The sequence below is a fragment of the Papaver somniferum genome, chromosome 7 (genome assembly GCF_003573695.1).
Source record: "Papaver somniferum cultivar HN1 chromosome 7, ASM357369v1, whole genome shotgun sequence".
In the NCBI taxonomy this organism is placed as follows: Eukaryota; Viridiplantae; Streptophyta; class Magnoliopsida; order Ranunculales; family Papaveraceae; genus Papaver; species Papaver somniferum.
Window position 1 is genome coordinate 766,746 of NC_039364.1, and position 72,089 is coordinate 838,834.

Below are 72,089 nucleotides of genomic sequence, written 5' to 3' on the forward strand. Positions count from 1 at the left end.
TTTCGGGTCAATTCCATCTTCATTTGATCAGATGTTTAGCTTGACCACTGTCAATATTTCGTACAATGAATTGAGGGGTCCTCTTCCGAACACCAAGGCCTTTGAAGATGCTCCGACTGATGCATTCAAGAACAACAATGGATTATGTGGTAAGAACTTTCGAGGTTTAAAACCATGTAATTCGTCGGATGTGATTATTGGAAGAAAAGAAAACAATCATCAACTCTTGCTCATAGTCCTACTCGCTTTGTTGGGTTTATTATTTTTTCTATTCATACTTCTCGCAATCTTTTATCGACTTCGTAAAAGATCAGTAAGAAATGACGCGAAAATGGATAGAGCGAACGCTTCAGATGTTGGAAGAAATTTATTTTCAATCTGGAATTACGATGGGAAAATCGCGTTTGAAGACATAATTGAAGCAACGGAAAATTTTGATACGAAATACTGCATCGGAACAGGAGGATACGGGAGCGTTTACAAAGCAGAGCTGTCTAATGGACAGGTTGTAGCCGTGAAGAAACTTCACTCGCCAGATGAAGATTCTGAGTTAGTTGACATGAAATCTTTTGAAAGCGAAGTGAATGCATTGACAGAAACCCGTCACAGGAACATCGTAAAGCTTCTTGGTTTCTGTTCTAGTCCAGAACGACGGATCTCATTTTTGGTATATGAGTTCATAGAGAGAGGAAGTTTGAAAAGTGTTTTATCTGATGGAGAACGAGCAGCGAAGTTTGATTGGATAAAGAGGATAAGGTTCATCAATGGAACAACTAATGCACTTGCTTACATGCACCATGATTGCGTACCCGCATTAGTCCATAGGGACTTAACGAGCAATAATGTCTTGTTAGATTCAGAATATGGTGCTCGTGTGTCTGATTTTGGTACTGCGAGAATGTTGAAACCAGATTCATCCAACTGGACATCACTTGCAGGAACCTTCGGATATATTGCTCCAGGTACAATTCTGTTTAAACTTAGATACCATTTCTGTTTCTACCATTTTCCAAAGTTATTAAGTATACATCTTCTTTTTTTCCAATAATGTTGTTGCAGAGCTTGCTTATACAATGAAGGTAACTGAGAAGTGCGATGTTTATAGCTTTGGGGTTCTAATATTTGAAGTACTAATGGGGAGGCATCCATCTGAAGTCATCACACTGCTCTCTGATATACTTCTTCCGTCTTCATCTTTGATTCCAACGGAGACGGATCAAAAGCTGAGAGACATATTAGACCAACGCATCGGAGCTCCAGGTAATGGTCTTCAGAAAGAAATAATGTACATTGCCAAGGTTGGGATTTCATGCTTACGCGGTGATCCAAGTACTAGGCCAACTATGCAAGAAATATCAGTCGAGCTATCATTGTCAGCCAAGAGTAGGCAATCTTTGGCAAAGCCTTTTGAAACTATCACATTAGGAGACTTACCCATATTGTCTGATGAATTTGTGTAACCAAACCTTCCTTCTTATTTTCATTTCATTTATCAGTAATTAAATTGATCATGTTAAGCCTTTATATGTTTATTGGAAATGCTTCACATCAGCCTAGGATGCGGACATCTTCATAATGCTGATTGCTGTTCGTTGATAGTCATGAGGCACCAATATTTTTAATGCCAATACCGACTCCTCTTGCAAGTATGTACCCCACTCCTGCGAATTGGGTTACTTGGGACTTGGTGTTTCTAATATATCCACGTTGAGTTGCTGGATTCTCAATAGAGTTCGACATCCAACTGGATACCCTTGTGGTAAATGTCATCTGAACCTCCTCGTACGATTGAGGGACCATCTCCATTTCATATCTCTTTCCTAGACTGCCGGTTGAGGTTTCAAAATTTTCTGAAATGTTAGTTCATAACCTTATTACATAATAGCCTTTAATGACTTCTTGTGGTGCTGCAGTTTTATGATCAAGTATCCATTGAAAGACAACGATCTAGTTCGGCAAATAAAATCTTATATGATTGCTATGATATTAATCTACGCATATAATTTTCTATTTTAAATGGAAGCATCTGATATATATGATGTCAACCGCCAAGATTCAGAAAATATGTCTTTTAGATAATTTTAATGATGTCAATTTTTTCAAGAGAACGCGAAGTATTACTACAATTATCACTTTTTTTTGTTTAATTTCAAAAATTCGTCAATTTAGCGCTCATTGTTGCTTTCTTAACTAAGATTTCAATGTTAATGAAATTATGAATACTAGCTTTTCCTTGAGAAATTATTCAAAGTCTTAAATCTTAATCTGACTGGGGGGACACCAGAAACTAATAGTTGCCGTACTTAATTGCATTCATCACTCACCCGTACAAAGCCTTATCGTGTGTGTCTGTAGATCAAACCGCAACAAGAGACTAGAACCCAAATCTTCCAAAATCAGAAATGCTACTATAAATCACCCCTTCTACTTCATACTTAATCATCACCCAAAAACTGAAACTCTTTCTTCTTTCAAAAATGGCGCTACCATTAAAAGTTTCCACTGATACTTTTTTAGTGCTGTTAGCATTATTGTTAGTTTCATGTTATAGTATCGTTCTTTGTGCTTCTGGTTCTTCTTTTACTTCCACTCGTACAAAACAGTATTTACAAGCAGGTGTAGAACCAGAAATAGTTGCTCTTTTGAAATGGAAATCTAGCCTTGTAAACGGAACTCACTCTCTGCTCCCTTCTTGGAAGATAATTTCTACTAGGAGTACAACAAGTCCGTGCAAATGGTATGGAATCACATGTAATAATGTGTTGGAATATTCACAATATATCCGGAAGATTTAGTCAGCTAGCTAGCTGGATATGCCTAGTCAAAGATATGTAGTTTGTTAGTTTGTTGCTATCTTTAGGTTTATTGTTTCTATCTTCCTATATAAATAGGAATCATTGTAAATGTATAATCATCCCAGAATTATCTATTTGGAGATCAATATAATCCACCCTACGGGGTTCTATCAGTGGATGTAGGCGTTAATGCCGAACCACTTTAAACATTGTCTTCTTTGATTTCGTTTTCTCTAATCGATGATCCGTCTCGATACCCATAATTTATTATGGTATCAGAGCGGGGAGATCCGCTCGAATCGCTTCCGCTTTCTAAAATTTGTTTTAGTATTTCTTTCCATCAGTACCATCTTGTGATGGTGAATAGTAGTCTCTTTTTGCCTATTGATGAATCTTAGCTCAGTTTATCAGAGTTATCATCTATTGGCTCTCTAAATACTGATCCAATCATTTCCGCCGAAGATGCTTTCTATCTTTTGGAATCTCATGTCGATTCATGTCACGTTTTTCTCTAACGAGCTACTTATCTTTGATGATAATCTACTTTTCTCAATTGCATTTAACTGCTATCTTTGTTACGGGTCATCTTGGACCTTATTTTGTTTCCTGCTCTTGACCAATATCTCGAGGGTTTATTCAATCTCAACCCATTCATCATGGGTCTTCCTCAAAACATTTTGAATCGAGGAAAAGTCTGTTTGGTGATCAAATATACCTTCTTTTAGGTCTTTATCCAAGATCTTATTATTCAAATCTTGCTCTGATTTTATGAGCTAATATTCCTCAATGTTTAGTTGACCATCATCCTGTCAACTAAATCATCTCGTACATCTTTATCGAGATATCCATCTTTTATCTCCTGAAAATATGATCTCTTTTCAGATTTGGTAACATCATTATTGTTTACGGTCTAAATATATATGTTTTTAGATCTCATCTAAGCTAAAAATATTAAGCTCAAAATTTTCATGAGCTCATACATCCTTCATGGCCTAATTGATCATATTTATTATCGGCCTAATTGATCATTATCCCAGTTTTTTTTCCGTGTTCTTATTGTGATCTCCCAACAAAATGACGCGTGAAATTCGTCAATATCTTGGATTTCTGCTTTTTGAAATCCTCGAGGCAAGATACTCTCATGATATTCTTGTCCGTATATAAATCATTAACCACAGCAGATGCCATGATCCTTGGAATTATGCTTTTGTTAGACAGGAGCTATTATAATTTTTAATTAATTGATCACATCAATCATTGGCCTTTAGTGGTCTGTTAATACAGTGAAAGCTGAAGTCCATGTTCACAGTATCCATGATCTTATTATTCACGGGCATCATACACAACGTTTAAGTTGTTGCTTTCTTTTTATCAAGGAATGTTTTCTCTTCTTCCGTCAAGAGTATGGCCAATATCACGCGGAAATCTCCCTCAATATCAGGAGTTTCCTCCTCTAAAGATCGCCATTTTTCTTATCTTATTTCAAACGTTAGTTTTTCGTCCAAGAAAACTATTTTACACGTCCATCTCTGTATCTCAGTATGGTCGATTTTTTATAAAAGACTACAAGTTGTTTGTATGTCTTATCTCTGTTTGTCGTCAACAAATCAAACCCATATCACTCTTTTAAACATTCTTCAAACCCCGTTATCCAATCATTCACGTTGTTGGTGTGTCTATCATGTCTTGCCATGGTTAGTAATCAACATACGAAGCACTCGGCTCCACTTTCTGGGAACATTAGGCATCGGGCAATGAAGACTACGTGCTGCCGTTGAGAAGGTTATTTTGTTGCTGCCGTTGCACATTCGATACTTTTTTTCAAAGAGGATCTAAATGAAATCAAGTGACTGTTTTACAAGATTCTAATGGAAGTTTATGTTAAAGATTTAAAAAAAAAAAAAAAGTGGTTACTGTTATTTCTATTATTTACTGATGACAGTTAGTCGTTAGGAAAATGCGATGTTCTCCGGTCAAAGATTAATACAACAGCCAGGAGTCATGCTACATAATTCATGGTTGAAGATTTATTCAAGTTGAACACTACAAATTTTTCCGTGTCCAACTTGAGGGGGGTGTTGGAATATTCACAATATATCCGGAAGATTTAGTCAGCTAGCTAGATGGATATGCCTAGTCAAAGATATGTAGTTTGTTAGTTTGTTTCTATCTTTAGGTTTACTGTTTCTATCTTCTTATATAAATAGGAATCATTGTAAATGTATAATTATACCAGAATTATCTATCTGTAGATCAATATAATCCACCCTACGGGGTTCTATCAGTGGATGTAGGCGTTAATGCCGAACCACTTTAAACATTGTCTTCTTTGATTTCGTTTTCTCTAATCGATGATCCGTCTCGATACCCATAATTTATTATAATGAAGGAAGCATCACGGAATTAAATATATCTGGCTTGGGTTTAGAAGGTACACTCTATGATTTCAACTTCTCATCTTTCTCCAACTTTGTTAGTCTTAATTTGAGCGACGACAAACTCTTCGGAACCATTCCGTCTCAATTAGGCTCTCTTACAAGTCTGCATGTGCTAGATCTTTCTGAAAATCAATTTGGTGGATCTATTCCGCGTGCAATTAGCAATATGTATTCTCTCACTGGTATATGGTTGTACACAAACAATCTCTCTGGTTCGATCCCTACTTCTATATGCAATTTGACTAGCCTTGAAACCCTCTACCTTTATGATAACCAGCTTTCTGGCATCATTCCTCGAGATATAGGAAGTATACGCTCTCTTGTAAACTTAGATTTGAGCGCTAACAATCTCACTGGCGTAATCCCTACTTCAGTATGCAATCTGACTAGCTTGTTCCTTTTAGTGATTCAACAAAATCAAATCTCTGGCATCATTCCTCGAGAAATTGGTAGGCTAAGCTCACTGATTGACTTATCTTTGTCCAAAAACAATCTCAGTGGTTCAATCCCCTCTTCTATAACCAATTTGACTAGCCCGAGCACTCTATATCTTAATTACAACCAACTTTCTGGCATCATTCCTCAAAATATAGGAAGGCTAATTTCTCTTACCATCTTAGCATTGTCGGACAACACAAGCTTAGAAAGTACCTTTTTCTTCGTCAAGAGAAAACATTATTCACAGATAAACAAATGGTGAGACCTACATCTACAGCAGAACAAGCGGCAACAATCAGGAGGAGCAGAAGAATCGCTGGAAGAAGAAAAAGTGCAATTGCTGAATTATCAAGGAGGGGAGAAAGAAATAATGAAGGAAATCAAGTCCAAACTCAGCCTCAGCGTGAACCAGAGAAGAATGACACTATCGATTACGATAAAGTAAGTGTTCATACCGCACATACAGATTCAACAGAACTGGAGATGCAGGATTAATAGTTGCTACCTGCTTTTGCTTATCCTCTATCATTATCTTTTCTTGACTCCTTTGGGATGTGCTTGCGACCGCGTTTGTTGTTCTTGGAAGTAGGTTTGCATTCTCTTCATTGGAATTTGTAACCGCAACTGGATAAGATTCCATATCTCTATTCATTTCTTCAAGAGCAACGTATTCTTGGAACTCGCGCAACTCTGTCATAGTAATGGTATCTTTCATCCTAAATATCTGTGTATACAACAAGTCTGTTGGAAAAAGTGTGTTAATGAAAGCCAAGATGAAATTTCTCTCACCCACTTTCCCAGCCATCACACTACACATGGTCCTCCAACGTGTGGTTAGGTAACGCAAGCTTTCGTTGGTTCTTCTCCTTAAGATGAATATCTTTTCAATTCCTGGTCGTAACATGTTGTTACTAATGTATGATCCTAGGAATATACTTTGGATATGATTGAACGATCTTATTGTTCCCATTGGTAGCCCTTCAAACCATTGTAGCGCCTCTCATGTTAAACTGGCAGGAAAATACTTACAAAGGATCACATCGTTATCTTCCTATTGAAGGAAATAACTGATGTACGTCTTTATATGCTGCACTGCACATGTGGTTCCATCAAAAATATTAGTAAAGACAGGTAAAGTGCATTTAAATGTTACTGCTGCCATTTGTATATGCCTTGCGAAAGGTATTTTACCTGCTTCTTCTATGACTTCATCCAATATTCGCCTTCCTCCGTCTCTTCGTGTTGTCATCATCACTCTTACTTCTGTTAATTCTCTTAAGTTTGTTTTGTTCATGATCTGATCTTGTTGCATGGGTCTCTTCAATCTTGCTTGTCTTCCCTGTTGTCATGCCTACTTTGACGCAGCGCCTCTTGTAGTTCTTGTTCTTCCGCCTCATCTCTTCTTCGCTTGCTCTATCTTTCTCGTTCCTTTCATTTCTTGCATTTAGACGCGCTTCCCTGCGTCTTTCATCTTCTTTTTCCTGATCGCGTTGATTTCACAACATTTTTCTACCTTGTAATATCATCCTTTCATGTTCTTCATCACTTTCATCTTCCTGATCATAGTATGTGTGGTCATAGTATCTCCTTGTATACGATGACATTCACCTTCTTGTATGTATCGATCCTCCACCAGTTGGTGTTCCATGCGATTATGATTGCGCCCTTCCTGCATATTATCTCATACCTGAAAATTCCCAACAGTGTTATCTAGTGTTGTTCTTGTCTATCATCCATGCGGTTAGATCTGCTACATCCTGACTTGCTCCTACTTGTCCTTCATCTTGAGCTTTCACGTGTCGTCCTTGATGTGGTTTGTGTCCTCCGCTCGAGCAACCTATTATTTTTTTCCCTTAGTTCATCATTCTGACGTGTCAAGTTCGCACTTCTTCTTCTTATCTTCTCCTTTCTTCAACTAATCTTTGCCGAAGATCTTATATCGTCATATTCTCCTCATTTTCTACCACTAGTCCTTCTTCTCCAATTCTTTGCTCGTTTTCGTCCGCTGTATCTGTGGTACGAACACTTACCTCATCATAATTCTTGCGGTTGTTTTGCTCTTCAACCTGTTGAATCTGAGATTGAACCTGTTTATTCTGGGTTTTTTTTCTCCCATCCTTGAAGATTCTGCGTGTTCGCCTCTTCATCTTCCTGAAATTCTCCTGCTCCTTCTAACTGGCGTTGCGTTTTCTCCTGTGAATGCTTGTTTCACCGTCTGTTGTTCCTGTAACAATATCTTCTCTTGACGAAGGAAAAAGTACTCTATAAAGAGATACTATGGAAAATTGTTTTTCCTGGATGAAAACTTTTGGTTACATTTTTCAGATCCAAACTTCTAAAACACTCAAAGATTGATGATGAAAAGATTATAAACTAGAAATATTTTTAAACACTTTTTTCAATGAATATCACCAACAGGATATATCATCCAAGCTGTATTCTAGCGCCAAAATATAGTTGAAGGAAATTCCACAACTATACCCTAAGATAATCTGTTAAACAATCTAAAAAAACCATGATAAAATACTCAAGATGTATTATTAAAAACTTACAAATGAAATATGATGAAACCCTAACTTGGGTAACAAATAATACTCTCTCTCCTAAAATACTAAGTTCTGCTCACGAAAAAAATCTCCTCCTTTTCCAATGGTGGTTGTTCCCTTATATAGGAGTTTACATAATGGAAGATAGCTAATAAAGCCCCTATTTTGGGACAATGTCGTTTGGACATTTATATTGCCAACGCGTTTTTTTCCGAAGCATAGATCTTCACATTTTTATCGTGACTTTGTGACATCATCAAATTCGTCATCTTGAATATAAATGTGCATTCATCTTCGCATAGTGCTATATAATAATTCGCGTACCTAATGAGTGTGTGGTATTTTCCACCCACAGTATGACGTCGTCCGCATTAATAAAATCAAAACAAATACCACTAGCTGCCTAGCTCATCAGCAATAATTGTGATGTGTTATCGATTCAAAGCCTCGATATGTATACTATCGGGTTAGTTAAATACCAGTTCATTAATGAGCATACAAAGCCCAGATGGTTCCCAAATCAAATATTACAAAACTTTGCCTTTTTCCAATGCCATTTTGCGAACACGCAGAAATAATAGAAAGAAAATGCACGGTGAAGTAGATTTCTTATATTTTCAAGCTTGTGATAATTAATAATGAAGGATTACCAAAACAAAAATCAAAAAGGGTGATGATCCTATGTTATTATGGTCACACCTTAAGAAGAAGTAGATCTTTCGTATGGTGATGCTTGGGATATGGGCACTGGGCAGATATACTTTACAATTGGCGTATGCCACATTGCTTGCACTTACCAAATGAAGTTTCCAAAATCTTCATTGAGATCATAAATTGATGACTTTTGGGGTAGGGGATAGAAGCCAATCTTCAAAATCATATACAAGATCGTTATTAATTACTAGCAAGTGGAAGACAAACAAATCAATTAAACAATCTTGTATTTTATTGAGATTATCTTGGGACCACAGATTATATCTTCATGATCATGCTTGGTGTATATAGGTATCAAATTAATGAGCTTCTAATTAGTAATGTGGGTACTATATAGTATTAGATTGAGGGTGTGCCTGTATCCGTATGGTAAAACAAACCATCCAGTACCTTTGCTTTGTATTGGTACACCCCAAACAAATATGGTACCCCCGTTAGAAGCCGTTAAAACCATGTACCGTACGTGGCTTAACTAGTTAACTTTACCTATCAATTTTAGTTGGTGAGGTTTAGATTAGTGTTAGTGAAAAACCATATGTCAGATACTCTTAATCCTCAACTTTTTTTTTTTTTGAAAAAGATAAGATGAAATTAGAAAAAAAAAAGTGCCAAGACAGTACCCTCGAAAGATACATGAGAGAAAAAAGAACTTACAACTGACTATTCTCTAAACAAGATTTTCCAATCAAAAACGAAGTCATCTAACTTCATGTTTTTGAATGAATCAACATTAACAGACCAACTAAGCAACAACCTTTATATCTATAATAAGAGAGTTTAAGGTTTTCCTCCCTTGCTTCTTCGCTATTTGAATGTCATTTCTTTCCAATCACACCACCCACCACAAAGCAAACGGAAGACAATATCGGAAGAACACAAGGGGTTTGGTCGAAATCTTCAATTTCCACTTCCATAAGAAATCAATAATGGTTGTGGGATGAACCCAGGCAAAACCCAGCTATTGAAGAAAATGTTCCCAAATCTTCCAAATGAAAGGGCAGTGGAGAAACAAATGCTCAACCGGTTCCTCATTATTATCACAGAACCCATATAAATTCACCACTATCATACCCCTTCTCGACAATGTAGAAAGAGTGGGAACAACTCTATTTGCAGCCGCCCGAACCAAGAAACTAACCTTAGGAGGGATTGTCTTGTTCCAAATGTATTTAGATGGAAATTTTGGAGGTGTGATATGTCCTTGATCATGCATAAGCCAAGCATAGCAAGACTAACAGAGAACATACCTTTGGGGCTGTAAGTCCACTCCCGTTTACCATCGGTTGCAACAGGAGCTCCTCGATCGTCTAAAAGTCTAGAGAATTTTGTAACTTCTTGAATTTCCTGATCCTTAAGCCTTCTACAAGGGTCAATGTACCAAGACGGTCCAGCCCTGTCATCGATGTAGATATCTTCAACTGTAGCTTCCTTCTTTCTGCTGATTTTCCATAGCTTTGGAAATAACTCTCTAAGAGTTTTTTCATGACACCAAACATCATCCCAAAAATTCGTCTTATTTCCTCTACCTGTTGAAATTTTGGACCCATTCTTAAGGAAAGCAGACTGATTGAGAATACCCCGCCATAACCCTCACCCATAAGTTTTTTTTGAGTCTTTAGGTAACCCAACTTCTTCAATGTCGCTGAATTTCTCAAAAATGATTTTCCTCCAGAAACTCATCTTCTCCTCTCCATATCTCCACAACCACTTTGTTAAAAGCGCGTCGTTGGTAACCTTTAAATTTCTGATGCCCAGACCGCCTTCACTCTTTGGGACAGAAACTTTTTTCCACGACCTCCAATGAAGGATTTTCTTGTTAATAGTATCTCCCCAAAGAAAATTTCGCATCAGTTTTTCTAATTTCTTCGCTACTGAAATAGGCATTTTAAAAAGTGAAAGATAATACAAAGGGATGGATGCTACCGCGCTATTGATGAGCTCAACCCTTCCGGCTTTCGAGAGGTACCTTCTCGTCCAAGGAGCTAGCTTCAGAATCATTCTTTCAATCGCAATATTCCAAACAGATCTTAGTCTAGTAGACGCCCCAATACGAATCCCAAGATAAGAAATTGGAAACTCTCTAACTGCACACCCTGCTAATCCTGCACATTCTTGAATACATTCCTGCTGAACCCCAATACCCATCATGGCACTCTTAGCGAGGTTAATTTTCAGGCCTGTTTTGGCCTTGAAACTCTCTAACACCTCCATAAGCTTTTGAACTTCTTCTACCTTAGCATCTGGGAATACAATTGTGTCATCCGCGAATTGAAGATGAGAGAGTTCCATACCATTTTCTTTCACATAAAAACTTTTTAGACAACCTTCAGACTTCGCATTATTCATAAGTTTATTAAAAACTTCATCCACCAAAAGGAATAAGAACGGAGATAGAGGATCTCCCTGCCGGAGACCCTGAGAAGATTTAAAGAACCCTTTCGCTGCTCCATTGATGATAACTGAAAACCTAGCATTTGAAATGCAATTTTTAACCCATCTTCTCCATTTCCAACCGAACCCCATCTTCTTAAGCACACCTTCTACGGATCCCCAGAGAACATGGTCGTAAGCCTTTTCCATATCCAACTTTCACACAATCCCTTATTTTCCCTGTATCTTTCTAGAGTCAATTAGCTCATTTGCAATTAAGATTCCGTCTAATATCTGTCTCTCGGCTAGAAAGGCACCTTGTGATTGAGAAATCAGATTTGGGATAACCACCTTTAATCTATTGGCGATAACTTTTGAAAAGATCTTATAGATAGTACTGACCAGGCTAATAGGCCGAAAATCCTTCAACTGAACATCGTCTTTCTTCTTCGGAATCAATGAAATAAAAGTGCAGTTTAAGCGCCAATTGACACCCCCAATCTCATTAAATTCCTTCATCACTTTCATAAAATCGTTTTTAATAACTTCCCAAGAAACTTTGTAAAATTCAATCGGAAACCCATCGGGCCCTGGAGACTTATTTAGCTTGAAAGATTTGATAGTCGACATGATCTCGTCTTCAGAAATTTCTCTTTCAAGCTAAGTGCTCCGCGTCTCTGAAATAGTTGAGAAAGAAAACTCTTCCAGGTCAACATCCTCCTCCTGATCTCTAGTATACAACTTCTCATAAAACTCAGTCACCTATTTGATAATTCGATCTTGACACACAACCTCCTCTGAACCAATCATCAACTTAAACATCGCGTTTTTCCTTATGTTCCCATTCGCTATTTTGTGAAACATCTTTGTATTCCTTTCCCCGTCCTCATGCCAACGTATTTCCACTTCTTCGCTATCAAGACAAGCACTTCATTATAATGTCGACGATGACTAGCCCTCTCCAAAATCTCCACATCTGAAATAGGAGCTGATACCTCTTCCTTCTTGTCCAGAATGTCAATTAGTACTTCCAGTTCCCTTAACTTCTTATCCAAATTCCCAAAAGTCTCTTTACTCCAGCCCTTTAATATTGACTTCAACATTTGCAATTTCTTAGCAAAGATGAAACTTGAAGAACCCTCAAAACACATGCTATTCCACCAAAAGAACATCAGATCTTTGAAACTAGGATGCTCTAACCAGAAAATTTCAACCTTAAAAGGAAAGGGACCAAATACGATACCACCACTTCGTAGAGACAATGGAGAATGATCTGATACCGTCCGTGTGAGAACACATTGATCCATTAAAGGGAACTTGTCCTCCCACTACCCACTAACAACAAATCTATCCAATCTGCATAAAATAGGTGGAATTTGCATATTTGACCAGGTAAATAGCCCTCCATTCAGTGGTAAGTCGCATAATTCATGTCTTCGCAAAAAGGAATCAAACCGCCTCATATCACATCTGAAGCACTTGGAGTATTTTTTTCAGACGAGACCCTAATAACATTGTAGTCCCCACCTATACACCAAGGTAATCCCGGCCACTTTGCTCTCACCTCATCTAACTCAGACCAAATTCTAGTTCTATCTGCAACCCCTGTTGGACCATACGCATTAGTAAGAACACATTCAAAACCATCACAAATTCTGGTGCCTCTGATGGAGAGACAATGAGTTTGTGCAAACACCTCCTCACAATTAAAAATAGCATCGTTCCACACTGTTAAGATCCCCCCAGACGCAGCAATCGAATTTACTGCAGCCCATTGATTCCCCCCAGTACCCCAAAGACTCCTTACTGTAAAATCATCCATGTGGTCCATTTTTGTTTCTTGAATAAAAACCACAGCTGCCTTTTCAAGATTCACCACAGAGCTAATTGCAGTATCTCTACCTTCAGTCCCCAAACCTCTAATATTGTAACTTGGAATGTTAAAATCCATTAAAACATTCAACCCCCTTCTTTGAAACTAAATTTACATCCTCCACAGAATACTTCAAATTAAATTGAACAATTTCATTCGTTACATGCTCTGCTATATAAGATTCAAGTTGAGAAGATGATGGGTTTGAATCACAATGCTTATCGTCCAACCAAGCAGTACCAAAAAATTGTGAACAAAAAACCCTAGAATTTTGATTTTTCTGAATAGAATTCTTACCAGCAGAAATTAAATCCACCAGACGAGCACCCATGTGAGCATCCGCGATTGTCTCAGCTTCCAATCTTCGTCTCTCATCGTCTTGGTCGCAAACACAAAATTCCTTCTTCTTGAAATTCTCTTCATGAATTGAAGACCTCGCCTCAGGGGAAAGTCCATGAAGCAGAAACCTCAGAAACCTTTTCTGTTTAAATCTTTTATGATTGACAACCTTATGAATTTTCAACTTTCCTTTTACTCTCCAATTGATGTTCTCACTAAAACAGATCCCTAATTTATCTCTAGCAGGTTCGTCTTCTTTTAGCTCAATTTCTTCAATAAACAGAGAATTATTACTAATAGCACCCGTTAAAATCACTTCAAGAGGAATTGCTGGACTGGTAGTAGTTAATGGCCCGTTTCCTAAGCCCAGGTGTAAGCCAAACGATTCATGCTCCATTGGTTCCAAATTCAATCTTCTTGTTATCTGCCGTTGAAGTGACTGCAGCACATGCACCCAACCCGAGACTCGAATCAAACAAAAGTCCTTTCCTCTCTAACTCACCCTCCAATACAGCAAACGGACCAGAAGATACTTGAAAAGGATATTCACTTAGCTCCATCGACTGTACAAAAAAACCTTTAGGAAAGCCACCTTCCGTGATCACTCTATTTCCAAGTAACACTACTTCAGACCCCGTGTTGCTTTGCAGTCCTATGTTGCTGGAGCTTGAAGGCTTTTCTGAAATGTCAACACCAACGACCGACTTCAAAGCCAAGACACTTTTCCCCATGTCAGTTGTTGCTTTCTTATCAACTAACGACAAGTCTTCACACGCTAACCCATAATTGATATTGTTCCTTACCGAGCGTACATCATTCTCATTAATGCCCTGATCTTTTACGGATTTTTAGGTACTTTTGTTTCCTCTCTCACCTCTGATGCGACCTTTTCCCTCACTTCTGATAATTTCCGAAATGGACTGTTCCCTTGAATTGAATTCAAAAACTCAAATTGACTACTCAAATTTACCCCTGACGTGGTTGCTTCTCCTCCCTTCTTTCTGCTGAGAGGAGTTACCGTTGTAGTTGTTGCCGGAGATAAATTATCGAGAATCAGATGATCTTTACCCTTTTCCTTATAGTTAACCATATGATTAGAACAAGGGGTCTGATATTGCTCGCGAGATTCAGCTTCCTTTGATTCATCATCATTACGGCCCACTACGATGCACCTGATCTTATCTAAGTTGCCTGTCGGAATTACCTGAAGTAACAAACAGATTTCTCTATTATCTATCCACTTAGTAATGGCTGCTGGAATATCTTGTAACTTAGCCTCCACACGAATTGTAGCCTCTATAAGCTTGAAAAAGCCAGATGTTGCCGTTGAAATTGCCACCAACCTTCCCCAGTCTTTAGTTATGCTCATGAATGAAGATTCATTCCATAAATCCAAGGGTAAACCTTTAATTCTTAACCACACTTTAGTTTGAGAAAAGATGTTTTTAGTATCCTCCCGCCACATAGGGGACCATAAATCCAAGGGTAAATCCTCAACTAATTAATGCGAGATTTGTTCAAGATTTCAATAATTTAAAAAGAGTTTTTCTTTCTAATTTGATCTATCAAAACATTAAATATTTTCTTTAATAAGTTGATAAACAATCTACGGCTGTATAGAGTACACTTTACATACAGTATACAGCTTCTACAACGGTGAACGTGGATGTTTCATATGTGGCCTCACTTTTAAGACATCCTCTAGGTATAAAATCCTAAATATTAGAAATTTTTTTTATGTCCAACCCATTAAATTGTTTCATCTTTCTTTACTTATTTGTAGGCATATAATTAGTTAAAATTATTTTCATTATTGTTCTCATTGATTTTTATTAGTTAAAGTGTGACTAAGATGGTAAGATATCCTCTAAGTGAATGTCTAAAACTAGAAGTTCACCTAGAGGATGTCTAATTTGTTTTTTGCCACTTCATCCCCACATCAATGGGTTGGAGATGATTTTTTATAAATATGGTTGTGCATCCTATGTGGATGCATACTTTTCCCCTCACATACGTTTCATCGGAGAAGCTCTAAGCATCCTAGTTTGTAGGAAATACAAAGTGTAGAGGACCTAAGTAACTAGTATAAATAGCCTATTAGATAAAGTTAAAAAGACACACCAAAAATTTTTCTTTCTCTCTTAGGGTTTATATATTTTCTCCTAAACAATAATATATAAAATCTCTCTTTTTCCTGAGGATTCAACCTCGTTAAATTCTCGTCTCTTTTATTTTCTAGTTTGTGTTGTTTGCAATATTTAGAGTATCATTGTCTAGTTGAATACCTAAATAATTGTCGCTTCCACATGATTTTAACGCAATAATTAAAATCAAGAGCTCGGGTTACGTTATTGCTTAAAATAATGCATGGATACCTAAGTAATTGTAAGAGTGGTGAATGCTTGAATACTATATATAAACTAATATACAATGGCCTCTATGAGATAAACGAACGGAGAGAGCTAGAGAGGGATAAAAAAAAAGTCACGATAAGTTTTTTGTTGTCTCTCACTTCCAAATCAGTGACGTCTTGCCATTAATCCACATCTTCTTGCCACGTCTATTTGCCATGTAAGAATGCGTGCAACCAACGAGAAAGTAGCTAGTTTTCTAGCATTTCCCTTCAAGAAATCTCCATCTTCAAATCCCAATACCACCAGATAGCTTACTCAATCCCAAACCCAGATAGATTCTTGTGAAGTTAACTTCAATTTACATTGAACCTCTGAATGTCAACAAAATCTCTGAAGGGAAAAAAAAAACATAAACAACAACCTAAAACTGATAAACCTTACGATTTTTGGTCAATTCTTTCATGTTAATGAATCCAACCCTTCAAGTATCCACATAAGATAATGATAAGGAGAGAAGAAGAAGAGAAATCTGGAGTCGGTACCGAAGGACAAGAAGTATCAGAGAGAGAGAGAGAGGGGAGATTTATGAAATAGTATCGATGGTCGAAAACCATCTGTTGGTTATATACATAGACACCAACAAAATAATGTTGCTGATTACAGATAAAGATCATACCAGTCACTAAAATCCATTGAACCCACAAAACACACGGAGCAGACCATAAACAGCCGATTTGTAGATTTTTGTGATGTTCGATAGTATCTGCAAAACAAACAATGAGAAACAAGATTAAAAGTAAAATCGAAATTAAAAGACTGGATTAATTAGAGAGTGAAACTCACATGCCTCTTCTTCATGGACAGAAGAACAGAAGTAATTAGGGGAAACCAACCAGCACTGTGTTGCATTTTTCTGTCTCTTCTAATTTGGGAAGTTATGCGAAATCGCAAAAAGGATACCTACGCTGAAATTGTTGCGAGAGATTAAAGGAGGTTATGACACGTACGTGTCAATCTGGAATTCTGGATTTTAGCGGTTTTCTGCCTTTCCAATTTTTTGAACTGAACTGACAATGGACGGTGGATCAATGCATGTCTCCCGAAACAAATGGTGCATATCTTCTCCCTGTGTGGTTACAAAATCATGGACACTCTTTGTCTTTCCTACGATCCATCCCGACCACTCTTTATCTTCCCAAAAAGACACCTGTGTCATAGTTAATTGATTAATTGATAAAGGAAAAAAAAATTCAAAGCAAAACTCGTACTATCTGCATATCTTCACGTCATTATTGATTGTGCGGTATTTTACCCCTACAGCAGGGATCTATACTACGTCTCCCTCCCTCCCTCCCTCCGAGTTTAGCTATTGATTCATGTTCTAATTGCATTACAGATGATTTTTTATTTGGCGCAGAAGTGGATCATTGATTCTACGAGCCAAATTCGGCGTAAAACAGTGAAATTCCACCGCAAAACAGTTTTATGCGCTATCAGCACCATCACCACCCACGCGGATGGCACGGGTTATGCACTACCAGCACCTTCACCAATCGCGCGGCCATCATGCCACCAGCACCTATATTACTGTGATGGTTATCATCCGTGCACATAATTGAAATGATTGGACAATATAGAAACAAGAAACATGGTATCAAGAATGCTTGCTATTACCCGTCAAATGTGAGGTTCCAAACGTTTTTACCAGTAGTGAAGCTTGTTCGCAAGGTCTGGGAAAGAATTCCTCTTTGTATCCTATATTTATGACTATCTAGCTCCAGAAAGTATTCAGCTACAACCCACAAACCTATAGGAGGAGTATATATAATAAGTATATTTGTCAGCACTAGGGAAAAGCGTATTTGAGTTGCTATTGTCCCACAAACCTATAGGAGGGTTTACTATTACTCTTAATTTGTTTGCCATGAGTTTGCCGATACATAAAAGATTCGACATAATGTATTTGCCAGATTTCCAGTTTCCCTATGAGCGATTAAAATTTTTAAAGTGGGTTTATTACATTTGATTTTTCAATTGTTGTAAATTTAGAGACCCTCGGTGTCCCACTGCATGTTTAGTGTCATGCTATCAAGGTTTAACAAGTGCGGGAGATTGTGCTTGCAGTACTTGCTTATCACTTGCTGGCGAAGGAGCACCGTTACTTATCGATGTGATCGCACTAGTAATCTTCGCGTTCTTTGGGTTGACCTGTAAAGAATCTGGTAAAGGAACTATCACATACTTGCAAAGAAGATGCTGACAAAAGTGAGTTAAAACCATCTCAATTCACTTTCTGTCATACCAGTGTTAGGGCATTGGTTTCATTTTATCCCATTCTAAAAACCGTGCTTCTTGAGTCTCTTGACGGACCATGAGGTGTTAAACTTAAAAATTCCACCATCTTTTTATAATATAACCACACTGTGCTAAAATCACCCACCTAATTGACAGGGCATGTAAACAGCAATGCTTTGTTATATAACAGATGCCCTTTCCAGTGCACAACCGGACAAACTCTCTGATATGACATGTACATTATTAGTTGTTCGCCGTTTTGATAGAAGAATCTTACATAAGGAATGCATTTCTCTATAGCAACAAGTTTAGTGGATGCTTGAGTTTGTGATTCTGTATTTTAACTTTTTGTTTGTCAAAATCGTTGTTCATATTTTAGAGAGAATTGACAAATGTTATGGGATTAAAAAAGGCGCGTAGAATAACAACGGTTACAGAATGTTAGCAATTGCGACTGAAAAATCTCTAAAGATTTGAATAGAAATAATTATTTTTTTTACATTATCAATTTAATACAATTTTGTTTTACAAATTAGAATTACGATAAAATTTGTCTGAACATTTCTTTTACATTTGTTTTTCCTTTATAAATCTGAATCCGTGCAATCACGTAATGATGTCGTTTCATCAAGTTCTTCGGTCGGTCCTCCTACCGTGGCAATGGTTGTACTAGTATACATAACGAGTACACATAAAAATACTAAAATAAAATTAAGATTACTTTCTTCATTAGTATCAATTTTAATTAAATTATGAACCCTTTAGAAAATAAATGAGTAAAATAAATTATGGGTATTTACAAAAGTAGTCATACTTCCTTATTGGGGTTTATATATATCATAACGTTACAACTTTTTGCACAACAGTCACTAGACAGTTAACATGACTGTTATGTCATGCGTCAGAGTTAAGTTTGGTGTGGGAATTACTTAATTGTCAATCGATAAATAAGGATAAAGAGTGTTGGTGGTGGTAATGTTTCCCGTAGTGGTGGTGGTGTTGTTGTTGCTGCTGTCTTCGTTGTTGCTGTTGTTGTTTTTACTGCTGTTAAAATTAAACGCATTTAGGATTTTTACATGGCACCATAATTTCAACCCACATTTAGGATCGTTACATCACATTTCCTAGAAGGGTTCACCGTTTCTTCTCTTGGATATAAACCGTCAGCCTCACCATTTCATAACCATCATTTCAACAATTGAGAATGGGTATTTAGGACCAAAACATGACTGCCATGGAAAAATACTCTTTTACCAACAATAATTAAAGGTAAGATGATTTTGTGAAACCAATTATGGATGAGTGACCATTCTGAAAAAACACCCATAAATTATTGAAGGACTATTCTAGGAGGACTATTCTAAGTGGAATAATCATAAACACCCGTAACTTATGGGAGGACTATTCTAAGAGCAACAGTCACAGGGTACGTAATTATTCAAAGTCGTAATGTGACTGGTGGACACCAGAAACTAATAGGTGTCCACACAAAGCCTTATCTTGTGTGTCCGCAACAAGAGACTAGAAACCACCAATTTTATTATAAAGCACCCCTTGTACTTGATCAGTTAATCAGAACCCAAAAACAGAAACTCTATCTTCTTTCCAAATGTCGCAACCATTAATAGTTTCCATTGATACTTTACTAGTGCTGTTAGCATTACTGTTAGTTTCATCCTATAGTATTGTTCTTTGTGGTTCTTCTTTTTCTTCCACTGGTACAAAACAACATTTACAAGTAGGTGTAGAACAAGAAGTAGTTGCTCTTCTAAAATGGAAATCAAGCCTTATTAACCAAAATCATTCTCTGCTCTCTTCTTGGAAAATGGATTCGACTGCGAGTAAAAAGAGTCCATGCAAGTGGTATGGAATCCATTGTGACAATAAGGGAAGCGTCCAGGAATTAAATATATCAGGTTTGGGTTTGCGAGGTACACTCCATAATTTCAATTTCTCATCTTTCTCTAATTTGATAAGTCTTGATTTGAGCTACAACGAACTCTTTGGGGGGATTCCGCCCCAGATTGGAAATCTTCATAAGCTCACCCATCTTGTTCTTTCTGTTAATCAACTTTCTGGGCACATCCCATCGGAAATAGGTTCTCTCACAGGTCTGCAATATTTATACCTTTTTGGAAATCATATCAGTGGATCTATCATACAAGAAATTGGAAATTTATATTTTCTTACTCATTTATGGTTGTTCACAAACCAACTTTCTGGCATCATTCCTCAAGATATAGGAAGGCTAAATTCTTTAACCAACTTAGATTTGTCGGACAACAAGCTCAGTGGTTCAATCCCTGCTTCTATAACCAATTTGACTAGCCTGAGCACTCTTTACCTGTATAAAAACCAACTTTCTGGCGTCATTCCTCAAGATATAGGAAGGATAAGTTCTTTAACCGACTTAGAGTTGTCGGAAAACAAGCTCACTGGTTCAATCCCTGCCTCTATAACCAATTTAACTAGCCTGAACATTCTTAACCTGTATCAAAACCAACTTTTTGGCGTCATTCCTCAAGATATAGGAAGGCTAAGTTCTTTAATCGACTTAGAGTTGTCGAAAAACAAGCTCACTGGTTCAATCCCTGCTTCTATAACCAATTTGACTAGCCTGAGCACTCTGTGCCTATTTCTAAACCAACTTTCAGGAATCATTCCTCAAGATTTAGGAAGCCTAAGTTCTTTAACCGGCTTAGATTTGTCGGACAACAAGCTCACTGGTTCAATCCCTGCTTCTATAACCAATTTAACTAGCCTGAGCACTCTGCACCTATTTCTAAACCCACTTTCTGGCGTCATTCCTCAAGATATAGGAAGACTAAGTTCTTTAACCGACTTAGAGTTGTCGGAAAACAAGCTCACTGGTTCAATCCCTGCCTCTATAACCAATTTAACTAGCCTGAACATTCTTTACCTGTATCAAAACCAACTTTCTGGCGTCATTCCTCAAGATATAGGAAGACTAAGTTCTTTAACCGACTTAGAGTTGTCGAAAAACAAGCTCACTGGTTCGATCCCTACTTCATTGGGTAATTTGAGAAATTTGACTTTTTTATATCTTTTTGGAAATCAATTAAGTGGCCCGTTACCGACGGGAATGAACAATCTAACGCAGTTGGAAGAATTGTATTTGTCCGAGAACAGATTTTCTGGCAATTTACCTCAAAATTTATGTCAAAGCGGAATCCTTACAAAACTTGTAGCAGGTAATAATCTTTTCACAGGTCCTATACCAAGAAGCCTTAGAAGTTGCACCAGCCTTAAAAATCTCGTTCTTGGAAACAATAAATTAGTAGATAACCTAACCGAGGCGTTTGAAGTGTATCCTCATCTATATTGGCTTGTTGCGAAAAACAATATGTTGTATGGTGAACTCTCAAAAGATTGGGGAAAATGTCAAAATTTGACAGTCCTATCTTTCTCAGGGAACAATATCACAGGTAGAATACCATCTGAATTGGGAAAGTTGAAGATTTTAGGCGAACTTTATCTTGGTTCAAATAACTTAGTAGGGGAAATTCCGAAGGAGTTGTTGAAATTGTCTTCACTGATCAAGTTGAATTTGAGCAATAACCAGCTTTCTGGCAGGTTGTCTTCCGCAATTGCATCGTTGTCCAACCTGCAGTATATAGACTTATCAAACAATAAACTCATCGGATCAATACCCAAACAACTAGGAGAATCTTCAGCTTTACTATCTTTGAATTTGAGCAGAAACAATTTTAATGAAAGTATCCCACCCGAGATCGGAAACCTGGATTCGCTGCAAATTTTGTTAGATCTTAGTTACAATGAGTTGAGTAGAGAAATACCATCAGCTCTTGGAAAACTAAGCAAACTAGAAACACTAAATGTATCCCACAACAAGCTTTTCGGCTCAATTCCATCTTCATTTGATCAAATGCTTAGCTTGACCACTGTCGACATTTCGTACAACGAATTCAGTGGTCCTCTTCCGAATATCAAGGCCTTCAATGATGCTCCAATCGATGCTTTGAGGAACAATGAAGGGTTATGTGGTAATAGCTCAAGAGGATTAAACCCATGTAATCCTATAGTTGAAATCGAAGAAGATGATTATCAAGAGGATGCAAAAGACAAAATCTTGTTTTACGGTGTTACTGCTTTGGGATTTGGAGTTGGGTTTTGGGGTTTGTTCCTGGTTCTGCTACTCAAAAAAGAGAAATGGTGGTTTGGGTACTGGAGAATTATCGATTCCATTGTGATGAAAATAGTTGGTTAATTTAGATTCACTCTTGTTTTTCTTTCTTTTGTAATGTCATCTGGTATTAGTGATTTTTGTATTGGGTTGGAGTAATACATTGGTGGATGTACTTTTAAAAAAATTCATTGAGTTTCAAGTTTTTGTTCTTGGAGGAAATCTTCAATTAAGAGATTCTAAGCTTGAATCTAAAATTAATTTTTATAAAACCCATTCATAAACGTATTTGATCATAAATGAAGATGGAATTGAGCCTCAGGATGGTCATGAAAATTCTAGCAATTTCCATGTGGTGGATGTGTTTGGTTACCTGGCCTTGATTCTAATCAATATCATGAGTGAAGTTTTTCATTGCAAATCCCAGTGATAATGCGTCCGTTCTTTCTTTCTTGTGGTTTTTATCAGTTGTAACGCATAGTTGTCCAAGTTTCTCGTAATCGTTTTCTTTTTATGATTTAATTTAATCTTAATGGTAAGAAGATCTATTCGTTTCGTAAAATATAGGGATTTTAACCATAGATTTTTTCAGTCCAACAAGAACTATGGAATTAATCTATATCCATTTTTCGTCTAATCTAAAATTCCCCCATTAATAAAACGTAATTTCCTTCGTTCATGATCCTAAATTATACACTGTAATAAAGAAAGTCAAGTATTTTCTTACTTGAATCCACACAGATAATTAAAAAACAAAAAAATGTAACTATCTATTTTTATGATAGTAATAAAGTTGATCACTAATTATTTTTTTCACTAAATACTTAATCATGGATTTATATGTGTCCTTGTTTCCAATGAATTATGTATCTTTTGTAATCTTAATCTATGAGATAGTATTTATTTTTGTGGCTAATCACTGGTTATCTGGTTTTCTTATTTTATGTTTTGAGCGATATGCTACGTATCTGCACCATACGTGATCAGCTGATCACCAGGAATGTTTTTTTCTGCACAAAATTGGACTCTCTGCGTACCATCAATGTACAAAACTCTTTTGGTAGGATTAGGATTTCTTACTGCTTATTCTTAAGTACTTAATTATCAGTATCTTGGCTGAACTAGGATTCTTGATTTTCAGTGTTTTAGAATTGCTTTACCAAGTGTTTCAAATGTTTTTACTCTTATGTATATGTTATTAAGATGAGCAATTGGATTCATATGAGAATAATCTATCTATCAAGAATAGTGTCAGTACCCATCCACGTATCACACTGTTAAAGATTCTTAATGTTTCTGTTGATTCAAAAGTGTTTATTGTACAGAAATTTCCTACATTGGTATCAAGAGATAGGTTGTGCCTTGATTAAGAATCTGATTTCGTTTTAAAAATATGGTGGTTTTTCCTGATAACGTGTTCATGAATTGGATATGGTAATAACAGCGTGTTCGTTTCGGGTAATTGGAAGCCCAGTAATTGGATTCCAAGGGAATAGGCCCAATTCCCCTGAACCGAACAACCCAAAAAAATTTAGAATTGGATTTCTAAGGAATCCAATTCCCTCCAATGGGCTCTATTTTATTGCATTGGTGGGTGGGTGGAAAGAAATTTGATTCCGTAAAAAACAAAGGAAATTGAGCAAAAATTACGAATCTGTCCCTCTGAAAACAAAATCTGAATCTGGTTTTCATTTTTCATTTCTAACCATTTCGTTTGAGATCGAGAGAGAAGAAGAGATCGAGAGAGAAGAAGAAAGAAACCACTGAAGAATGAGAGATGGAGAAATACGATGATTAGGTTAGGGTTTTAACTTCTCGTATTTTCTTTCTTCTCTATCTGTATGTAATTTCATTTTTTTTAACTGCTCGTTTTGTTAGGGTTTTGATTTCTTTTCAGTTTGTTGCAGGAATGATTGATTAAAAGACCAATTATCATCTCAATTGGATTTGCGGCTTTGTGATAATCGGTCATCAACTCAGGAACAATAATTTCTTCCACAAGAACTCTAACTTTCATTTTCAACAGTACCTATTTCTTCTTTTCCCGACTCAATCAACTACAGTATTATCAGCGTTTCCCTTTGATTCAACTAATAAGAACTTTCAAGGTATAATTCGTTCACCAATTTCATTTAAATTGATTTCGGTAATTTTTTAGTTTTATGATAAAATTAGCTTATGCATGTGTATGTTGGGTTTATGATATAATCCATGAAATCATCTTTTAACTATCCCTTGATTGTGTTGTGTTTTTTGACAATGAAAAACTAACTTAGATTATGCTTTTTTTTTCCTGAAAAACTTTTGATATTTGACTTGAGACCTATATTGAGTCACCCTGTGGCTGTATGATTGTTTACTGTTTTATCATCCGTGTCTGTATAGTCATGTATGGTTGACCATTTTGTTCTTATCCTTTTCAAATTCAGACCCACTTCCAGTATGGCACCTCTAGTCTTGACAAAAAAGAGGAAACTTGAAATGATGACAGACAATATCCGAACAACGATGGATGTTGTAACTTTATTTTACATTTATTTCTATTCATATGTCTTGCGTCATCAAAGCAGTGTGTTAAGAGCTAATGATCGTTTTGAATTAACCATGGTACGATTATGGGTGATGGAAGATTTGGTATACAAAAGTGACACCAAATGTAAATCCCAACTTCGTCTCGATAGACGCACTTTTAGAATTCTTTGTCATAAATTGCGCACTGTTAGTGGACTAGAAGATAATAGGAATTGTGATGTCGAAGAAATGGTGGCGATATTTTTATATGTAATTGCGCATCACCATAAGAATAGAGTTGTGGGTTTTCAATTTAAGCGATCAGGAGATACGATTAGTAGACATGTGAACACGGTGTTGAAAGGAGTTATTAGGCTTAAAGGAGAGTTGTTAAAAGAACCGGTAGCAGTCTCTACAAGTTCTGTTGACCAGAGATGGAACTGCTTTAAGGTATGAGATTGTCTCAAATGAAATATTATAACCTTTTTAACCTTATATGTCATGAATATTAACACTTGGTTTTTCGTATCACTAATGAACTATTAACATCACCTTGTTTACCTTTAGAACTGCCTAGGGGCATTAGATGGAACACATATTAGTGTCCATGTTGCAACAGCAGACAAGCCTAGGTATCGTACAAGGAAAAGCGCAATTGCTACCAATGTCTTAGGTTTATGTTCTCAAGACTTGGAGGTTATATATGTATATCCTGGATGGGAAGGATCAACTGCTGATTCTCGTGTTCTTAGGGAAGCCATTTACAAAAAAATGGCTTAAAAGTTCCACATGGTAAGTTTGTTAGAGTATTGTAACTTGAATCTGCGGATTAGCGAGTGTTTTTCATGTTTTTTATTAAGATAATGATGGTTGTTTACATGCTTACTTGGTTGTTTTCCTCTTCTACCTGTTTGATCTGAGATTGAACTTGTCTATGCTGGTTGTTTCTATCACCCATCCTTGACGATTCTGCGTGTTCGCCTCTTCATCTTCCTGCAATTCTCCTGCTCCTTCTAACCGGCGTTACATTTTCTCCTGCGAATGCTTGTCTCACCATTTGTTGTTCCTGTAACAATATCTTCTCTTGACAATGAAAAATGTGTTATTTACAGGACTGAAAATGTTATTAATGAAAACTTCATTTCAGAGATGAAAACATTTTGCTTTGTTTTATAGATCTAAGTTTTTAAAACTCTCAAAGATGGATGATAAGACAATCGAAAGAAAATAATCTTTTGGAACTTATTTTTTAAAGAGATTCACCAACAGGTAGTATCCTCCAAGTTGTATTCTAGCGCCAAAATATGGTTGCAGGATATCCCACAACTACACCCTAATGAGAATCTATGAAGTAATCTAAAAAACCATGATAATATTCTTAAAATCTTTTATTAAAACTTAGAGCAAATACAAAGAAGATGAGATGAAACCCTAACATGGGAAACAATTTACTTTCTCTCTCCTAAACATCTTATCTCAGCTCACCAAAAAGATCTCTCTTTACAATGATGGTTGGTTCCTTTTATTGGAGTTAACATAGTGGAGGACAGCTAATAAAGCCCCTAATTTCGGATCTGATGTGCGTCAAAGTCTCTTGGCCGTTTATTTTGCCGCACAGATTTTTCACTGCCGCGTAGATCTTCACACTTTTATTGCGACTTAGTGACATCATCAAGTTCGTCATTCTGGATATATAATGTGCGTCCTTATTCGCATTCCACTAAATGTATTAATTCACGTAAGTAATGAGTATGTGGTATTTTGCACCCACAGATGTACTGGTGGCTCTTGCTGCAAATGAAAATACAGCATATGACTGCTCTAACAAGTTATCATTTGGGGTTCATCGTTGCTACTCAGTTCCTCGTGATATCCTCTCAAATAAACCTATAAGCACGAAAGAAAGTCGAATAAGAGTAACTCCACCAACCAAAATCAGTAACATTCACTAGCAAAGAAGTCACCATTGAAACTTGAAAGTACTTCGTGCGGGCACTTTGGTTAAATCATCAAACAGTCAAACTGGTCTTCGTGTGGGAACTTCGTGTTAGTCTACGATTCAAGTGCATGTCTAAGGACCCAGACCCTAATTAGACAATCAACGTAAGACACTCCCACTTTACAAAATATCTCAAATAAATTGTAAGATTCAATTTCATCAGCCTCACTCTTCAAACTTAAAAAACAGACTACACAAGGAAAAACACGAAGATTACACAGCACTCTAATGTCAATCTATCACAGATTCAAAAAGAGTCTTAACTTTGAGAGAGAGAGGGAGACCTGTTGGTAGTAACTGGAAGAGGTGAATGAGTTGCATATATAACGACCTGGATTTCGTAGCTGCTGGTCTTCTCTTTATATGAAATCAACATAGAGTGTATCAAGAAAGGAGAGTGATTTCTTGAGATCATAGGGTATAGACACCTTTGATCTGTCGCACTTCCGTATGATTAGTTCATGAAGAGAAGTCCATAATCGCAAATCCGGTAGAGATGTTAAAACAGGGCAACACGATAATTCCAACCTTTGGAGAGAACTGTTGCTGCAGTTGTTGTTTACATCATCAGCAACATCATCATCACGAAAACCTTGAAACTCAGAACAATTACTGATCTCTAAAGTATAAATATTCGGAGTATTCTCTTGGACTAATGCCCTCAGTGGTAAATATATCAGTTCTGGAGAATTATATATATCAATGGATGTGAGAGAGGTCAGACATCCTACTCCTCTAGTGGCAGATAAAATTGAGTTTACTGCCTTGCCACTGTTTCTGATCAATCTCAATACCTTAAGAGAAGGAAATTTGGTCGGTACGCTTCTCAATTTCGGACAATCCTGCAAATATAACTTCTCAAGGATAGGGAAGGAAAAACAAGATGCAGGAGGAGCAACCCATTTTTCTACATTCAACATACCAAAGATTTTCAACACAACTAATGAGGGGAATAATAATGTTGTAGAGGTACTACAATTTTCTTCTTCTTGGTGGTAATAAAATTCTCTGCCCAAATACTTGACTGACGTCATTCCCGAAATCTCAAGATCCCTAAGACATGGGAGCATACCAAGAGCTGGAAGCTTCTCACAATTGTAGCAATTTTCTAACTTCAATGACACAAGAAGCAGGCAATTAGAAATTGAACCCATCCACTTCGGAAGCTTTCAACCGAAGAATCCTTGTAACTGCAGGGTTCTCAAATTTGGATAGGGCAGAAGACCCTCCAACACCATATCATCATGTTCCTCATCTTCATCGTTTCTACGGAAGCTCCATTCCAAATATAATTCTCTCAAATTTTCCGTATCTTTCAACTTTGCTCTCTCCGCAGCTTCTATTCCTCCTCTAAAATTCTCTAACCTTTTTATATACAACCTCTGAAGGGAGTTAAGGACTGCTAACTCTTCTATCCCACTATTACCACTACTTCCACATAATTGAATATCTGCTTCTTTCCTCACTATGTATGAATCCAATGTTTCAAGGCAAGTTAGCTTTTCGATTCCTCCAGGCATGACAGCATAATAATCTCTAGAGTGTCTAAACTCTCTTAATTTCGGCCAATTCTTAATTTCTTTAGGGAGCTCACAATTATTTCCAAAATCAACTATCTCCAAATTATAGAGGTTGCTAATGCATGATTCAGGCAACACTTTGATCCCAGTCCCAGCCGGACATCTCAAAACAAGGCACCTTAATCGTGTCAAAGCTCCTAGTTCTCTTGGCAAGGCATCTAACTTCCAGCAAAGCATAAAATTGAACGTCATTAAATTGTTGATACAAGTGATGGAATCAGGTATTTTTCTAATTGATGAATATGAAAGGTTAAGGGAACTTAGACGTTTTAACAACCCAATATTTTCGGGTAAGGCTTCTAACTTACGGCACCCGTTGAAATCCAACGTCTGCACATTAGTAAGCTTAATGATTAAATCATGAGGTAGAACTTTAATATCAGATCTTGAGACATCGAGAAGCCTCAACTTTTTCAAATGACCAATTCCACCAAGAAACCCAGAAACATTTGAGCAGCTATGCAATATCAATGTCTGCAAATTGTGAGAATGATATAATGACAAATCATGTGATAAATCAAACTCACAATTGGAGAGGTCCAGGAACGTCAAATGTTTGAACTTCGAACTCGGAAAGGAAAATTTTGTATCCCAAAGACCAAACGGATATAATATGCGTAAACACTTATCAAGAGAAAACTTGTTTACTTGGGAACAATATTCTGGATGATACCTTGTATATTCTTTGTGGATTTCATCTAACGCTTTATTAATAGCTCGTATCTTACCAGCTATCCTAAAACGAAATAGAAGTGGGTTGGAGGATGAGAACGAAACGAAGTCTCGTACCTTGTGCTTCAGCTGGCTTCCCTCTTCATCACGATGCATGTATTCGTAAGAATAGTGATCCATAACATCATCAGCATCATAAAATTTAAGCCTTCTCAACCAAAGTATGGCGGCTTCGTCATTTACTTGATTTATCTCAGCATCAGAAACTGCAGCTTGAATTGTCACCAAGCTTAGCTTAAGCTTTTCTAAATCACCCCGAATCCCCCATGCTACAGATCCAATATGTTCATCGAGAATTGGTAGTAATTTTTTTATGATTTCAGCTACCTCAACAATAACAATCTTTTCCAGCGCCATTATGAGATTAATATGAAGCAGAGAACAGTCGGTCGGGATGAAGAAAACAATTTTCAGGAAATAAAGGAGAACCGTCGAACAAAAAAAAAAGATCAATTTTTCTTGAGATGCATAATATGAATTAAGCCTGTTTTGATGAATACAAATGTGAATAATGAGAGGAAACAATTCAAATAAACATATGAAATAACTTTTTGATCTCCACCACTCGGAGAATCACTTGGCAACTGGCATCTTAATTACACAGTACAAAAAATATTCAGATTCCCATATAATGAGAGTGTAACGAGCACATGAACTTACCGTTGAAATACGAGTTACCATTGAAATACGAGTTTTGTATCATGGACTTTCTTGTGAAAAACAATTAAAAAACGTGGGTGTTTATCATAAAACTCAAAAAAAGACCTATTTCGGCCAATAAGAAACGAAGGTTTTCTCACCGTTCAACGTGGAAACTAATTTTGTCTAATCCTAATATGATAGGCATTCGACTTCCAAATCGAATTTGGATTTCCATGGAACCAAACACGATAAATTAAAAAAAATTAAACCAATTATACGTTGCAAGTGTCTTCACCAAAACACTCGTTTCACATAACTCAAAAAAAACTATTTTGGCCAATAGGAAGCGAGAATTTTTCACCGTTCAACGTGGGAGCTAATTTTATCTAGGTCTTTAAATCTTTAGATATACTATTTGACTAATAACTTTCGATTTTATTTTATTTAAAATTTGAGCAAAATTAGTATTTGTGTCCTAAATTTGTCCAATTTAGTATTTAATTCTTTAGATATACTATTAGTTCATGTCTGGTTGAGAGCTAGCTTTATAAAGTTGCAAACACCATACGTGGTCCATGCATTATCAGGAAATTAAGTAAGAAAGTTTTGAGCTTTAGAAACTGGATACATCATACATGGTCCATTGATCCTTCACGTTTGTCATTAGTGAGGACTTTTGTCTAAAGTCTTCGTCTATGTTTAACAAAGTCCTTATCCACATAGACTTTTCCTTGACGTGTAGGCTGTCTATAAACCAAAATGAAGCTAAGATACCTGAGAAGCAGGGCAGACTGAGGACCATCTGTATACCCATCTAAGATATGAGCTATCTTTCCCCAGATAGCCACTTGAAGGTTGCATAATTTTCTAAAATAAAAATTCAAATCAAGTTGACTGAAAACTAAGTCTTCCCGATCAAACAAAACAAATATGTCACTCTTAGAACCTCCTTACACGATTATAGTTAATTATCGGTCAAAAACTACAATTTTTTTTTACAGATTATTACCTCCGCCCTTGTAAAAGAGACACCATCACATTTTTTTAGATAATTCACCACAAAAAGCTTTTGTACCAAATTGTTACCACTTTAGACCTCGGTACCTTTGCCAAGCAGTTCACCGGCCATAAGCTAATCTTTGAACTATTACACCGGCATCGCTCATATGATATTACTAGTGTTAATGAAATTAAGAACCCTTTAGAAAATAAAAAGAGTAAAATAAATTATAGTTATTTACAAAAACAGTCACACTTCCTTATTCCGGTTTACATATAAGTCAGTAGGTATCACCTAGGCCTTTGGCCTGGGCTCAACCTCTCGTACGCCTTCGACGTTGCGGTATTTTGGATTTCTACGTACCCGTGTATTCAGCATACCCATATCTTATCGGCACGGGGGAATATTCTCAATGGGCAGATACATATTGAAGTGTAATGCAACTGTGTCAATGGTGTTAAAGTGGCAACAGTAAATTAGTAGTACTGTGGTGGTACGATGCAAAACTTAACGAATGACTCTTGTGTCCAAAAGGAAAAATAAGGAATTTCAATAAAGCTGTCTTAAGCTAAAAAGTTGTTTTTCATAAATGGGTCTTAAGCTAAAAAAAGAAAATGACATTAGTTGTCAAAGTATCGTAAGTATAATTTAATCAATAAGCCGGACAGTCATGGTTTGGATGCCCATCTCATAGTCCTGCATGGTCTATCAGCCAATCACTTTAATCAATAAACACAGATGCAACTCGGTACATCATTGTTTAAGGACAAAACTACATTTGTTCAATTGATAGTTTATACTTCCGCGCCATTCACTCTCATTTTAGATGGAAACGTCTCCTGCTTTAAATATATAAAATTGGTAACACCGTTACACAATAATAGATAAAGAACATTGCGTTAATAAATAAGATAAGATGTTGCAAAAAGAAACAAAACATGACAACGACATAAATTAACAACAGCAAGGATGTAGGAGTAGGAAATCTCAAGGTGATTGGGTAATCTTCTTTGTTCTGGATGTCTTTTTGTTCTTCATTGCTACACAACATCCTTGAACTTAATCTTCACTTGTTGCTGATCCTCTACATCAGGCATAAAAAAATATAAAATAAAAAGATCCTCTACATCAGGCATCAAACGTTGTTGCCATTCATCTAACATAAACAAGATAATCATCACAGTAAACTTCAAATATGGAAATGCCCAAGATCCAAAACTGGTTGTTTTTGTGCAACGTTCAAATTCGGACACGAATTAGCCCTTCCCAATGTTATGCACCACCGTCAGTGCCACTATGTATCCATGACAGCCGCTGCAAACGGGAGAAAACAAATTAGCTTGATATTGATTATGATTTGTGGAAACTTCGCAAGTGTCTTCTTTTGCAGGTATGGGCGGAAATGTCGAAATATAATTGCATATTATCCAACCCGTAGGAATCAATAGAAAAGGAAAATCCCGTATAATACACCAGATCTGGCTTGGTTATTGATAGAGTGAATAGTTTGTAGTAGAAAAACATCATACCTTTTGTGCGCACCTCAAAAACGTAATGGTAACTCAAAGATCAATCTTAGCTTGTATAAAGACAATTCTCTTTATTGATGTTTAGAAAATAACTCAAAACTAAACACAAAGCTCTAATCTTTCATATGATCAACGACAACTTTGGTGATCATATATATAGAAGTATGACTTCCTTTTCCTAGTCCTATTTCCTTATTACATGTCTTTCCTTTTCTTAGAACTAGTTATCTCCTAATTCCCTTAGGAATACATGAATTTCCTTTTCTTATCCTAACCAACTTGTTAGAGATTTATCTTAGGTCTTCATGTTGAAGTTTATCCAACACTCTCCCCTTTAAGCTTCAACCTTTCTTGTGACATGTCTTGTACTCCGATCAGTTGTCTCATCTCTCCAAACTTGATCCGAGCTAATGCCTTAGTCAATATATCCGTTTTCTGCTCAGTTCCTGGTATGTGCTCGACGTTGATGATCTCCTTCTCGATGCATTCCCGTATAAAATGATATCTTTTGTGGATGTGTTTAGTCTTACCATGAAACACAGGGTTCTTTGTGAGTGCTATTGCAGATTTATTGTCAATCTTGATGAGAACTTGTTCTGATTCTCTTCCTTTGACTTCACCTAAAAGATCTTGAAGCCAAATTGCTTGCTTATCTACTTCCGTTGCGGCCATGAACTCGGCTTCGCATGATGAGAGACCTACTGTGTCTTGCATCTGTGAGCACCATGTGATAGGTGCATCTCCTAGATAGAAGATATGACTTGTCGTACTTCTTCCGTCATCTTGGTCAATGTCATGGCTACTATCACTGTATCCAATAATTTTCTTTGATCCTCCTCGACCATACTTCAATCCATACGTGATTGTTCCCTTTAGGTACCTTAATATTTGCTTCATGATGTCACCATGAGACTTGCGCGGACTTTGCATGTAACGGCTAGCTACTCCCACCGAGAAAGCTAAGTCTGGTATCGTGTGTAACAAGTATCTAAGACACCGACGTTTCTTCTATAACACGTTGGATCAATCTCTGTTTCCTTTTGTGCCTTTGAAACTTTAAGTACAAACTCCATTGGTATCTTTGTTGGATTACGAGTTTCAAGTCCTGCTTCTTTCAGAATTCTCCTTGCATATGATTCTTGTTTGATCTGAATTCCATCTACTCCTTGATGAACTTTTATGCCAAGGTAATAGGTGAGTTTTCCGAGATTTGACATCTCAAACTTTGATGATATTTCTTTCTTGAACTCATTAATTACCTTGAGTGAGTTGCCAGTCAAAAATAGATCGTATACCTAGACTGCAATCACAAGAAGCGTTCCCTTTTATTCTCTTCTGTATACGGAGGTTTCCTTAGAACACTTAACAAATCTAATTCCCTTTAAGATTTGATCTAACTTTGTGTTCCAGGCTCGAGGGGCTTGTCTTAGACCATATAGAGATTTTGATAACTTGTAAACTTTATGTTCTTGTCCCTTTAATTCGAAACCTTCTGGTTGATCTACATACACATCTTCTCGCAATTCACCATGTAAGAACGCTGTATTACTATTAAGTGGTGAATTTCCCATGAGTTTGATGCTGCCTCTGCAATCAATAAGCGTATTGTTTCAATTTTAGCAACTGGTGCGGAGACTTCATCAAAATCTATGCCTGATTCTTGTACGTATCCTTTAGCTACAAGCCTTGCTTTGTATTTGTTAACAGTACCATCAGAATTTCGTTTTATCTTGAAGATCCACTTGAGACCAATGACTTTTACCCCACTTAGCTTATCAACGAAAAACCAGGTCTTGTTTCTGTTGATTGAAACAATTTCTTCTCTACATGCTTGTGTCCATTTAGACGAAATCTTTGCTTCCTTGAAGCTTCTTGGTTCGTCATTAACAGACATTAGCATTATCTCACATTCTTCCACGGCTTGAAGAATATAATCCTCCAAATACTGTGTCTTATGTATCTGTCTTGTTGATTTTCGCAGTGGAATAGGTTGAGCTACTTGAGCTCCATCGTTTTCTTCTTCTTCTTCTTCGTTATTCTCTGCGTTTTCGTTCTTCTCTTCCTCTTCTTGATTATCATTGTCGTTTTCATCAGTGTTGGTGATTATGGGTCCTTCGCCTGCATCAATTACTTCACCCCACCTCATGTGAAACATTCCTGGATCCCTTATTGGTCCATCGATAGTTTCTTTCCAGTTCCAATTTGCTTTCTCATCAAATACAACAACTCGACTCACTATCACTCTCTTCGTTGTTGGATTGTATAACCTATAAGATTTGAATCCAGGTTCAATTCCTAAATGCACAAGAGTCAGTGATCGATCATCCAGCTTCTTAAGAGTTGTAGAATCGACTTTTGCGTATGCTCTGCATCCAAACACTCTTAAATGGCCTAGGTTTGGCTTATTCTTACGCAAACTTTCATATGGAGTCATGTAGTTAAGAGCTTTCGTAGGTATCCTGTTTATTAGGTATGTGGAGTGTCGTACAGCTTCTCCCCATAGATAATTAGGTACCATCATAGCTTTTAATGAACTTCTCGTCATCTCCATTAGAGTCCGGTTTCTTCTCTCCACCACTCCGTTTTATTGTGGTGTATATGGTGCTGTGAGTTTTCGTTTAATTCCATTTGATTCACATAACTTGTTGAACTCTAATGACGTGAACTTTCCTCCTCTATCCGTTCTAAGCATTTTGATCTCTTCTTTTAACTCATTTTCTATGAAATTCTTGAATGCTTTGAATCTATCAAATGCTTCACTCTTTTCTTTCATAAGAATAGACCACATGTATCTTGAGAAGTCATCTACAATAACAAATATGTATTTGTTATTTGCAAGGGTCTGTGGTGTAATTGGACCACATAAATCGGCGTTGAGTAGTTCTAATGGTTTTGAAGCTCTGAATGTCGTTGCTTTTGGAAAACTTTGGCGTGTTTGTTTTCCAACTAGACATGACTCGCAGATTCTTGATTCTTCGTTTATCTGCGGTAGTACTCGAAACATCTCGTTTTGAGACATCGCCTTTATAGTCTTGAAACTTATGTGTCCTAATCTTGCGTGCCACTTCCATGTCTGATCTTCAAGGTTTACGTTTAGACACATTGGTTTTCCAATCATAAGACTTATCTTGTAGAGTCTATTCTGTGATCATGAGACTCTAACCAGAAGCCTTCCATTGGGGTTATGAACAGTTAGATATTGTCGATGTATTCTAACATCACATCCAACTTCTGTAGCTTGTCCCAGACTCAGGATGTTCCTCTTTAAGTTCGGAATGTAGTAGATGTTTGTGACAAGCTTCTGTTCACCTGTCTTGCTTTGAAATAGGATTGATCCTTTCCCTTCAATCTTTATATAAGAACCATCTCCAAATTTCACTTTTCCTTTGATTCTATCGTTGAGTTCAGAGAAATAGTGTCTCTTACCAGTCATGTGATTGATGGCTCCGTTATCTAAATACCAAACTCCTTCTTCACCATCTTTAGTTTCGTAGTTCTTTGGTATTAATTTATCTTCGTTTAAGAATACCAGTTCGTGCATAAAATGAGCTGTATTCGTTTCTTCTGTTTCACTCTTGTTTGCCTCTTGTATTTTTTGTATTCTTTCAGGACATATAGAGGAGAAGTGTCCTGGTTTATCACATCTGAAGCAAATAATATTCGATTTGTCCTTCCTTTCTTTTCCTTGGTTTTGATCAATTTGACTTGTTGTTCTATCTTGCGATTTGAACGTTCCTCCTCTTCCTCGTCCTCTGCTTCCTCTACCACCTCTTCCACGATCTCTTCCTCTTGTCGTTGTCGTAGAACTTTGTTGATAAGAGTTCGTGTACAAGAGTTTTCCTTGAGTCTCTCCATTGTTTTCTTCATCAAGGATTCTCTCTTCATATGCTTTTAGTCTCCCAATTATATCTTCTCAGCTTGTCGTCTTTAAATCTAAGACTTGTTCGGGAGAAGCTATGATTTGAATGTACTTGGATCTTGGTAGACTATTGAGAAACTTCTTTACCAGTTTGTTTTCATCAATAGATTGTCCAAGTGACGCAGCTTTTGAGGCTATCTCTGATAGCTTTCCAGCAAAGCGCTCGATGGTATCAGTTTCTTTCATCTTTATTCTGTCGAATTCAGACATTAAGGTTTGTAAACGTGCTTCTTTAACTCGATTTTCTCCGAGGTTACGTACTTTGATCGCATTCCATATATTCTTTGAAGTTTCCTGTTCACGAACTTGCAGAACAAAAGACTTCGGTATATCTTGAAACAATAATCCAATGGCAATATTGTTTTTGTCTAAATCCATCGTTCCAGGTTCGATCGTCTCCCAAATCTTGTAAATCTTCATCAGTATCTTCATCCTCATGGCCCATACTGTGTAATTTGTGGCGTTGAGGATTGGACATTGGATTGGTGGTGGTGTGAAATCTTTTGCACGTATGATGGTTCTCTCGTCTTCCACGGCTCAGTGTAGACACTACAACAAAACACACGTTTAGTGACCAAATTTTATGTGACCAATAAAATTTTGTCTACAAATCTAGTGTTTAGGGAGGAATATTTTTTTGGTCACCATATATATTCTTTTCGCGACAAAAGATAAATTTAGTCTGTAAAGTTGTCACAGAAAATTTTTGTGACCAAATATAGTGACCAATCCTGTCTCCGTCTCAAAATATATTTTTTGTGACCAAATATAGTGACCGATCCTGTCTCCGCCTCTAAATATTTCTTTGTGACCAATTATTTCGGTTACGGAATTCGTTTACAGCGACAAAGGAAAATTATAGTCCCCAAACATATTATTGCTAACAACCCAAGACTTTTGTCCCTGAATGTATCTTACACTGATAAAAGTTAGTTTTTTGCCGAAATGAATACCCGTCAAATAAGGATTTTGCCGAAATGAATGCCCGTCAAATAAGGATTTTGCCGTTAGAACTATTAGTATCCAAACAAATTGTTGTCGCAAATGGATTGTTTTCTACCGACGGAGAAAAAATTGGTCTCCGAAAAAAATATTGCTGACAACGTGTAACTTTTGTCCTTATATCTATTTATATTTATGAATACAAAAGTTGATTCGTCATCTAAATGAATACGAAGCAAATATGAAATTTTGTCGTTAAAACTTTGTAGTGGCAAGACAAATTGTGGTCTGCAAATCCGAATATTCCGTGACTCAAACTATGACCGTTTACAGAATAATTGCTGACTGCTAGTGATGCAAATCTGGTGATTGTATCTGATCATTGCTCCCTTCTGGATTAAGCCTCTTAAGTCTCTGATAAGAGAAAATAAAGATTTTCAAGAGATTGATCCACAAAACCTATAATCAAACCAGTGCTTGAACAAACCAGTGCTTGTTCAAGAGAAAATAAAGGTGTAGGCAAAAGCTCAATCCAGAGCCATCTTTCGTGTCTAAAGCTTCAGCAGCTTCAGACTTCGGCAATAAGCCGTGTACAGAAACTGAAACCATAATTGGCCTCCATTAGGTCCCAACATAAGAGTCGGCTCACTGCCAATGAAATTACCCCAGGTGACGTGGAATTCTAGGCATACAGAGTGAGACTTACCCTTATAAATCAAGCATTAGATCGCCAGCACACAACCAAGTTTACCATTCTCATTGCAAACCTCTGCGGACGTTCTTTAAACTAACAAGCAGGGGACTTGCCCTACACAAGAGCGTCTGAAATTATCCCAGATGACATGGAGTTTAGGCTCTTGTACAATGGATCTATGGTGGTCTCTATTCGGTAAAATCATACATGCTAGTGAAGTTTTAAGTAAACCGAGGGTAAAACAAAAATGAGTATTTGCATACTGTTTCCAGATCCCAGTTCATTCTTAATAAGATGTTAACTGTTTCTTGACTAGACTCTTCCCTCCCCTGTGCTTTCTTTCCCCACCCGAATACCCTGCATAGAAAAACAAAACAAACAAATCAGCAAGAGAGCAAAAACAGAAACAAAAGCCCAATTAGCTGACAGCCAATATATATGGACATTACACAGATTTGAATAGAAATTTAAATTCAAAGACAGTAGCTTACTTGCTACAAGAATTGCATGAAACTGACCCACTAGATTTTGACGATTTGCTTGACTTGTTGCCTCCACTTGCAGGGGTCTTTCCTTTCTTAGGGTTTAAAGTACCTTGATGCATAACACCAGCTTTCTTGCCATCAGCACCTGCAAACATGTTGACAGTTCCAGAAAATTAGAACATTAGAGAATGTTCTACTAATGTAAAAATCAAACGAGCAAGCAAAATGATAAAAGATCTTTACTTGACTTCTGAGGAGTCTCTACTTTAGCCTTTTTGTTAGCACCTTCAGTAGGTCTCATCTTTTCCTGTAAGAAAATATCAAGATATGATTTGCCTGGAAAAGAGAGAGAACTCTTACTCATGTTAATAAAAAAAATAATGAAAGCTTACCTTTGGAGTAGGAGTTGGGTCTTCTTCATCTGAGCTCTCAGCATCATTATCACTCCCCTCCATATCCTGCACAATCATGCAAACAACACCCAATATACCGGCTTTCGAGAAATCATAATATAGAATGCTCCATAAGGGTTCTGAAAACATATAACAAAAAGTCTCATGAGTTAGCGATTCAAATTATAAATCCTTGAACAGGTTTTCCCAAGAAAACCACAGGGTATTCAAAGAACAAACAGGAATACCAAGAAGATGAAATACACATGCACACGTAAATCAATAATTGTGATCACTAGTATCAGAAGTATCCAATCTTGAAAGTTAAGTTTCATTTTCCACACCTGATCGACCTCATATTTGACGAATTATTCGACCTTTAGATAACTATCAAACCTAAGACAATGGGATCTAAAAAGATACCCAAGGAACAGCCCCAAAAAAAGAAAATCTTTTTTACATACAAAGTACTATACCCCAAATACCCAGTACACGTATCAAATGCAATGTAAGAAAACAGATGATTCGAGAACTAAAACATATGGAGAATTCAGAACTCAAACCAAAGAATATAAAAAGGCTAATGCATCATTCACCCACGTATTCTCACAACTAGAGTCAACACCACTACAACTATAATTATAATAAAGATTCACTCAAAAAATTGAAATTCAAAGTAAAGACCTGAAGAAAGGGGTGCTCACTGCAACCAAAGTATTTGATAGGCTTGCACTGAATAGATCACCATGACATGATCACTCACCACCATCCGAACTCAAGCAACAACATCAAATCATGGTAAAGTTTTATACCAAGTCTTCGTCAGACCTTACAGGTTTAATACGAAAGTGATTGCCTTAAGAAATGGGATAATAAAGAAAATCTTGGCATAATGTCTCACGCAATCAATCAATTCACTCATTAGAGTGACAATTCAGAAATAACTGCAAGAATACAACTAAAGTTGGCTACATATTACCCATCCTGGGTTCCTCAACATATGAATCTTGATTTTGCAATCCAAAGTTGGCTCCTGCATTTCATTAAGTTTTTTCCTCCTGCAAAATGAAGTGGTAGAATCAGTTATTACATTACAAGTCTAAGGTAAAATTTATTAAAAGTAAAGAAAAGAAAACTACTGAGATGGGTTTGATTCGGTGCTAATTAGACAATCAGATAAGGTAGCTATCTGTGTGATTTGGATGTTTTGCCTACTTAATCCTCCGATTAAAGGCAATAGCTTTCTATTGGCTGGATACATGTCAAATGGATCGTAGTTGTTAGTTTTGGTAATATATGATGGCGGTGCTTAGTTAGTAGTTATCAATTCAGCAAATTACTCGTACAATCCACAATTCACGAATTTATTCTCCATTGAGTCTGTAAATCTTCTGGTGAGAAACCAAAAGTCGTCATAAAATTCTCCGGTTCATCTTCTTACCCTCTAAACGACCTCATTAAGAATCCAAACTCCATCTGTAACATAAACATAAATCGAGTTCATCAACATCGAATTAACCAAATCTGAGAGAAAACTCTTAGAGTAGTTTTTTCAAATAGGTTATAAGCGATTGTAAATAGAGATATGGAACAGGAAACTAACTTCAATTGGAACCCAATTGTCAGTAGAGAAAAACATATACAGTCAAACCCCTAATTTTCAATTTACAGTATCAATTAACAATCTCTCTAAGACTACGAAGTCCGGCATCATAACCTGTATTTGGGAGATTTGAAGGGTATGTGATCAAATCGATCTAAAAGGGTTAGGAGTCGACTAAAAATCTCTTTGAGACTATGAAATCCAGCATCATCTGGATTTTGTGTGAGTTGGTAACTGGGAGATAGAGGTACGAGAAAAGATTGGTGGAAATCGTTCGGCAGTCCGGGAGAAAGAAAGTAAAGGTCATGGAAGTGGAAGAGGAGAAGAATGGTGGTGAGAGGTCTGGTTTTCTGAAAGAGAGAATAACGGAATTAAGTTTTAGGTCTCGAGTTTTGATTTATATTGTTATAAAGCAGGTGAGAACTTGGATTTCCAAAATATTTGCGCGGCAAAAAATGAACTAAGGCGCCAAATTTCCGCTAAAAAAAGTTCCCCATAATATTTTGCCCGGCAGTTTTGCCTCATCGGACAAGGTGGAAATCCGCGTGATTAAAAAGAAAATTGGACTCCCATTGGCCTGGTTTAAATCATGCGGATCCATTTCTAATTGATTATCTTTGGTTTGCCGTTGATCCATCTTATAGTCTTTGGTTTTCACATTGGCCAGGTTCAAATCATGCGGATCCATCTCTAAGTGATATGTGCGGATGTTAGATTTGCGTCATGAATATATGACTGGTATCGGGTTCGGGTATATTGGTAGATAACAGATGAAAATTATTGATGCCAACGGATATTCGGTTCCATTGATGATAATAGGAGAAACGGGTGGAATCCGGGAGAAATTATGTGGCAGATTGGTATCAGGTAAGATGACGGATAACAAGCGAAAGCGAAGTTGATGAAATTCGATATGAATTGATTGATAACCATATAAACTCATGAAATCTAGGAGAAATCTAGTGAGGTCGAGCGATATTGGATAAGATATATAAATAACATGTGAAATTGACTAATTAAGGTCAGTGGACATTCGATTAAAAAATTACGGATAACTGGAGAAACATATGGAATTCGGGAGAAGTTGAGTAAGGCCGATGACGGATATCAAGTGTAATTAATTAAGTGAAGTTGATGAAAATTTGGTTTGAATTGATAGATAACCATGTAAACCCATGGAACCCATAAGAAGTTAAATGAGGTAGAGCAACAAGATTGATAGATAACGGGTAAAATTGACTAAGGTCGATGGACATTGGGTTGAGGATATATAACTGGAGAAATCGATGGAATCCATCGAGGTCAACCGACATTAGGTAAGGTTGATGAATAAAAAGTGAAATCAAGTGAACTCGGTGATAATTCGGTTCAAATCAATAGAAAACCGTTAAACTAATGGAATACATGAAAAATCTAGTGAAGTCGAGCGATATTGGATAAGACTGGTAGATAACGGGTGAAATTGCCTAAGGTCATTGGACAATTGGTTGGAATGATAGGTAATTCAAGAAATCAATGAAATTCGGGAAAAATTGAATTAGGTCGGCCGACATCAGGTAAGATTGACGGGTAACAAGCAAAATTAAGTTAAATAGATGGAAATTCGGGTTGAGTCGATAGGTTAAATTGATGATAATTGGAGAAACCAATCGTTGTGATTCCTTCCAATAAATCGAGTAAGGCCTCAAATATTGGTTAAGATGACATATGAAAAGTGAAACTAAGTAAACTTGATGGAAATTCGGTTTGAATTTAAAGATAACTATATAAACCCATGTAATCCAAAAGAAATTGATGGAGGTAGAGCAATATTGGAAAAGATTGATAGATAACGGGAGAATTGTCTAAGATCGATAAACATTCAGTTTAAGTAATGGACGAATAGACAAACCAATAAAATTTGAAAGAAACTGACTGAGGTCGACTTGCGCTAGCTAAGATGGACCCGTACAATTGAAACCATGTAAAGTCAATGGAAATATAGTTAAATTAACAGATAACCATATAAATCATTGGAATCGAAATACAAGTGAAGTCAAACGATATCAGATATAACCGAAGGATATACATAATAAAATTTTGCAGAAGTGGATAGACATTAATTTGGCGAAGCTGATCTATAATCTTGGAAACCGTTGGAGCTTTGGAGAAATTAATTTAAAATTGTTATTCATCTTTTTAACAGAGAGGTTTGATGAGAATATTTACAATTGTTATTAGTCTTTTCAAAATAATAAATAATAATAAACCAATTGTAGTTTCAAACAAAGCTTTTGGATGGTAACCTAGCAACAAGCTGGGCTGCAAATCCTCTCTGAATAGCGATACCTAATCTATGGAAAAAATTAATCTGATTGTAAGTAAATAAAAAAGCTTTTGGATTGTAAGTAAATAAAAAGTAATTTAATTTAATTAAATTTGATTATATTATATTATTATTATATAAAATTATTTTTTCCATTTTTAACTATTTTTTATTAATTATAATTAATAACAATTAATTAACATAACAGCCTCTTTATAGGAATATTTTATATGGTCTAAAGGTTTTTTTTTTTTTTGGACGTCTGTACGGGGCAGAGAAAAACAAGAGCAAAAGGAAAAACAGGGTAAAGCAGAAAAAAAAAGATCAAGTGTGCTGAAATAAAGGCCTGTATGTTAATCGAACTCTATTTAAACACGACCCTGTTGCCAGCTTATATAAACATGACTTTTGTTAATTTGTATATCCGTATACATGTTAAGGTTTTATAAATAATTATTTTAGTTCATTGGAAATTGTGTTTTTTTGTCTTATTCTACTAGAAATTGGTTATTCTTATATTAAAAATAACAAACCTTGTTCCCAATGCAAAGAATTGTTGTTTTCATTGCAATAAAACAAACAAATCATGTTTCAAGTGCAAATAATTATTATTTTAATGAATCTTAACATGTATACGGGTATACAAATTAACAAGACCCTATAAACATTTTAGCGTACATATTAAAAAAGTCCGCTTACCAAACCGGATTCCCGAATTAGATTTTTCTTCTTTTGACAAAGCCTCTTAGTACTCTCCCTTAAACGTCGGATCGCTCATTAATCCAGAAATAAATTAAAAAAAAACCCTAAAATTTACTATCATGTTCTCCGCCTGCTTCTCTACATCTCATCCCACATTCTCACCGATCCTCTGCTAAAACACCATTTCCTTTCATGGTAAGACCACTGTCATCTTCGTCTCTCCCTCACAACCACCACCACAACCAAACCAGTTTTCCATCTCTCCCGATATCTGAATTCAATCATCGATGCCAGAGATCCACTTGGTGGCGGTTTATGAGACCATGATAGTCACTTCTATATATGAAGTTGCTGGTAGGAAAAACCATTCCCCATTCAGTTGTGTTAATTAGAATATTCTAGATTTTTTTTAATTGATTTACGAATTTCTAGATTTTTTTTAATTGATTTGCGAATTGAGCAGCTGCCTTCGATTGGGTTTAATTTTTGATAACTGGTTGAAACGGTATATGATCTTGGTTCGCTTCATTGTTTAACAGCAGTGGATCACTGGGTTCACTTTAATCGGGTGGATACATGTATCATCAAAGATTAGAAATTGGATGACCCTTTTCAATGATGTGTAATCAAACAATTCAGTATCTGTCATATCAAAGATATAGATATCATAATCGTGTTCCTTAATTAAGTGTCGATCTGTTACGGAGCACTCGTGACGGTTTGAGAGACCATCTCGGTTTGGTGCCGGTTACCGGTAGGAAAAAGCATTTTCTTTAGATTGTTTCAATTCAAATATTCTAAATCATATTTAGTTACTGAAATATGTTGCGTTTTCCTTGATTAGCTAGGGACTCGTGCAGATTGTACCAAGAGCAGCCTGCCTACCTCAATCTGGAGTAATACATTTTTGATAGACGATTCTTAATGCTTCAGGTATTAAGTAAATTACAAATTTCTACTGCTATTTTGTTTTCCGAAAACCAACTGGTTTTTAACATTTTTCTAAATATTTTTCTGGGAAAAAGGATGCGACTAAGAAAAAGAAGACCTTCCATTTGGTGATCCATTCAAAAGGCAAGAATCACTGATTTTGAAGATGCCAGATGACAATGAATTATTTGTTTAATTATTTTTCTTTGTTCAATTAACCTGTAAACTAACATGTAATTTTTACATAGGGTATAATGATTTAGGTCCAACAAAAAAGCTTCGTTGATGGGGAGCAAAAAGATGATATTTACAATGAGGTTCTTTGAAGAAGATTTAAAAGAACATACATGAGTGTTATGCCTTCTCGGGATTTGGTTCAAAACCAACCAAATGGACGGTGAATAGTTCAAGTTATGATTATATGGTTTCAAGTTTTTAGCTTTTGGAATTAGATGAATTTAAATTTCGGTAATTTTATTGTTTTTAGATTTCTTTTTCCTGGATTTAAATATTTGATGCAATAAAACTTAAATTTTCTTTTTTTCGGTATCGATTATGATTATATGATTGTAAGAAAAAAAACAAATAAACCTTGAATTTTTATTATATTCACTTGTGATAAATAAATAAAAACTTGTAGAGAGGAATAATTTTGTCTTTGAAATTCTTTTCTAAGTCAAATAAAGAGTCCTTAATAAAATATTTAGGGACCAAAAAAATCTCTTTGAAGAAGTTGTGTGAGAAACTTGTTTTCTAAGGCAAAATTATTAGTCAAACTTGTTCTCTTTAATTGGAGGCGATTTTTTTTACCTTAAGAGGGGAAGTGTTTGTCTTTAAAAAAAGACATTTTGAGGCAAAATGAGTTGTCCTTGATAGAATAATTAGGGACAAAACATATTCCTTTTTTAGAGACGAAAAAATTGCCTTCGAAAGTTTGTTTTAAAGGCAAAATGAATTGGTCTTCGACAATATTACAGAAAAAATAAAAGCTTTCAGAGAGGAGTATTGACTCTGAAAATTATTTTTAAGGATAGAAATTTGGTCACTCATAAATTATTTAGAGACGAAAAAGTTAGTCTCCAAAATTTGACCTTTAGGGGCTATTAATTTGTTTCTGATAAAACAAATTCGAGACCAATTTTTTTGTTCAGATAATTATTATTAAAGACAAATTAATTTGACACAAAATTTCGTTTTTTAGACAACTTTTTTGGTCTTAAAAATAGTTATCATTAAAGACAAATTAAGTTGACACAAAACTTTCGTTTTTGAGACAATTTTATTGGTCTTAAAGAGTTATCATTAAAGACAAATTAAATTGACACAAAACTTTTGATTTTGAGACAATTTAATTGGTCTTAAATAATAATCATTAAAGACAAATTAATTTGTCCTTGAATTTACGTTTTTGCGACAAAAAACTTGCCCGCAAAAAGTTGCTTTTTGGTGGCTAATTTTTGGTCATTAAAATAACTTTTGCAGACAATTTTATTTCGTTGGTGAAAGAGACTTTTGTTGACAATAAATTTTCAGTTGTTAATTAATTTTTCTCGTGACCGTTCATAATTTTGTCGCGACTTTCCCAGACGGGGTATTTGAGACAACTTTGTGACAAAAAGAATTTCATCTCAGAAAATATTTCGAGACAAAAAAAGGGGATCTCCTGACAAATTTTTTTGACACTAAATCCCCATTTTCTTGTAGTGAGACAAGCTCTGATACCAAATAATGGTAACTCAAAGATCAATCTTAGCTTGTATAAAGACAACTCTCTTTATTGATGTTTAGAAAATAACTCAAAACTAAACACAAATTTCTAATCTTTCATATGATCAACCACAACTTTGGTGATCATATATATATATAGAACTATGACTTCCTTTTCCTAGTCTTATTTCCTTATTACATGTATTTCCTTTTCTTAGAACTAGTTATCTCCTAATTCTCTTAGGAATACATGAATTTCCTTTTCTTATCCTAACCAACTTGTTAGAGATTTATATTAGGTCTTCATGTTGAAGTTTATCCAACAAAACGAACCTATTATAAACCAAAAATTTAGAATGTTAACTTTATAAATGTCAATGGAAGTACCATAATCTCTAGCTGAATTCTCAGTATAGGCTGCAAACAAAAAGAGGCACAAACTCAATGTGTGTTTTGTACAAAATGTGTGTGGAGGTTGGAGGTCCCATGATTTAACTTCAATTTTCTGGAACTACGATCAGCAATAGTTGGCAATGGGGCAAGCATTGTGGTATTAAAAATGTTCCTTGCACGGACAAAATAGATATCATTAGCTGTTCTTCCTGTATTCAAAATTAAAAATTGAATATGAAACTTATCATTTCTCGATGAAATTAAGTTAGCAAACAAACTCTGACTCATCAATATACAAACCCTATTATTTTCATTTTCATGAAGATTATAACCAACCGGACTCCATTTCAAAACGAATTCTAAATGATAAGCTTACTACAGTGTATAGAGAATTACCTGTTGGTGAAAGACCAAAAGTTTAAATCAAACTCGGGTGACCTACAATATTTATCAAAAACAGTCGGTAATTTTTAAAGTACCAGAAAATGATTATTATCTAAAAATCAAGCGGTCATTGCGGTATACAGAATTCAAATCAAAAAAATATATGAAACAAACTAATAAAATAATTCAATGAATACTATCCACTGAACAAATATCTAATGAACAAACAATTAAAAAAAATATTAATCACACATCTAAAGGTTTATAGATGAAGGAACTTAGTTTTCAAGAAATCTCCATCTTCAAATCCCAATACCACCACATAGCTTACTCAATCCCAAACCCAGATAGATTCTTGTGAAGTTAACTTCAATTTAGATTGAACCTCTGAATGTCAACAAAATCTCTGAAGGGAAAAAAAAAACATAAACAACAACCTAAAACTGATAAACCTTACGATTTTTGGTCAATTCTTTCATGTTAATGAATCCAACCCTTCAAGTATCCACATAAGATAATGATAAGGAGAGAAGAAGAAGAGAAATCTGGAGTCGGTACCGAAGGACAAGAAGTATCAGAGAGAGAGAGAGAGGGGAGATTTATGAAATAGTATCGATGGTCGAAAACCATCTGTTGGTTATATACATAGACACCAACAAAATAATGTTGCTGATTACAGATAAAGATCATACCAGTCACTAAAATCCATTGAACCCACAAAACACACGGAGCAGACCATAAACAGCCGATTTGTAGATTTTTGTGATGTTCGATAGTATCTGCAAAACAAACAATGAGAAACAAGATTAAAAGTAAAATCGAAATTAAAAGACTGGATTAATTAGAGAGTGAAACTCACATGCCTCTTCTTCATGGACAGAAGAACAGAAGTAATTAGGGGAAACCAACCAGCACTGTGTTGCATTTTTCTGTCTCTTCTAATTTGGGAAGTTATGCGAAATCGCAAAAAGGATACCTACGCTGAAATTGTTGCGAGAGATTAAAGGAGGTTATGACACGTACGTGTCAATCTGGAATTCTAGATTTTAGCGGTTTTCTGCCTTTCCAATTTTTTGAACTGAACTGACAATGGACGGTGGATCAATGCATGTCTCCCGAAACAAATGGTGCATATCTTCTCCCCGTGTGGTTACAAAATCATGGACACTCTTTGTCTTTCCTACGATCCATCCCGACCACTCTTTGTCTTCCCCAAAAAGACACCCGTGTCATAGTTAATTGATTAATTGATAAAGGAAAAAAAAATTCAAAGCAAAACTCGTACTATCTTCATATACCTTTAACCCACAAAACCGGTGAGTTCTCTACGAATTAGCCATATAAATAGATCGAAACACCAAGATACTCCTTGTCAACATGCTTGATCTTTCTGAAAAACTGCATATCAAGATACAAAGAAATTAATATGATTAAGATCTTATAATATTTTCCGCTTAGACGTACGAAAAAAAAAAATTAAACAAAGAACTCACCGGGAAAAAAATGGATGATAATCGAATGTTTCTGGGTTTTGGCGGAATGGACTTGGTTGATGTCTTGATGATAATAAAAAGTTGCTCGATTTGTAACAGTATGACTTATATTGCTCTTTTGAAATGGAAATCAAGCCTTATTATTCAAAACGATTCTCTCCTCTCTTCTTGGAAGATGAATTCCACAACGACTACAACAAGTCAATGCAAGTGGTATGGAATCCATTGTGACAATAAGGGAAGCATCGCGGAATTGAATACATCAGGTTTGGGTCTGCAAGGTACACTCCAAAATTTCAATTTCTCATCTTTCTCAAATTTGATAAGTCTTGATTTGAGGTACAACGAACTCTTTGGGGTGATTCCGCCCCAGATTGGAAATCTTCAGAAACTCACCCATCCTGTTCTTTCTGTTAATCAACTTTCTGGGCACATCCCACCGAAATAGGTTCTCTTACAGGTCTGCAATATTTATACCTTTTTGGAAACCATATCAGTGGATCTATAATTCAAGAAATTGGAAATTTGTATTTTCTTACTCATCTATTGCTGTCCAAAAACAATCTCACTGGTTCAATCCTACTTCCATATGCAATTTGTCTAGCCTGAACACTCTTTACCTAGTTGAAAACCAACTTTCTGGCATCATTCCTCAAGATATAGGAAGGATAAGTTCTTTAACCGACTTAGGACTGTCGGACAACAAGCTCACTGGTTCAATCCCTGCTTCTATAACCAATTTGACTAGCCCGAGCACTCTGTACCTATTTCTAAACCAACTTTAAGGAATCATTCCTCAAGGTATAGAAGGCTAAGTTCTTTAACCAACTTAGAATTGTCGAACAACAAGCTCACTAGTTCAATCCCTGCTTCTATAACCAATTTGACTAGCCTGAACATTCTTTACCTGCATCAAAACCAAATTTATGGCATCATTCCTCACGATATAGAAAGGCTAAGTTCTTTAACCGCCTTAGCATTGTCGGAAAACAAACTCATTGGTTCAATCCCTATTTCATCGGGTAATTTGAGAAATAAAACTATTTTATCTCTTTATGGAAGCCAATTAAGTGGCTCATTGCCGACGGGAACGAACAATCTAACACAGTTGGAAGAATTGCATTTGTATAGGAACAGATTTCCTGCCCAGTTACCTCAAAATTTATGTCAAAGCGGAATCCTTAAAAAACTTGATGCTTTCAAAACTCTCAGATCTAATAAGAATTTTAGAGAAAGTCAATAGTTTTATAAAAACCGTTCTAGAGATATTTTCTAACAACTTTCACACTGTTCTTCTTGTTTCTAGCGCGAAAATGTAGTTGTTCGAAATCCCACAACCTACACCCAAGTATAAAATCCCACAACAGCTAACATGACTGTTATGTCATGCGTCAGAGTTAAGTTTGGTGTGGGAATTACTTAATTGTCCGTCAATAAATAGGGATAAAGAGTGTTGGTGGTGGTGATGTTTCCCGTAGTGGTGGTGGTGGTGTTGTTGTTGCTGCTATCTTCGTTGTTGCTGTTGCTGTTTTTACTGCTGTTAAAATTGAACGCATTTAGGATTTTTACATGGCACCATAATTTCAACCCACATTTAGGATCGTTACATCACATTCCCTAAAAAGGTTCACCGTTTCTTCTCTTGGGTATAAACCGTCAGCCTCACCGTTTCATAACCATCATTTCAACAATTGAGAATGGGTATTTAGGACCAAAACATGACTGCCATGGAAAAATACTCTTTTACCAACAATAATTAAAGGTAAGATGATTTTGTGAAACCAATTATGGATGAGTGACCATTCTGAAAAAACACCCATAAATTATCGAAGGACTATTCTAGGAGGACTATTCTAAGTGGAATAATCATAAACACCCGTAACTTATGGGAGGACTATTCTAAGAGCAACAGTCACAGGGTACGTAATTATTCAAAGTCGTAATGTGACTGGTGGACACCAGAAACTAATAGGTGTCCACACAAAGCCTTATCTTGTGTGTCCGCAACAAGAGACTAGAAACCACCAATTTTATTATAAAGCACCCCTTGTACTTGATCAGTTAATCAGAACCCAAAAACAGAAACTCTATCTTCTTTCCAAATGTCGCAACCATTAATAGTTTCCATTGATACTTTACTAGTGCTGTTAGCATTACTGTTAGTTTCATCCTATAGTATTGTTCTTTGTGGTTCTTCTTTTTCTTCCACTGGTACAAAACAACATTTACAAGTAGGTGTAGAACAAGAAGTAGTTGCTCTTCTAAAATGGAAATCAAGCCTTATTAACCAAAATCATTCTCTGCTCTCTTCTTGGAAAATGGATTCGACTGCGAGTAAAAAGAGTCCATGCAAGTGGTATGGAATCCATTGTGACAATAAGGGAAGCGTCCAGGAATTAAATATATCAGGTTTGGGTTTGCGAGGTACACTCCATAATTTCAATTTCTCATCTTTCTCTAATTTGATAAGTCTTGATTTGAGCTACAACGAACTCTTTGGGGGGATTCCGCCCCAGATTGGAAATCTTCATAAGCTCACCCATCTTGTTCTTTCTGTTAATCAACTTTCTGGGCACATCCCATCGGAAATAGGTTCTCTCACAGGTCTGCAATATTTATACCTTTTTGGAAATCATATCAGTGGATCTATCATACAAGAAATTGGAAATTTATATTTTCTTACTCATTTATGGTTGTTCACAAACCAACTTTCTGGCATCATTCCTCAAGATATAGGAAGGCTAAATTCTTTAACCAACTTAGATTTGTCGGACAACAAGCTCAGTGGTTCAATCCCTGCTTCTATAACCAATTTGACTAGCCTGAGCACTCTTTACCTGTATAAAAACCAACTTTCTGGCGTCATTCCTCAAGATATAGGAAGGATAAGTTCTTTAACCGACTTAGAGTTGTCGGAAAACAAGCTCACTGGTTCAATCCCTGCCTCTATAGCCAATTTAACTAGCCTGAACATTCTTTACTTGTATCAAAACCAACTTTCTGGCGTCATTCCTCAAGATATAGGAAGGCTAAGTTCTTTAACCGACTTAGAGTTGTCGAAAAACAAGCTCAGTGGTTCAATCCCTGCTTCTATAACCAATTTAACTAGCCTGAGAACACTTCACTTGTATAAAATCCAACTTTCTGGCGTCATTCCTCAAGATATAGGAAGGCTAAGTTCTTTAACCGACTTAGAGTTGTCGAAAAACAAGCTCACTGGTTCAATCCCTGCTTCTATAACCAATTTGACTAGCCTGAGCACTCTGTACCTATTTCTAAACCAACTTTCAGGAATCATTCCACAAGATATAGGAAGGCTAAGTTCTTTAACCGACTTAAAATTGGCGAAAAACAATCTCATTGGTTCAATCCCTGCTTCTATAACCAATTTAACTAGCCTAAACATTGCTTACCTGTGTCAAAACCAACTTTCTGGCATCATTCCTCAAGATATAGGAAGGATAAGTTCTTTAACCGACTTAGAGTTGTCGGAAAACAATCTCATTGGTTCAATCCCTGCTTCTATAACCAATTTAACTAGCCTTAACTTTCTTTACCTGTATAAAAACCAACTTTCTGGCGTCATTCCTCAAGATATAGGAAGGTTAAGTTCTTTAACCGACTTAGAGTTGTCGGAAAACAAGCTCACTGGTTCAATCCCTGCTTCTATAACCAATTTGACTAGCTTGAGCACTCTTTACCTATTTCTAAACCAACTTTCTGGCATCATTCCTCAAGATATAGGAAGGCTAAGTTCTTTAACCGACTTAGAATTGCCGGAAAACAATCTCACTGGTTCAATCCCTGCTTCATTGGGTAATTTGAGAAATTTGACTATTTTATATCTTTATCGAAATCAATTAAGTGGCCCATTGCCGACGGGAATGAACAATCTAACGCAGTTGGAAGAATTGTATTTGTCTGGGAACAGATTTTCTGGCCAGTTACCTCAAAATTTATGTCAAAGCGGAATCCTTAAAGAACTTGTAGCAGGTAATAATCTTTTCACAGGTCCTATACCAAGAAGCCTTAGAAGTTGCACCAGCCTTAAAAATCTCGGTCTTGGAAACAATAAATTAGTAGATAACCTAACCGAGGCGTTTGAAGTGTATCCTCATCTATATAGGCTTGTTGCGGCAAACAATATGTTGTATGGTGAACTCTCGAAAGACTGGGGAAAATGTCAAAATTTGACAGTCCTATCTTTCTCAGGGAACAATATCACAGGTAGAATACCATCTGAATTGGGAAAGTTGAAGATTTTAGGCGAACTTTATCTTGGTTCAAATAACTTAGTAGGGGAAATTCCGAAGGAGTTGTTGAAATTGTCTTCACTGATCAAGTTGAATTTGAGCAATAACCAGCTTTCTGGCAGGTTGTCTTCCGCAATTGCATCGTTGTCCAACCTGCAGTATATAGACTTATCAAACAATAAACTCATCGGATCAATACCCAAACAACTAGGAGAATGTTCAGCTTTACTATCTTTGAATTTGTGCAGAAACAATTTTAATGAAAGTATCCCACCCGAGATCGGAAACCTGGATTCGCTGCAAATTTTGTTAGATCTTAGTTACAATGAGTTGAGTAGAGAAATACCATCAGCTCTTGGAAAACTAAGCAAACTAGAAACACTAAATGTATCCCACAACAAGCTTTTCGGCTCAATTCCATCTTCATTTGATCAAATGCTTAGCTTGACCACTGTCGACATTTCGTACAACGAATTCAGTGGTCCTCTTCCGAATATCAAGGCCTTCAATGATGCTCCAATCGATGCTTTGAGGAACAATGAAGGGTTATGTGGTAATAGCTCAAGAGGATTAAACCCATGTAATCCTATAGTTGAAATCGAAGAAGATGATTATCAAGAGGATGCAAAAGACAAAATCTTGTTTTACGGTGTTACTGCTTTGGGATTTGGAGTTGGGTTTTGGGGTTTGTTCCTGGTTCTGCTTCTCAAAAAAGAGAAATGGTGGTTTGGGTACTGGAGAATTATCGATTCCATTGTGATGAAAATAGTTGGTTAATTTAGATTCACTCTTGTTTTTCTTTCTGTTGTAATGTCATCTGGTATTAGTGATTTTTGTATTGGGTTGGAGTAATACATTGGTGGATGTACTTTTAAAAAAATTCATTGAGTTTCAAGTTATTGTTCTTGGAGGAAATCATCAATAAAGAGATTCTAAGCTTGAATCTAAAATTAATTTTTATAAAACCCATTCATAAACGTATTTGATCAAATGAAGATGGAATTGAGCCTCAGGATGGTCATGAAAATTCTAGCAATTTCCATGTGGTGGATGTGTTTGGTTACCTGGCCTTGATTCTAATCAATATCATGAGTGAAGTTTTTCATTGCAAATCCCAGTGATAATGCGTCCGTTCTTTCTTTCTTGTGGTTTTTATCAGTTGTAACGCATATTTGTCCAAGTTTCTCGTAATCGTTTTCTTTTTATGATTTAATTTAATCTTAATGGTAAGAAGATCTATCCGTTCCCTAAAATACAGGGATTCTACACTCTAGATTGTAACCATAGATTTTTTCAGTCCAACAAGAACTATGGAATTAATCTATATCAATTTTTCGTCTAATCTAAAATTCCCCCATTAATAAAACGTAATTTCCTTCGATCATGATCCTAAATTATACACTCTAATAAAGAAAGTCAAGTACTTTTCTTACTTGATCAGTAAACTAAATCGTTCTTTACTTAACCCTTGTTTCCAGTGATTGTCCTTCTTAATCACTCTTTAATACACACAGATAATTAAAATAAATAAATAAATCTATCCATTTTTATGATAGTAATAAAGTTAATCACTAATTATTTTTTTCACTAAATACTTAATCATGGATTTATATGTGTCCTTGTTTCCAATGAATTATGTATCTTTTGTAATCTTAATCTATGAGATAGTACTTATTTTTGTGGCTAATCACTGGTTATCTGATTTTCTTATTTTATGTTTTGAGCGATATGCTACGTATCTGCACCATACGTGATCAGCTGATCACCAGGAATGTTTTTTTCTGCACAAAATTGGACTCTCTGCGTACCATCAATGTACAAAACTCTTTTGGTAGGATTAGGATTTCTTACTGCTTATTCTTAACTACTTAATTATCAGTATCTTGGCTGAACTAGGATTCTCGATTTTTAGTGTTTTAGAATTGCTTTACCAAGTGTTTCAAATGTTTTTACTCTTATGTATATGTTGTTAAGATGAGCAATTGGCTTTCTATCAAGAATAGTGTCAGTAACCATCCACGTATCACACTTTTAAAGATTCTTAATGTTTCTGTTGATTCAAAAGTGTATATTGTACAGAAATTTCCTACATTGGTATCAAGAGATAGGTTGTGCCTTGATTAAGAATCTGATTTCGTTTTAAAAATATGGTGGTTTTTCCTGATAACGTGTTCATGAATTGGATAAGGGAAATTCAATTGCCGGTTAAGTTTTCTGTTGCACCTGATGTTTAATTGAGACCATATATGTATGGATATAAACTGTTCGATAAAATGTTTCAATGACCTTTTTTTAAATTAAAACAAAATATTATATGCATGACTTGATCTAAGCTTGTATACATGAAAGAGGGTAAATTTGATTGATTATCAAATACAAATATCTGAATAATATGTATGTAAAGTTATGTTGCTTTTTGCTTAACACCATAAAATTATATAGATACATATATGTTTGAAACAATGTTACATATAACTGTTATAATGGATAGATGATGTCTTTCTTCTAAATAAAAAAAAGAAACATCTTAACAGTGATAAGGGTCCATCCTATGTTGGGTAATGGAGGACCAGTAAAATGATCATTTGACAACGTAAAGTTTATACAAGCTCTAAGTCTTGCCCAAAGGTGACTGACTTGTAAAATTTTTGTTTTATTGAATTTCGTTGTAACCATTAAGATCATAAGTGTGTACCTATAAGCAGTGAACTTCTAGTATTTCCCAAAGGTATCTAGCTTGTTTATGTGTGAACTAGGTAGGACATAATGATTTATGGGACTTGTCTAGAGATGAACAACCCTTACCCAAAGGAAAGGAAGTGTTTGTATCGAACCAAATCCTAATAAGTTAGTTCTTTAGGTGATTCACATCGCACATAGGAAGGTGAATTGTATGTCATTTTACTGCCCAAAGGTGTATTTTTGACGATACGTCACTGTTCCGCAGAGTGGAAAGTTGCAATGTCTATAAAACACTCTGAGTCTAAGACTGATTTGCATGTTTACAATACAATGAAATTGTGTTTGGCAGCGGTAGAATGGATAACTATGAACAGTTATGGATGGTCCAGAACTTGAAATTGTTCTAGTTGATTCAACGTATGTTTTGTTGTGGTAATAAGTTTAATCCTTCTTTCCGTTTAAAGCCTAGCTTGATATATTGGCTATGTTTCTGACTGCCGGATGGAGTAAATGAGTGTAGTTAAGATCTTTATGCATGTTTAAAAATAATTGGTCCTGTTGGAATTATGGATCAAGAAAATGCTGATTTTCTCCACTGGTTTTGACGTAATTGTTTCTTCGGTCATTGATCTTCGATTTAGTTGTTTTTCTTAGCCTGTGGACTAAAGTGAAACCCTTGCTTCCCCTTGTGAGTGGGGTGATGATTATACTGATCTATTTTCTTGTGAGTGTGCTAATGTTTATACTAATCTGTTTTCTAAGATTACTGGAAATTACTGGAATTTAGTGAATATATGGTAGTTGCAGTTATAGTCTTGTGTTAGACTTAGACTGTACCATGCTAGGTCTAATGTGTAGCCTATCCGTCAAAAAGTGAACCTATTACTCTTATATTTTATTGGTAAGACTAAGGATGTTAATGTGCTCGTAATGTAAATAAGTGGATAGAATGTGGAAAGGATTTTATTTTTGGTACTTCGACGTTTTAAGCAAAATTAAGTAGTTCTGCATCTATATATATTTATGTCTTGAAAAGTGTTTCACTTAATTTGATGGTAAATTAAGCAAATATAAGTTAAATAGTCACATGGGGCTTAGCTCTTATCTTTGTCCTTATGAAACCACTTGTATTGTTATTATCTTGCTTAAGTATACAAAGAAAATTGTTCATACTAGGAACATAACAGGGTTGTTACTTAATGAACATTTGGTGTCATGGTTCGTGTGTGCGCTTTGTGGTATGGTATTGTGGTCTAAGTATCTAAGAGCAACTACAGTGGTGCTAGTATAACCAAAGATCAAAGATAAAAAAAAATGATCAAATTTGAATCTAGTCTGGTGTGTGACACTACATGTAGAAGACTAAATTTGGTCGAGCGTACACTATACGTTCGCCTGGTGTGGGGCGTGCAGTATACGTTCGCCTGGTGCGTGCAGAGGTATAAAGCCCGCCCCATTATAAAGTGAATAGAAAAAAGAGTGGGGTAGAGGTATAAACCACGCCCCACACTAAAGAAAAAAAAATTGGGGCGTGCATTATACGTTCGCCTGGTGTGGGGCGTGGACTATACATTCACCTGGTGGTGGGGCGTGGACTATACGACCGCTCGATTATATTTTGGTTTAGTCTTGATCCTAGACCAAATATAATCTGGGATTTAGTCAATAGTCGGGATTTAATCGATAGCACGTCCCATTACGTCTCGTTCATTTACCAAATATTTGAGTTTAATCGTCCACTGTGATTGCTCTAAGACCCTACGTAAAATGTTTCAAGAAATGGAATTTCATAGCTATTACTTGAGTACAAAACTTGAAAGGGTATACAGTACCGCTTTTAATAAAGATGGCGATCCGTATGGATATATTCTTATGAATGATGGGTTGTCAAAGGGTTACTCCTCAATGGTTGACAAATTCTAACAAGGGTTAAGATACCATTGGGACAACATGCTAATTTCATTGTGTGTTGGTATTTAGCCACAGTATGTACTTGGGTATACAAACAAGAGACATTTTTTGTATATTTTTTTTGCATACGGACATTTTAATATATATATATTTACTCGCTAGCTACACTAACCGTAGATGTGGGACAACTGATTTTTACTTGCTATCTACACTGACCATAGTGGTGGGACAATTGAGGTGAATGAGTGAAGAACGGGTGTCACTTGGATTAGTATGCAGAATTTTGGTATCAAAAGATGAGTTATCAAATGCTAATAAGAGGACTTTCTATTCCTGTTTAACTTCTCATTTGTGGTTTAATTTCGATTGAAAACTATATCGACACTGTTTTCAGCTTATTGAATTAGTTTAAAAGTAGGCAACCAATGACGTAGGAAAGCAATGTGCTCAGGCAGTTGAACATCACCTGGAAATTTGGCAGTAGTTTACCAAATTGATATGTGAACCTTATCTAACCTATATCATAGCATTCAGAGCCAGTCGCACTCTTATGATAAATTCTCATTGCATACTTATGTGTACCTTAATACAAGTCGATAAATATGTTGAACATGTGAACTAAGAATTCTACAGAGAAGCAAATCAAACCATCATTTCTATTTACCTAAAAATTTTTAGGAAAGTATATTAAAGACATGAGATTACTTAGTTGGTAGAATCTCGTGATAAAATTGTACAGGAGCTCTTTTAAACTTGGAGTAATGTGGTTGTAGTTGATGATCTACATATGTCAAATGTTTTCTCTGATGTGGAAGGTTGTGGACCTAGAAACTTTTGAATTGGTTAACTTTGCTTTTAAATGTAGAAGTTGATGTGCTTATAATTTGTAAAGTGGTAGTGCAATTGGATTGTTACCAACGAACACATAAAAGTCTTGATAGGGACCTTATTCATAATTCTATAAGAATATTCTAGATAAAACCTAAGGATCGACCTTGTACTTAGTCAGACATGGAAGTGGTAAGTTATTAAATGTAGTCCAAAATTTATTGATTTTTTTTTATTTTGGAGCGCAGATGTTCATTCTCACAGAAAATTGGCTTATGCACTCACTACATAGGACTGTAGTTGAATGGACACTTCAGATAGCGGACCTTGAAATCCATTCAGTAGAGAGTGGACCTTGAAATCCTTTCAGACATTTGTGATTAGTGATAAAGTTTTAAAGTTAACAATCTTGTATAATTGACTAGACTTGGAGATGTGACAGCATAGAAGGAGATTAAGAAATTTGCAGAAAGCTAACGTAGTGCGGGAGGCAGGCCAGTCTCCTTTAGCAAAAAAGTTTATTGGAAAAACCCTTTCCAAGGAAGTGCTCTCTCCAAAGTTTCATTGCCCAATTTAGTGGAACCGGGGATGCAATTGAACATCTGCGATCCTATCGCATGATATTAACGCAGTGGAGCCAGTATGATGTAGTAATGTGTAAATTCTTCCCGGCGAGCTTAAAAGAAGAAGCATTGATGTGGTTCAACAACCTGCCGAAATATTCAGTTAAGTCATTTGCACATCTGTCAGAACTCTTCTTGGAAGCCTATATGCATAACATCCGGGTAAAGCCTGGCATCGATATACTTTTCCAATTAAGCAGGGCCCAAGCGAATCCTTGAGATCCCTGGTGACCAGATGGAGGAAATTATGCGCAGAAATCAGACGAGTTCCGGAGCCATACACAATCTTGGGCTTCAAAAATAGCTTAAGAAAGACGGACCCCATCTTCGTAAGAATGTACGAACAATGCCAACATGTTTGGGAAAATTAAGAGAAATACAAAACTACATGGCCCTGGAGGAGCTACAAGACGGGAACAGATCTCACAATGCTAACCGAGGAGCGAATGTGGTAGAGCCACAAATCTCACATATGCCAAATCGTGGAACAGAAAGACCTCGCGACGAAGGTCAGGCTCCACGATATGACAAGCAAAGAAGTGGAGGATGGAAATGCCGAGGCTAAGGACAACAAAAAAAGAGAAAGTTTGTAGACCCAATCTACATGAAACTCAATACTCCCATCTTAGAAATCTTTAAAAAGATAGACGGAAAACACAAAATCACATCCTCATGGAATCGGGGGCAACAACCCGAGCATGCTAAGAATCGAAAGGACTACTGTGAATTCCACCAGTTCTATAGCCATCCCACTGATTCGTGCAGGGACCTAATGAAGGTCGTGCAAGACTTGGTCGACGAGGGGAAGTTGCAAGAATACATAGTCGTGCCAACCCCTCCCTAGGGGACGGAAGCACAGGTGCATCGGGTAAAAATCCCCAGAGAAGCCCAATACTTAGGTTGCAATAGATATCTCATTCCGCCACTATCATTCCTACTGTCGGAGGAAAAATACGGGGAGCCTCCATAAAAAAACTTCGAAAGAAAAGAGGTTTTCAGCCTGATGAAAGAACCTCCCATGGAGGAGTGGATGAAACAACCGATCCACTTCTCGTCCTTATAAGCACCAGACGGTGGAAGGAATCACAATGATCCTCTTGTAGTAACAATGACTATAGCAATACCAAAACCGAGGAGGAAGAAGATGAGCCAAAGGCATGACCATGGGTGTTGCCCAAAATATTGATTGGAGGAAGCTCTGTTCAAATTTTGTTTTACGAAACATTTAAGAAGATGGGACTAAAGGATGAATATCTTATACCGTCCACTTACAACATATTCGGGTTTAATGGTTCGTCTACCAGACCCAGAGGAGAGGTGACCTTGGAAATCCGGGTAGGAAAAATCTTAACTATGACCACTTTCTATGTTGTTGATGTAGTCTCACCATACACAGCCATTGTTAGGCGATTTTGGGTCCATGCGATAAAAGGAGACGCATCCACATATCATCAGCGATTAAGGTTTCCCACTCCGAACGGGATCTCTGAAATCATAGGAGACGCGGACGAAACAAAATATTGCTATGCCCTGGAAGTACAAACGGAGAAAACAGAACCAACTCCAAAGAGAAAAAGAGGCGTGATGAAAACACGAACAATCAAAAGGAAATTTTTACTTATACGGTACAAATATCGGAATTACAACAATCCGAGGATGAACTAATAGCAAAATCTGGCGTAACCCCTACATTATAAAGCTTACCCGAAGCGAGGAAGTCAGGACTCGACTTCTCGGACGAAAGACCTACATTAGTTTCGACTTGGGTGTCCAACAAGGCGACAGTGCCACAGACATTTGGTGAGACGCGATCCAATGTCAACTCTGGCAACCAGGAAAAGAAGTGTCCGAAGGATTGAACAAACCGATCCGTTATATAAACAGATCTTTAACCAAGGTTAAAAGAAATTATACAAACATCGAGAAACTCGTGTTATTTTTGGTATATGCAACGCATAAGCTGCGTATATATTTTCAGAATCATAGAATAACAGTAATCACCGAAGCACCAATAGAGCGTGTGCTAAGCAGTGCCAGTGGGACAGGAATGATCTCCAAGTGGGGACCCAAATCAAAAAACTGGGGATCTACTATCTCCCCCCAACCAGCCATACAACCTCGTAACCCGGCGGAGCCCATGGTTAACTTCAGGGTTAAGATCGAAAGGATCGAAGAAATAGGAAGAGAAAATTCCATACAAGGAAAAATTTGTGGCCTGAAAGGACAGACCTCGGGATGAACATAAATACCCCGAGACCACTCTCAACCCTTGCAGCAGATTATTTCACTGCGTGGGTCGGAACCACACCTCTAAGACACATGAGAGATTACGATATCTCTGTAGATGAGGACATTCACTCCTCCTTTACCTACCTCGGAGGAAGGGAGAACGAGCCCGTCTCTAGAAATAATGATTGACTCATAACCACCAATAAAATCATTGGGTACATGCTGCATGAAAACGGGTCAAGCTGGCGCGCCCAAATGTATAACAATGTATGGGCTAATCGAACCATGATGAGGAAGGACAGGGGAATAACCTCCTCTACAATAGCTTCTCAGAAAGAAGAAACCTTCCCAAGCAAGGTCATGTAATCGACATTAAATGTTGAAACATTGGGAAGGTATTTGACCCCCAACAAAACAGTCGCCGAACCAGACGATCTCAACTCTAACGAATACATCCACATGAAACACTTCAGCCCAGGCGAGAGAATCTTTTTTTTTATCAAAAAAGAGGATATATTAGAATGGAGGAATTTACAGAGTGCTACCAGAGGTAGAAATAAAAAGAGAAAGACAAGATATTACACAAATAAGTTTTCCCAATCTTTTAAAACAGAACTAGAGAAGTTTGCATGAACTCTTCTTCCCGCGGCTGCAGCCCAGAGCAAAATATTTGTTTTAGCTTCATTTCCGAGCTCATCATCAGTCTTAAAATTGTGATTGTTCTCGAAAGTACTGCCATTTCGTTCCTTCCACAACGTCCAGAAAATTGCTGCAGCTATTAAACTCCAGATGAAGTTGCCGTTGCTTGAGAAAGCTGTTGTGTGCCAGAAAAAAGACATCGCCATTACAGAACTAGGAACAACCCATGCGTAACAGTTGCTAGGGAGCAGCATTGACCAGACCCTATGAGCAATCTTACAATGCAAGAATAAATGGTCTTGTGTTTCCAAGTCGTTCCCACACATCACACAAGAATTATCAACTCCAATACCTTTGTGCAGAAGAGCATCCTTTGTGCTAAGCTTACCGTGAATTAATGTCCAAACAAAGAAGTTTATCTTGGGTGGAATTGCTGCCTTCCAGATAAAATCAAATGGAAAGTTATTTATCCCATCACGACTTACCAGTTGAGCATACAAAGTTTTAACTGAGAAAGAACCTGAGATATGCAAAGACCAACGCCGGGTGTCTGCCATTCCATTTAACACAGGTGGGTTATCTCCAATTACCGATAGAAGAGAGGCTAATTCATTGGTTTCTGCATTAGTAAGGATCCTTTTGAAATCAAATCTCCAACTTCCTTCCATTGTGATCATTTCAGATACCTTTATATTTCTGTCTCTGGACAGCCTGTATAGAGAAGGAGACATACTAGCAAGAACTACACGGCCACACCACAAATCATTCCAAAAAGAGATTGCAGCTCCAGAATGCATGTTTAGAATTGAATTATTGTGGATTAAATCCGCATTGTCTGCAATAGCTCGCCAACATGAAACTCCATAGCTTTGTGAAACTGGACTTGGAATCCAATGAGAGAATTCCGTTGCATATTTGTCCGTAATTATTTTGAACCAAAGTCTATTTTTTTCAACACCAAATCTCCAACACCATTTGGCGAGTAACGCCATGTTCATAAACTTAAGGTTGCAAACTCCCAATCCTCCACGTTCTTTAGTAGCACGAACCATATCCCAATTAACTAAATGAGATAACTTTGTTCCATCTTTATATTCCCATAGGAATTTTCGCATTTTCTTCTCAAGAGTTTTAATCACTGACATTGGAGCTTTGAATAAAGAAAAGAAATAGGTTGGTAAAGAAGATAAAATACATTTCAAAAGGGCAAGTTTACCTCCTCTTGAAAGAGTTATTCTTCTCCAAATAGATAACCGAGCCTCAAACTTCTCAACAATGGGATCCCATATACTCTTAGAGCCAGACTTAGCTCCCAATGGCAATCCTACGTATAAGAAAAGAAGACAGTCTGTAGCGCATCCAAGTTCATCTTCCCAAAGTGTTAAATATGGCACTTCACCAACCACAATGAGTATGGTTTTCAAAGTATTTACTTTTAAACCAGCAATGAATTCGAAACAATGTAATGCTGAAAAGAGATTATGTATTTCCTGTTTTTTGTTGTCTACGAAAAAAATAGTATCATCTGCATAATGTAGATGGTTAACAGTGATACTATTGGGAGAGACTGAGAATCCACTAAACAAACCTTGATTAGCATCCCTGTCTATGAATCTAGAGAAACCTTTCATTGCAATATTAAACAATAACGGAGACAAAGGACAACCTTGTCTCACTCCCCTTGTGCTAGTGAAATAACCAAAAGAAGATCCATTTATTAGCACTGAAAAGGAGGAAGTAGAATAACAGAATCTCATCCAATTAGACCATTTCCTACTGAACCCCATTTGGTTTAACACAAATTCAAGATACCGCCAATTAATTATGTCAAAAGCCTTTTCAATATCAATTTTGCATATAACACCAGCATTCCCAGACCTAAGTCTAGAGTCTACTAGTTCATTAGCAATCAAAGTACCATCAATAGTGTTCCTACCTTCAATATAAGCACATTGCACTGGAGATATAAGCTTATCCATAACAAGTTTAAGTCTTGAAGCTAAGACTTTTGCAATGATTTTGTAGACACTAGTGAGTAAGCAAATAGGTCTACAATCTTTAATAGTCTCAATATGGTCCTTTTTGGGGACGAGAGTGATGAAGGTAGAATTATGTTTATGATCAATTGTACCTGAGGTGTAGAAGTCTTGCACGATGTCCATAACGTCCTTCTTTAAGAAATGCCAACCCTTCTAGAAGAACATGATTGGAAAACCATCTGGTCCAGGGGCCTTATCATTCCCTAAATCTTTTATAGCCAGAACAACTTCTTCTTCAGTGAATTCCGAATCCAAAATATCAGACTCTATAGAAGATATATTATCAAACATGATATCCTCTAAATCTGGCCGGATAATTTCTTCTTCAGAAAAAAGTGTTTTATAGAAATCTACAATATGCTTTTGTAACTTCACCCTGTCAGAAACCAAATCATTACCAATGTAAAGTTGTCGAATTCTGTTATATCTTCTTCTTGCTGAAGCATTACTCATAAAGAAAGATGTATTCATGTCTCCTTCTTGTAACCATCTAGTGTTGGATTTAATTCTCCATGACGTCTCTTCCATTTTCGAAATCTTCTCAAACTCAGCCTTATTCTGCCATTGCAATTGCATTTCCTCTTTTGTAAGTAAGTTATCTTTAGCTATGCCATCAAGTATTTAAATATTACTGAGAATATAGTTCAATTTAGTGTTTGTGTAACCAAAAACTTCTTTGTTCCATATATTCAACTTATCTTTGAGAGCTTTGAGTTTTAGCCAAAGAATAGTACTAGGTTTACCTGCAAAACAAAAAGAAGACCACCAATCTTCCAAAAGTTGTAAGAAACCATTCTCCAAAATCACATGACTTCAAATCTAAAAGGAGTAGGTCCCCAAGATGGGTCTGAGATATCTAAAACTAAAGGGATATGATCAGAGGTGGGTCTGGCTTTGTCTAGTTGGGACACAAAAGGATAGTGTTGCTCAAAGGAAGGAGAGATAAGGAACCTGTCAAGTCTGCACATAACCGGGTTTGTCTGTCCATTTGACCAAGTATATCTTGCACCTTTTAGAGGCAAATCAATAAGATCATGCTCAATAATAAACTCATTGAAATTCTTCATGCTGCTAGTAATCTTGTTACAATTCTTCTTCTCATCACACTTGGTGATAGTATTGAAGTCACCACCAAGACACCAAGGTAAATCATTCCAATAACTGTAAATGTTATCCAACTCCCCCCAAAACGTAGTTCTTTCAACCGGTTTAATTGGACCATATACTTTTGCGAGAATCAATCTGAAATTATCCATCTTATTAGTGCAAAGAATGGATAAGGTGTAATTGCCTACAAGGGAGTCACTGACTTCTACTAGATCTCTATCCCATAGAGTAAGCATACCTCCTGTGCTTCCAATTGATTGTTGCAACGTCCACCCAACATTTTTATACCCACAGATTTGTTTTATATCCCACGAAGAACACTGCATCATTTTAGTTTCTTTCAAAATGATTATTAGAGCCTTTATCATTTGAATCATCTTATGAACCAGCGTTCTTCTGCTGTTTGAGTTCAAACCCCTGACATTCCAAGTAAGGATCTTTAAACTCATTCGGAACTACACCTACCCTTTGCGATGACTGTTCTTCTTGTTCTTACTTGTGGAGAAGTTATAATATCAACAGTTAACCCCAATCTTCGCAACTCATTATTCAACTTGAGTGGAATGATAGGTTGTATGTCAGAGCACGCATCATCTGGTAATTCTTCCAATATCGTTTCAAATCCAGGTGGGTAATCCGGTGTATCTGTGTCTGTAGATGAAGAAAAATCATCACTCTTGTCAACTTCTGATAGGAAAGAGTCTTCCAGGCCTATAAGAGGGTCTGCACGTTGTTTTTCCTCATGAACAGGCAAGATTTCCACACCATCAATTAGTATTTTGTTCTGCACAGCAAAATCCTCCTATATCTGCTTTTTAAGTGGCAGAATAGGGATAGGTTTGATGATGGGCCCAGTGTTGGAAATCTTAGATATTAGATATTTCCAAGTGTTGTTTGGCATGGATGAAAAACCTAAACCAAGGGTAATACCAAGATCAAAGAGCCGATTTACCTCTTTCCATACCCAGGGTGAGATTGAATATTGAAAAGATTTTTTATTGCAAGGTAAACTGATGCTCCGGACTGAGCTGTTGATGCAACAAGGTAAGCAAGTTTCTGGTTCTGGTGATGGTATTTGTAAAGAAGGTGGGATACTGGGGTTTTGTAAAAGGTTATTGACTATGAATGTGATTGTGGGGCTTGTAGAGGCAGTTTTTAGTGGTACAGGTATAGCAGGTGTGATTGCAGGGCTGGTAGGGGCAGTTTGAAGTGGTGCAGGTTTAGCAGGTGTGATTTCATGGCTTATGGTGGAAGTTTGAAGTGGTGCAGGAATAGTAGGTGCAATTGGAGGGCTTGTAGTGGAAGTTTGAAGTGATGCAAGTATAGCAGGTGCATTTGCAGGTCTTGGGGACTTGTAGAGGCAGTTTGAAGTGGTGCAGGTATAGCAGGTGTAATTTCAGGGCTTGTTGTGGTATTTTGAAGTGGTACTGGTATAGAAGGTGCGATTGTATGGCTTGTAGATAGGTGAGGACCTTGAATATCTGTAGAAAAATCATCAGCTGAAATTCTAAAAGCAGATGTAGAAATTTGTATATCAGATGAATGCGTGGCAACTTCAATCTCCATGTCATTTTCCACGCTGGCCAAAGTGTCTGATACGACAGTAGTTACCAAATTACTATTTAGGTTAAGGTTTTCTACACGCCGGCAAAGTTGTTGAGCTGTTTTCCTTCTTCTCCTGGGTTTCCTCTTTTTTTTATTCTTTTGAGCGGTTCTGGCAATGTCAAACTTTGACAAAGAAATAGTATTTCCCGTGAAATATGCACTAGAAATTGATGATGCAGTTGTAAATCTGGTAGATTGGAGAAACTTTCCTTTCTTCTTTTTGTCGTATTCCGTTGAATTAGGCACTGCAGCTATTCTCTTAACTGCGAGATCCAAATTTGTAGGTGGCATAATAAGGAAAGTACTGTCAACAGGAGTTGACTTTTCTGCAACTCTGATATGGGCAATGAACATTCTTTTGCCTGCAAAGATTTTGATCACCCTTGGAATTGAGTTGATGCCATTCCTATTTCGTATCTTCATTCGCATCGCATGCAGATCCTGGAGTTTGAGTGTTGCAGTATCAACAACCAACAATTCACCACTAATGTTCCCAACAGCATGAATAATTTTAAGAGACCAGAACTGGAAAGGAATTCCAGTGATTTCTATGTGAAAATCGTAGAAATGGGATATGGGAGAACTCCAATTCTGATTATGCCATTTGAAAATAGAATAGGTGACCTTATCTAAAGTAACCTTGAATTCCAAATCTGCTTGTGATTTCTCTTCAACATAAAAGATAGCTTGAGTGGAATTTATAGGAAACAGTTCAAACGGTTTTAGAATCCGTAGCTCTGTGCAAAGTAAATTTCCAATATTTGGCCATGACTCTACCTTTTTGGACGATGAGATGATGAAAGCATTGTCCCACTTACCAATATCTGTATGTGAGTTTTTAAGGTGTAGAAAACACCCAAATTTGGAGTTCCTTGTTTGAACAGAACATGGTGTTGCATATGAGTCACACAAAAATGGAGATTTCGATTTAGGTTCTTTTTGTATTGATTGCTGACATGACAGTTTGTTTTGAGAAAACAGAGATTGTGCATATGTATTTTCTGGATAATTAAAGGTCAGGGTAGGTTGTTTGAGTGGGTTTAAGGGTATAAATTTTTGTTTTGATGAAGATGTGGTGAAATGTATGAGTGATTCCATAGCCGAAGCAATGGCAAACCAACCCTCAAAACGAGGTCCAGATGGAATGAAGAAGGAAGATGGGTAAGATTTGGGACCATATCTGGAGAGGGTAATATTCAAGCAATGTCCATTTGCATTAGAGAGCTTTGTTGCACAGAACCATCTTTGGTTATCTTCATGCTTCCATATTGATTTTCCAAGATCACCATTTTTTGCAGCATCGAATAACAAAAGATCCATGGCCAGATTAATGGTGAAGGAACCAATTAGTTTTCCATGAGAATGAAACTCGGATAGGGTGATATTTGAATAAGGGATGGTTTTGCTACACGATAATCTAAAAAACTTCCTATCAATGGACACATACCTATGCTCAGAAGAAATGGAGTCTGTATCTACTTGATCTAAAGATTCTATAGGTTCTAGGTTGAAGGGATCTAAAGGAACTAATCACTAATAGGGATGAAGAAACTAGTGGTTTGGAGAACATCTTTCGCTCCTTATTTTACATATTCATTCAATAAATTTGGATCAGTTGCCCAGGCGAGAGAATCTGGCGCGAGACTCCGCCATGTCCACAAGAATTGGGCATACTTACACCTACATGGGAGGGGAAACCTATAATCCTAGACATAACGAGGGATGAAGCACATGGATTTCCCACTAAGAACAGGAATCAAACCCCAATGACCCTGGAATGAATAAGTGCTTCACGAAGATATCGCCCTCATATACACGAGTTAGAAAATACAATATTCAAACACCTGGATACCTAACATAAGGGCATAGTGTAACCTATACAGGAAAATATTAAAACAAAAAGACCCAGAAGTCTTCAACTAAAACTAAGTATGAAAATATGTTATACCCTAAACCCAAATCTGTAAGAAGTGACTTGTCCACTCAAGGAACTGATCACTCCTTTGCCTTGTCACTCATGGTTAAATGAAAGGTATACATAGAAAAACAAAAATCAACTATTAAGAAGCAATAATAATCTGCCAAGAACAAACAACAAAGGGGCAGGGAAAATTTACAAAAAAGTGCAACTGTTCACTTCCTCCCAAACATGAGGACTTCCCAACAAGAAATTGTTCCAAAATAAAACCACCAGACGACTGTCTCAGGATAAGTGCGAGGACTTACTACTACATCTCGAAAACATCACGAGAGCACACAAAATTAACAACCACCATTCTCCAAGAGAGATCCTACTTCAAGACTACTCGACATCTGCCTGGTTCTCATCCTCGGGTACATCACCACCAGGGGCATCTTGCTCGGGCTGGTTCAACTCGGGAGGAACAATAACATTGACAGCAGCAGCAGCCACATTAGCAACCCTTTGACGCTCCATAAAGATGGTGGTTCTACACGCATTGGTTATCTTGAGGGCATATTCGGCATGCAAATTACTTAACTTCAGATTTTTGTCTGCACGTTCAGCCTCCATCTCCTCATCATCACGAATAACCAGTTATCCAACTCCTCATCCAAACTTTGCCTCTCCGCCTTCACCTCGGACAATTGTTTCTCCATCCCACCAATACGTTTACGAGCCTATGCAAGAGTGAAGCATACTCAAGCAATGTCAAAGAAAACAAAAACAAATATATATATATATCACAAAATTGGTCAAAAAGACCAAAGGAAACAATTCCTGGGTGAAATAGATTTATAGGTTTTGATACTGTTCATATGGACAGTAATACAAAAAATACTGTTTAAATAGCCAATTTGGATATTTCACCCAGAAAAATAAAAAGAAAAGAATTTGGTTTACCTAAAATATCCCTTAGGCTAAAATATCCCATCAAATCTCTACAAGACTACCATGAGCACATCCAACTACCTGAGTTGAAACTACAAACATCATGACTAGCCACCTGCAACTGAATTCATACACAAACAACATCTGCAGCTAACATTAAACATCATCAATACCTTTCACTTGTAGTTCCCATCCAAATTGTACTCCAATTCAGCTTCACCAATCAAACTCAGCACCACCAGAGCATCCCTGCATCGTTTAGATTAACTGCAACTATTTTATAACCACTTTAGCCATCATCTCAGACCAACCAGTACAACTTCAAAACTCCAAGCTACTGCAAACAACCACATTCACTTTCTTGTTTACCTGAGTCGATTAGCAGTATTAGTACACTCAATTACAAGTTCTCCATCTCGGCTTTGAATACTGATTGGAGCCCAAATTTGATCACGGTATCTGCATCTCATTCATGGTTGTTGGCGCTCAACAAGAACAATCTCCATACTCAGCAGCATCAACCATTGACTACTCTCAGCATACCAACAGTTCCATTTCACGAACTTGAACTCCTTCAAAACTCTAGTGTAACAACCTTCACAATCATCTGAGCTTTTTTCTCTAACTTGCAAATACAGCTGCACTTCATTCAGCTCCCAGTCATCAACATAGCAACAAAATTATCTGTTTCTCACTGCCTTCTATTAATTCCTCTTAAAAGCATCATCAATTCTAAGTCATCCCACCATTTCTTCTCTATTTCTGTGTACTCGAACTCCTACTCTTGCGAACTGAACACACCTACCAAAATCCATCTTCAACTGAGTTTTTGATTGAAACATGAGTGAAATCAGTTTTATCCACTTTCTATTAAAGATAAAGAACAAAAAAAAAAGAGTGAAATCATACTAAGGTTTACAATAACATACATATACCAGTTTGAACATGATTAAACCAGCTTAACCCAATCTAAAATAGGATGAAACCATTTTCATCATGGTTTCAACATGGGGGAAACCTAACTCAACCCAATCCAAAACTGGATGAAACCAGTTTCATCTAAGTTTAAACATGAGCAAAAAAAAATTCATCCCAACCAACATAGAATGAAACCAGTTTCATCCTAGTTAATGAAGAATTAGATGGAACCATTTCCATCCTAGTTAAACTGGATGAAACCAGTTTCATCTAATTTTAAACATGAGCAAAAACAAATTCAGCCCAACAAACATAGAATGAAACCATTTTTATCCTAGTTAATGAAAAATTAGATGAAACCATTTTCATCCTAGTTAAACTGGATGAAACCAGTTTCATCTAAGTTTAAACATGATCAAAAACAAATTCAGCCCAACCAACATAGATTGAAACCAGTTTCATCCTAGTTAATCAAAAATTAGATGGAACCATTTTCATCCTAGTTGAATACGGGTGAAAACAAATTTTACTCAATCTTAGAAAGGATTAAACTGGTTTCATCCTAGTTTAAAGTTTTATGAAAACAAATTCAACTCAATTCTAAAGCAGGATGAAATCCTGTTTTAAACTTGTATAAAAACAAATTCAAGATCAGCTCAATTTCAAAAGGGATGAAATCAGTTTCATCACCAGCAAACATGGATGAAAGCAAATTGAAGTAAAACTAAAACATGATGAAACCGATTTCATCCACGTATAGATGGGACAAGAAATCTTATGCAAGAAACAGACAGACTAAAATTCAAAAAAATATAAAATTCATGTAATTACAACCATTGCACGTATAAATGGGACAAGAAATCTTCCTGCAACTCCACTTTTACACCCATCATAACCCAGGAATGGACAGTAAATTAAAGCATAAACCGAAGAAGCGACTGCTAAGGGGGAAGAAACTGGAGTCAGAGAATCTCGCGTGCACAACATGGAAATCCTAAAATATGTGTTGTGCAGAAAGAACGTGGAAGCAACACAAAAAACTAGGGTTACCAGCGCAGAAGAAAAAGAACAACAGAAATTAACACACTGAGAGAGGAGGAAGAAATGGGTTGATTAAAGAAACCCAAATTCCTTCCCTTAATCTTCCCTTCCATCTCTAAAAAATAGGCAGGTTTGTGTGTAAATTGACACACAAACCTGCCGATTATTTTGAAACAGAGGTAGTAGTATCAAATAATGATTTAAGTATTATTTTTTTTTTGAAATATAAAGTAAAAATAAAAAAATTGAGCGATGTTCTATGTTACTGTCTAGGCATTCCATTATTTGCCGATGACATCGTGTGTCCTTTCTGTGATAGAGAAATGAACATTTTTGATGACCACGCCCTGCATTGTTCGCATTAGGTTGGCCTCAAGTTTCGCCACGATTTGGTTTGGGACACCTTAGCTGATAAGTGCTTTCGATCTGGTGTTACTGCGAGAAAAGAAGTTGCCACGGGCTTTATCGGTGTACAATTGGGACAACGGTCGAGATATGTTCCTAGATGTTACAAGCGTCTCTCTATTTACAAGTGGTGGTGTTCGCATTTTTCTCCCCGGCCTTGTTATCGCAAACGAAGTTGCACGTAAACGAACCAAATACTTAGACAACTGCAGATCACACGGATATGGTTTTGGCATCTTGGCTTTTTCGACACTCGGCGAATTGGGAGAGGACACCATTGATTTCTTGAAGCGGATGGAAAACTATTTATTTACATATGATGTTAATGCTAAGAAAAACAACATTTTCTTTCGTAGATTAAGGATTGTAATTCAGAAAGGCGTAGGAACCCAACTAGTTGCCAGGCTTCCGAAAAGCTTTTTGTAAACCCTTTTCTTTTGTTCAATAAATAAAAAAATTATTATAAAAAAATTATTTAATCAAAACATAACTTAATCATTTGTTAAGTCTAAGACTCCCCTTAGAAGTGGAGGGCAGACGACCTAAGCACGGTCCCAATAAAAATGAGGGGTGCCTCCAAAAGAAGGCTGTTTTGAGGCATACCAAAAAATTTCTAGGCATACCAAGTGAAGAAAAAAAGAGATGTCAAATAACAAAATCAAAAAGCCCTTTAACCAAATTTTTTTATA

At 36.6% G+C, this 72,089-nt stretch overlaps 4 protein-coding genes and 2 long non-coding RNA genes across 8 annotated transcripts in view; 4 read left to right on the top strand and 2 right to left on the bottom strand.

Moving 5' to 3' along the window:
- Positions 1–1,628, top strand: part of LOC113294034 (MDIS1-interacting receptor like kinase 2-like) — a 3,761-nt gene extending 2,133 nt beyond the window's left edge. Inside the window, exons 1-2 of the mRNA XM_026542462.1 lie at positions 1–962; positions 1,060–1,628. The exon at positions 1–962 is cut by the window's left edge and continues 2,133 nt beyond it. Coding sequence (XP_026398247.1) covers positions 1–962; positions 1,060–1,460 — 1,363 coding nt within the window. The 3' untranslated portion in view covers positions 1,461–1,628. The remainder of the gene's footprint in view (positions 963–1,059) is intronic.
- Positions 1,629–19,743: 18,115 nt separating this feature from the next.
- Positions 19,744–22,556, top strand: LOC113294043 (probable leucine-rich repeat receptor-like protein kinase At1g35710). The gene has a single exon (XM_026542469.1). The coding sequence runs from the start codon at positions 19,772–19,774 to the stop codon at positions 22,409–22,411; it is 2,640 nt and encodes an 879-aa protein (XP_026398254.1). The 5' UTR covers positions 19,744–19,771; the 3' UTR covers positions 22,412–22,556.
- A 21,039-nt stretch (positions 22,557–43,595) lies between these two features.
- Positions 43,596–44,831, top strand: LOC113294660. 2 transcript variants are annotated; one of them, XR_003332673.1, is made up of 4 exons: positions 43,596–43,716; positions 43,905–44,116; positions 44,207–44,295; positions 44,388–44,831. It is a non-coding gene; the product is annotated as an uncharacterized LOC113294660 (long non-coding RNA). The 2 variants fall into 2 exon arrangements; XR_003332672.1 differs by having other exon boundaries at positions 43,652–43,716; positions 43,902–44,116.
- A 1,507-nt stretch (positions 44,832–46,338) lies between these two features.
- On the bottom strand, positions 46,339–47,820 carry LOC113293513. Of its 2 annotated transcripts, none has more exons than XR_003332345.1 (4): positions 47,636–47,820; positions 47,469–47,555; positions 46,789–46,830; positions 46,339–46,564 (listed from the first exon to the last, which is right to left on the bottom strand). It is a non-coding gene; the product is annotated as an uncharacterized LOC113293513 (long non-coding RNA). The 2 variants fall into 2 exon arrangements; XR_003332344.1 differs by having other exon boundaries at positions 46,339–46,601.
- A 2,523-nt stretch (positions 47,821–50,343) lies between these two features.
- LOC113294058 (probable leucine-rich repeat receptor-like protein kinase At1g35710) lies at positions 50,344–53,461 on the top strand. Its single transcript, XM_026542483.1, has one exon. It carries the CDS (start codon positions 50,372–50,374, stop codon positions 53,297–53,299), a length of 2,928 nt encoding a protein of 975 aa, XP_026398268.1. The 5' UTR covers positions 50,344–50,371; the 3' UTR covers positions 53,300–53,461.
- A 10,815-nt stretch (positions 53,462–64,276) lies between these two features.
- On the bottom strand, positions 64,277–65,029 carry LOC113300621. Its single transcript, XM_026549827.1, has one exon. It carries the CDS (start codon positions 65,027–65,029, stop codon positions 64,277–64,279), a length of 753 nt encoding a protein of 250 aa, XP_026405612.1.
- Positions 65,030–72,089: the final 7,060 nt, after the last annotated feature.

Coding starts and splice junctions, on each gene's coding strand:
- LOC113300621 (XM_026549827.1), bottom strand. CDS start 65,029: ATGAGTTTAAAGATCCTTACTTGGAATGTCAGGGGTTTGAACTCAAAC.
- LOC113294058 (XM_026542483.1), top strand. CDS start 50,372: ATGTCGCAACCATTAATAGTTTCCATTGATACTTTACTAGTGCTGTTA.
- LOC113294043 (XM_026542469.1), top strand. CDS start 19,772: ATGTCGCAACCATTAATAGTTTCCATTGATACTTTACTAGTGCTGTTA.